At 35.4% G+C, this 63,489-nt stretch overlaps 1 protein-coding gene across 1 annotated transcript; it reads left to right on the forward strand.

Moving 5' to 3' along the window:
* The first annotated feature begins 10,830 nt into the window (after positions 1-10,830).
* Positions 10,831-34,311, forward strand: PLSCR5 (phospholipid scramblase family member 5). The gene is made up of 8 exons (XM_059391780.1): positions 10,831-10,932; positions 16,449-16,515; positions 21,604-21,767; positions 26,044-26,086; positions 27,111-27,331; positions 29,531-29,692; positions 31,871-32,032; positions 34,273-34,311. The coding sequence occupies exons 2-8, from the start codon at positions 16,503-16,505 to the stop codon at positions 34,309-34,311; spliced, it is 804 nt and encodes a 267-aa protein (XP_059247763.1). The 5' UTR covers positions 10,831-10,932; positions 16,449-16,502.
* Positions 34,312-63,489: the final 29,178 nt, after the last annotated feature.

The raw sequence follows: 63,489 nt of genomic DNA on the forward strand, positions 1-63,489 counted from the left end.
GAAGGAAGGAAGGAAGGAAATGGTCTTTGAAAGAATTTTCAGATGGTGAGGTTGGGGACCTACAGCATATTGATGAGACAGCTCCACTTTCTGGATTCCATCTGTGACCCTCGTGATGCCATGAAATGTGAATTCAGAGTAGCTCCTTTTTCTTGATCATTGTGACACTGTAAATGAAAGACACCATGCATGGAGTCTAGTCAGGTTCCTCATTCTGAATTTTTACTCAAACATAAGGCAGGAACCCATCACCTTGCTGGTGGCTCAGTACACAATGTTGCCATGAGTAAGAAAAGACTACTCACATTGTAGACATGGCAGATTTATATATTCATTATAACAATTTGTCTGACAGATGAGAATAAAATCCCAATTCTTTTTTTTTTAAAGATTTTATTTATTTATTTGACAGACAGAGATCACAGGTAAGCAGAGAGACAGTCAGAGAGAGGAGGAAGCAGGCTCCCTGCTGAGCAGAGAGCCCGATGTGGGGCTCGATCCCAGGACCTTGGGATCATGACCTGAGCCGAAGGCAGAGGCTTTAACCCACTGAGCCACCCAGGTGCCCCTAAAATCCCAATTCTAACAAAATCACAAAATCTCTAAAGATAGGAGTTACATGACAGATATCTTCCTTTTTCCCCTAAAAATCCATTCTCTGACCATCTCCACTTATACCTATTCTGTTTTCTGCCCAGAGAAAAGAATTTACTTATTCTACAAAACAGAGCTTTCATGTCTTCTGGCTTCTTGTCACTGGCCAGTGAAGAGGCGGGAGATGAGAAGGTCCAGGGAAGGTACGGTCAGAACAGCTATCTGCTTATCTCATCCCTCTCCCCGCAACCAACCCAACGGGACTGTCTCCTTCTATCCCTACTATATGACACACACTGGTCCTTGGGGGCCGACTGGTAAACTGAAGTGTGGTCATCTTGGGTCCCTGAAGCCACAAATTTAAAAATAATGTTTTTGTAAATAAAATTCCTGATCTGATTCTATTTTGAAGGTGGCATCTGTTTGTTATTGGTACTCAGACTCCCAGGGGTCCCACCTTCAATCACATAGAGGCAGTGCACGTGCTAGCCCTTCCACGTGTTCATGCTCCAAATCCAGGGCCTTAGTTCCACTGATTACATGAGTCCATACTTTCTCCCTCATAGAAGAAATGGAAACAAAGGGACAATCTGGGATGAAGTTTTATGAGGAATAGGACTCTCCTAGAAAACCTAGCACACATGCTTATGTTTGTATTCAATTTAGAAAGAAATAAAAATTCTTAGACATTCCTTTTTATGTGAAAAATACCACTCAAGGGCGCCTGGGTGGCTCAGTGGTTTAAGCCGCTGCCTTCGGCTCAGGTCACGATCTCAGGGTCCTGGGATCAAGTCCCATATCGGGCTCTCTGCTCAGCAAGGAGCCTGCTTCCGTCTCTCTCTCTCTGCCTGCCTCTCTCTCCATCTACTTGTCATCTCTCTCTGTCAAATAAATAAATAAAATCTTTAAAAAAAAAAAAAAAAATACCACTCAAAACTACAGAACAAAAATCTTGATTTGATCCTTATTTATAATGGTTAGCATATAAAACATAAACATCAAACCATAAAAAAGTTTAAAATAATGGATTTTATAATCTAACCTCCAATCCTGGTCCCCTTTTCTTTTTAACTATTTAATTTTTCTCCCTTTGGATGCATATCAGAAGATATTTTTAAACTATTTAAAATATTCAAATATTTAAATATTATAAATATCTGAAAATATTTATAAAATTATTCTGAAGTATGTTTATTCAGTTTCCTGAATTACCCATTTAAACAGTAGCAATTGACTCCTAACAATATCAAATTAGCTCTTTAATCAAATCACACTTTCTGGGCGCCTGGGTGGCTCAGTGGGTTAAAGCCTCTGCCTTCAGCTCAAGGTCATGATCTCAGGGTCCTGAGATCCGAGGCCTGCATCAGGCTCTCTGCTCAGCAGGGAGCCTGCTTCCCCCCCCAACCCCCCACCCCACCCCACCCCGCCTGCCTCTCTGCCTACTTGTGATCTCTGTCAAATTAAAAAAAAAAAGATTATATTAATCAAATCACACTTTCTTTCACCACACATTAAATACATAAAGATACAATTGCTTTTATGTTCCCAAGATATCTATAATTTACCTTTTGTTATTTATCCATAACCATGTCCTCTGTGTTTTATCTGTAGGATTATACAAACTGAAGACCAAAAATGCTGTTTATAATATCAAGGCATATAATACTGCAGAGCCAAGCTGTATGTGGGGAAAAAGTACCTTAAGCTACTAAATACATGCCACTAAAGAGAAAATATTCTCAGCAGCAAGGTCAAATTAATTCTCCTCAGACATTCAATCAATTGCTTAAAATATTGCCACCTGAGCATGCTTGTTCCTCCATCATGAACCATACATTCAGCTATATATAATTTAAAATAAGTGAGAGTTAAAAATGAACCCTAAATGATACACAAATACAGCATTATTTATGTTAAACTTCCAATGAATTTATTAATCTTAGGAAAAACTGATAATGAGAGAAATCATGGTTTCAGGAAGGTTACCATGGTAACAGTTTGGCGTGGTTTCCATGGTAACAAAGAGTACAGCTGAGAGGCTCAAAGAATCACAATTTCCTTTGATTGGTAGATTCTCAAAAATGATGATTTGGAAAGTGACAGGGGATTAAAAAAGAAAAAGATTTCCCTCATGAAGAACAAGACATTAAGTGTAATAATAGCACATTGATGGTCAGACACAAGACAGGCCTTTGAAATTTAATGAAACATCCCTTTGCTCCTTCATAAAAAAAACCTGGACAGAATCTCTCAATTTATAACAGCACAAAACTGTGAATCAAAATCACTGCTCCTAATTAACTGGCCAAAATATGTTAAATTGTTTATAAAGAACTTTAAAAAATTAGCATTAAAAATACTAGTTTACTTAAATCATAAATGACCCAAAAGACTGAAATAAGTATTTTTGACATCTCTGCATTATGTTGTGGGATTTAGCAGGAAAAAAAAGTATAATAGAAATATAGTTAGAAGGGCAGTAAGAATTTCAGAGTCAGAGAATATCTCTGTAACTAGTTGTAACTCAGTCATAACATTTTTTTTCAACTTGCTTTTCTTCTTGACAAGTAAATATTAGTACTTACTATCAAAAATTACACAGAAATTGAAAGCTACCAAGGTTACTGGTTAGGAAACTATGGTTTTAAGATCTCTTTCTGTGCCTTGAATCCCATGATTTTAAAATATTTTCTTTGAAGGGCATATTGAAGTGTTGCTTAGTCAGGGTTAGAAAAAATGTAAACAAAAGGTTTATATAGCCCCTCCCTACCACATCAGAGTCTCATAAGAAATAAGAAAAATATCTAAGACTATTCATTTAGATTTCCCCAGCTAGAAGGATGTTTGTAAGAAAAATAAAATGAATTCTATTTCCCAGAATTGTGTCCAGCCAGGAGGCAAAGCAGTCAAAGACAAGGAATTAAAAAGCAAGGCAGATTGTCTGGGAAAAGGGAATGAAGCCTAGTGAAATGGCTACACCAAAGGCCATGGGTCTATACACCTTAACTGCAGTCTCTTGTTCACCTTTACCATGCAGTGTCCCAATCCCTTAAACTCTAATGGCCACAGGCAGTACACTAATCATTCTGGAAATTGTGTGGGCAAAAGCAAGTTTCCAGCTGTATTTCTGTCTCAGTGGTTGGGAAGTATATGGCAATGGCTGCTGGAGGAAGTGACAAGAGAACTAACCTGCCTAATCATCTCAGAAGCAAAGGAGGGCTGTAGGATCCCACTTTACTTGGTATGGAAGGTTATCCACCACAGAACAGAAACGGGATACATAGCAACTTAGAACACTGAAACTTGATACAAAATATTTCACAAAAATGGAAAAAGGGGCCCAGAGACCAAAGCCTCTGAATAAGATATCATAGAGTCCAGGCTGAATTCTCCTCTTGACTTTCATGATCAGATGCTACATAAAAGTAACAGATTGCAAAATAGTGAGAGTTGAACTGAAGCTCTGTGAATTTCATATCAGGTTGGAAAGGAAAATCATCGAGGATTTATCCACACTGCATCAAAGGAATCAGAAGGTCATGACAGAGATGGATGAAAGAAAGAAGCATGTTAGCACTGCAAAAGGCTATTGAAAGGGTGGGGAAAAAAAAAAGGAATAAAGTGGGGAAGAGAGAGAGAGATGAAAGAAAGGGAGAAAGGAAAGACACTGGTGGAAGCAGAGAGAGGAAGAAACAGTTGTGTAAGTAAAATGAAATTTTTAAAAAAACAACTTTTAAAGAAAAAGTCACCTAAGAAAGAAAAATATCTAACTGCTTTTGCCAAAGAAGAATTTAAAGAAAACACAGATCCAAGATATCAATATACTAAGTTTACCATGGTAAAACAGCTTAATAATAGGAAAATGGGGAGCTAAAAGACCAAATTGAGGGAGCAGAAACAGCATTACAGAACACAGAAATCATCTGAAACTAACAGGTAACTCAGGTAACTAGATTAAAAGAAGTTATATAGAAAAATTAATAATAGGAATGATAATAGATTCTTGAAACAATAATGTGAACACAAGAGAAAACAAAGTGCTTAAAACAATTAAAAGGAGGTAATAAAACAGAGCAAGTGATAATGAAGAAACCTAGGAGAATACTTGTGTCTGAAGTGGAGACCAACAACTAATGGAACAGAAAAAAATGTTCTTAAAAGAAATTTTCCTTACATAAAGGAGTATAGGAATGCAAGGATCAAAGGATTACATGCTTTCCTACAGCACTGCGACAAAACAAACAGCCATCTAACACGTAATAGTCAACTTTGTGAAGTGCGAGGCTAAAGAAAGAATTCTTCAGTCATGTAGGCAAGGAAAGCAAGGAATTTACAAAGCAGGAAATGCCTATTGTCTTAGGACAACCACATAAATATTTAAAAAAAAAAAATAGAAGCAGAATCTACAAAGTTCTAAGGGGAGATGAAACATAACTCATAAGTGTTATACCCAGCCAATCTGTCAAGCAAGTGTAAAGACAACAGAAAGAAATTTTCAAATATGCATGAATTCATAAAACACAATCCCAGGAGCCCTTTATAAAAACACAACATGAAGACACATGTAGCCACCAATCATAATACAGTGAAACTATAGTAAAGGGCTAAGCATTGAACGTTTTATATATAGAACTAAGACCAAATGTTATTAAGCTACATAGTTATGGAAAATAACTTTATACTTTATTATATACACATGACCAATATGTAAAGTTAGGCTCTAAAGAATAGAAATAGAGTCTATAATTTTCAAGCCAAGAAAGGAAAAGAAACTGCTGGACTTCTGGGGGATGGCGGTTGTGTAAGAATATTATATATGGTGATTAGTAAAGACTTTGTCTAAAAGTGATATTTAGGCAAAAACGTAAATGAGAAGAGGGCGTTAACCTGCAAATATCTTGCAAAAGAATATTCCAATTAGAAGGAATGTTTTGAGCAAAACTAAAGGAAAAGAATCCCAGATATGGTCTAGAAATAACAAAATAAATAGAGTAAATAGAGTGAATAGACTAAATAGATTAAAATGAATAGATTAAAATAGACTAAACTAGAGTGAATAAAGGGAAGAGGATCAGATGTGACAGATGGTACAGGGTCTTTCTAGATCATTCCAAGGTTTGAGGAGAGGAGTGATCTGATCCTATGTTTTCAAAGGGTCATTCTTGCTGTTGCATTGAGAATTAACTACTGGGGACCAGGGTAGAAACAGGGTCCATTTATGAGACTACCATAATAATCCAGTCCTATGATTATCGTGGCTGGACTAAGACGGAAGTATGTTGGTAAGAACTGGTTGGATTCTTGATAGATTTTGAAGAAAGGGTCAAAGAATTCCCTGTATGAAACAGAATGTGTAAGTAAAGAGAGGAATCAAGAATGACCCACAAGATTTGGCCTAACTAGAGAGGTAAAGATTATCATAGACTAGATGGGTAAAGCAGATCAGGAGTTCAGTTTGAACCTGAGTCTGAGATGTTGTTTTACAAGTACGCAGTTCAGAAGCATAGCCTGAGCTAGAAATATATTTTGGAGTAATCACATGTATACAAGATATGGGGGAAAATGATTAAGGATTTAGGTTTGGAGTACTCCAAAAAAAGACATTTGAAACAGGAGGTATCATCAGCAAAACAGACCTGAGTAGTGATCACTAAAAAAAAAAAAAAAAAAAAAAAAAAAAAAAAAAGGCAAAAAAACCTCTTAAGGAAAGTGTATAAAGGAGAGGGTATGATCAACTCTGTCAAGCACTGCCAGTAGGTCAAGCAAAAGGAGAAAAGGAAAACCAGGAATTAATGACTGGGTTTAAGAATATAGGAATTACCTTCAACCTTAACAAAAGTAGTTAATTGTGGAATGGTTAAAGCCAAAGCCTGCGTGGAGTGGTTTGGGAGGACACAGAAGGTCAGACATCACAGGCTGCAAATACAGAAATTCTTTTGGAGGAGTTTTGCTATGAAAAGAAGAAGAGAAATGAGCTATGGCTGGTAGAGGAGTGAGTCAAATAAAGAAAAATTTAATGTGGAAGTCATTATGGCAGTTTGTACAGTAATGCGAAGAACAAACACTTGATATGAGAGAGAAAGGAGGAAAATACTAGTTGAGGGTCCTTGAGTTTGCAAGAGAGGCTGAGATGCAGTACACACTTGCAGGGAGCAACGTGGATGAATTATGTATGGCCACATGGCGGAAGACAGACTCTGTGCACAGGTGTTGTTGGCAGGTGACTACCTATGGTAGTGGGAATTTCTTTTAATTATCTTTTTTTAAAATTAATTTATTTATTTGACACACACAGAGAAATCACAAGGAGAGGCAGGCAGTAGATCAGGAAGTAGATCACAGAGAGGCAGGCAGAGTGAGAAGGGGAAGAAAGTTCCTCGCAGAGCAGAGAGCCCGATGTGGAGCTCAATCCCAGAACCCTAAGATCATGACCTGATCTGAAGGCAGAGTCTTAACCCACTGAGCCAACAACGTGCCTGTGAAGTCATCTTCTGATTGCTCCCATTTTCTCAGTGAACTTGGCTGCACAATTAGAAGCTGAGAACAAGATAGGAAAAAAGGCACTGATGCTTCTTTGAGAGAAGGTATGAAATAGTCATCCAAGAGGGTCAAGGAAATAATAATCTGGCAACATTGAGAGCCACTTGATTTTGAGATCATAAATATAAAAAAAAGTGAAACTAAGAATCATTTTTTGGTGTCCTTTGTATGTGTTTAGGTTCAGGCCTAGAATAGAAGAGTTGGACTGAGCCAGGATTTTTTTTTTTTTTTTGGCCAAGTGGGTATTATGAAATAAGAAATGTGTATATTCAGGGATGTAATTATAACAGTTCTCCATGGAATTCAGGCTGGATGAGCAAGAGAATGAAGACATCAAAGGGAAGCAATGATGGGTAGGATTGAAGGCGCTGGTGTATCAAAAGTTTGTTTCCGTGAAAGTACCGGAGAGAATGAGCCAGAAATAGAGGACAGGCTACATGAATTTGACATTATGGAAGGACTGCACTTACTAGTTATAAAAATAACTAAGATAGGGCGCCTGGGTGGCTCAGTTGGTTGAGCGGCTGCCTTCGGCTCAGGTCATGATCCCGGACTTCCAGGATCAAGTCCCACATCCGGCTCCCTGCTCCTTGGGGAGTCGGCTTCTCCCTCTGACCTTCTCCTCTCTCATGCTCTCTCTCACTCATTCTCTCTCAAATGAATAAATAAATAAAATCTTTAAAAAAAAATAGCTAAGATATACCTGTAAAAGATACATCTTCTTTTAAGGTAGACTGAGGTAGAATAGGAAACAAGATCACTGGAGGAAGGTAAAAAGGCATTAAATTTGGGGGATCATTTATGTGTGTATTCTATTTTTCAAGATATAAGATAGAAATAGCGTTGGAAAATGTGACAGAGAGCCAAGGTCCAAAATCATTGAGAAAAGAAAAGCAGTATCAGTAAATCCCCAACAACTGAATAAACTTTGTTCTGTTCTTTCTTTCTTTTTTTTTTTTAATTAAACACTTTTGCCACTACTTATGCCAGTTAATGTGTGTATACCTAATAAATTACTTCTAATAGCTATATGCTATTCCACAGCAGGTATCTATCATGTTTTGCTTATACATTGTCCCAGTTATGGACACCTGAGTTGCCTTCAACTGTTCACTGTCATGAGTGTCCCTTTATGGACCTGTGGAAGAATTTCACTGAAGTACGTACTTTAGTATATAATCAAATACTACCAGCTTCCTCTCTAGAGTGCCAGCACCAGTATAAACACCACACCAGTTAAAAATTAGCATGTTTCCAGGACCTAAAGATCCTCTTGTAGGTCTCTGCCTGTTTACATATTTTTCTCTCCTCCCTAAAGGTAACTACAAATCTGATATTTGCTGTATTTTTTTTTAAGTAAAGTTTTAGTACCTCTGTGTGCCTTTGGTTTAACCTCTTTCAAATTTTATAGAAATGGAATCACCCTACATAAGTTTTTTTGTGTGTGTGACTTTCTTCTTGTATTCAATGTCATGATCGAAAGAAATACACATATTACATCCAAATAGCTGCAGTTTATTCACTTTATGTGTAATATTTCATTATATAAGTGTGAAACTATCAATTTTTTTGAGTGAACATTGCCGTTGTGCTAAAGGGGGTCACCAACAGGCTATAATCTCTGGGTGGGGTGACCTTCAAGCTAGTCCCTGACAGAAGTTCCCTCCCCAGTCCTTGGAATGTGCCTCCTGCTTACCCTGCCCCAGCAACACAGTCTTGAGAGAGGAAGGTATTGAGACCATCTGGATGGTATAGGTGACTAGACCCAGTTAAGACCTCTATATACACCTAAGAATCTGGCAGGAAGATGCAGGGATCTACTCGTCCTGCAGTAGCCCAAGACAAGCCTTGCAAGTAAATTCCATTGCTTATTCAAACTACCACCTACCAATCAGGAGTGGTCTGCCTCTTTCTTTGGTCTCTCCTTGCTCTCTGTGGTAGGGCACCAGTTTACCAACCAACGTTTTTTTTTCCAATTTGGGGTTATAATGATGGATGCTTCTATGAGCATTCTTACATATATCTCATGCTGTAGATGAGCAAGTGTTTCTTCGGGGTTATATACCCCTATATACCTATATACCTAGAAATGGAATCGCTAGGGCATTGAATATGTGTCTCTTCAAACATATTAAATAATGTCAAACTGTTTCCAACGTATGGTAGCAAAACACATACTCATAAAAGAGTTAACATTGCTCCGTGTCTGGCATCACTTGGTAGTGTCAGTTCTTCTAATTTTTGCCATTCTAAGCAGTATATAATGATATCACATTCTATTTTTCTCTGTTTACTATTGAAGCTGAGCACAGTACAGGTCTGTTTGTATAAGATTTCATAGGGATAGATAAAGATATTCTCATATTATAAGCATATTTTTTTGACCCGAAAATATGGACACAAGAGTTCACACTAATTATCTGGGGAGAACAAACTGGTGTGGGAAAGAAGATAACCTTTATTTTATAATTTCCAGTGTAACCTGAATTTGTTTTCCATATCAATGTGCTACTTTTATTTTAAAATATATAAATTAAAAAACTGAAGTTCAAAATTATCTTAAAGCTTATATGTATTTAAATAAACAAATAAGATTGATAAACAACCTTTCAGCTGCCACCAGCCAAATCTTTTGCTGGAAAAATACACTAGGAGTCTCATGTCCAATACAGTAATTACTAGCCACATGTGGATACTGAGCCCTTGGAAATTGGAGAATGCCACATGTTGAAATTTTATGTTTGAAATAGCTGGTTAAATAAAATATATTATTTAAATTAACTTCCCCTGCTTGTGAATTTTGATGTAGCTTCTAGAAAAGTTTAAATTACATATGTGGCTCAAAATACATTTATATTGACAAAATATATTTCTGTTGCAGTAGAATCTACTTAGTGACCTGAGAAAAACATGACTAAGGAGAGTTCAAAAGAAAAAAACAAAATCACGCAAAGCATAAATATACTTCACTTAGGCAAACACAGAGTTATTTCTAGACATGCCCCAAACACCATAGCTTACTTGTATAAATCTTATTCAAATCACAACTTGAAGTCAGGAGCATGATCATAATTCTCATCCACTCTTCACAGTTCCTACATTTGTCTGTAGGCAAAATAACAGAAAGAAGATGGTCCAAACAAGAGACAAGGCTCTTGGTGACTTGGATTCCATCATTCCTGCAGTTAACATTCCACGAATGCCCACAACAGGTCAGGCCCTGCATGAGGCACCACCAACAAAAAGAAAGGATGCGAGTTAACAAAAACAGGCCTTCCTTCTCCACCCCCATTCAGCCAAGCAAAATTCTCCATGTCCAATGGAACGCATCCCACTTTCAGCCACCACTTCGCAAAGCATGCATTTAAATGCAGGAACATTCTCTGGATGATTTAGTCTATGCAGAGCAGCAGAGGAAACACTAAGCACGTACTATGGAGCATAAATTAATGGACTTTGCCTATATGGTTCATGGATATTTGTTGTAATCATTATCACAGTTTCTTGGGAACAGTGCTCTTGGGGGGGGGATCCAGGCTTGCTGGAGCTTATTTTCACAGCTGGGAATGCGAAGGAGAAGATGTGCTGCAGAACCCAGCGTCTGTGCTCTAGCTGACGCTGAACTGCAGCCGCACTTGCGGTGCATGTTATGGCTGCTGTCAGGGGAGGCAGCTGTATGCAGAGCACTGCTGGGCTGTCAGCTGCAGCGACCGAAGGCTTTGGTGCAGGATTTTGGTGATGGCTGACATGCAGGCAGATGTTGGGAGGACAAAGTGACCACAAGGAGCAAGGTACAAGGTAAGTATATGTAAAATAATGGTAGAAGTCAAGAGATTTTCAAAACGACGAAGTAGCTGTTGGTGGGGAACACTGAGGTCTCTGAAGATTTTTAACATTTTAATTCTCCTCCATCTACTTTGTAGCTTCAATTTCCCTCGCTCTCTCTCCCTCTCTCCCTCTTTCTGTCTCTCTCTGGCTCTGTCTCTTCAATTTCCTCTCTCTCTCTCAGATACACGCATAAACATACCTCTTGAAGGACATCTAAATAAGTAGTTGTTGATATGCCATATATTTGTACAAGTTTTCTGCTTGTAATTTAATCTCTTTTCCTAGTAATATACCCTGGAATGAAAGAAGCTGTCAGAATTCCCCCTACTTTAAGACTCTTTAAAGGAAAAAACCATTATGGACTATTAAAAGTTTGCATTATGTATAAGAGATCAGGCAAATGCCTGAAGACAAAGCACAAAAAACGCAGGATACTTCAAAGAACTCCATTCTGCTTAACTTAGTTCCAACTGAAGAAAATAAATAAGGCTGAAAATTTAGGAAGAACTTCTATACACAAATTAAACTTTTGCTTCTGCCTTGGGCTTTACCATCTACTGATTATGGGGGGCCATCTGTCCCAAGGAGTCTGTGCACAGGACTCTAAATGAGGAGTCTTTTCCATGTCATCTTGGTGAACGCGGACCCCTCTAGATCTGCTCCAGAACCAGCTTTATCTTAGTTTCACAGATTCTTCTCTGTATCCAGGATCCTTTTCCTTTTCTTCTAATCCTCTGGATCAATATCTTTTTAAATATGAAGAATGAGCAGGGGTAAGAAATGCACTATTTATTTATTTATTTTTAAAGATGTATTTATTTATTTGACAGAGATAGATCACAAGTAGGCAGAGAGGCAGGCAGAGGGAGAGAGAGAGAGGGAAGCAGGCTCCCTGCCGAGCTGAGAGCCCAATGCGGGGCTCGATCCCAGGACCCCGAGATCATGACCTGAGCCGAAGGCAGCAGCTTAACTCACTGAGCCACTCAGGCACCCAGAAATCCACCTTTTATTAACAGCTAAGAGGCATGATCCAGTTTACTATCCTTTCATTATTTAAGAAAAAATATCTTACTGGTATTATTTTCCCTTTTTAAAGGAACAGAGGAAAGGAAAATTAGATGTGTATGAAACAAGGAATTGCTCTTTTGAATGATGCATTATTGATTCCAGTTAGTTTCACTTTTCAGAGAGGATAAGTTACACCATTTTATTTTCAAGAGGTTGTAACTTACTCTTAGTTTTAAAAAATAAAAAGAATATTGCAATCCTATATTGTGATACTCCACTGGCATACACAATCCCCCAGTGGAGGCCATATCATTACAGCTGAGTATACTCTATAATGCTATGCACATAGTAAGAAGTTAATACATGTTTATTGGATGAATGAATAAAGCATTGCCTCAAAAGGACAGATTTGAATAAGTTTGTAAAGAAATGCACTTTGATAGAAAATTCACAAAGTATGGATAAATGGCTACAGAAGTAAGAGGTACACATACCTAGAAAAGAACATTCCCCAAGTTTACATTAATAATGTTATTGTTCTAGCCAGTTATTCGTAAAATTTGTTATTAATTATTCTTACATGGTATGGTATGATGGGAATAGCTGAAAATACAAATACATGCAACAAAAGTGTTCACATTACTTAGTTAAAATGTAGTTCAGACTTCTAGATGTTGACTTCTTATATATCAGTATTTTGGAGTCCCTAGTTAATTCCCCCCTCTACTACCCACACCAATGTTAGAAGGACTATGTGGAAATGGGAGCACTTACCAATTACTGTTGGGAAGGTAAATTGGTACAAGCTCACTGGAGGTCAATTCTCCAACGATCTTTAGTGATACTTAGTAATTTCTTAGTATTTGCTTAGTACTTGGTAAATTCTGTAATGATTCTTAGTAAAAATTAGAATCTTCATACTCCATAAGCCAGCATTTTCATTTCTTGATATATACCTTCAAAAGACTGCCATATAAGCCCCCATGCTTAAGTGGGTAGAAGAAGAATCAATGAAACAAGATGGAATTGGGAGGGAGACAAACCATAAGTGACTCTTAATCTCACAAAACAAACTGAGGGTTGCTGGGGGGAGGGGGGTTAGGAGAAGGAGGTGGGATTATGGACATTGGGGAGGGTATGTGCTTTGGTGAGTGCTGTGAAGTGTGTAAACCTGGTGATTCACAGACCTGTGGGGATAAAAATGTATGTTTATAAAAAATAAAAAATTAAAAAAATTTTTAAAAAGACTGCCATACATGTGCATAAAAACCATTGTCTTATATCATGGAAATAATCAAAATTCCCATTAAAAGGACAGTGGCCAAAAATGTAATAATATAAAATGTAATAAAATGTATATCCATAGTATCCATAAAAAGAAATAACATTAATTATAATACATGATATATGATATAATACATGAATTTATATAAATATTACTGAAATTAATTCCAAAACATATTTTATTCACTTGAAATTATGTTTTCTAAAATTCATTATAATAATGAAGTTACATTTGCTTTTAACCAAATGCTAAAAGGGAGTGGTTAAAAGCAAATGTAACTTCATGTATTATAATGAATTTTAGAAAACATAATTTCAAATGAATAAAATATGTTTCGGAATTAATTTCAGTAATATTTATATAAATTAATAAAAAAATGATTCCCTCTCATTCCATATGTATGTATATATATATATATATTTGATTATGTAGGTACATACATATATATATGTTTATATGTGTATGTATTTAATTTTTAGGAATACATAATTTCATAGTAAAACAAAAATAACCATGAAATATTCCTAAAGCTAATTATTCTCAGTACTTGGTCCTTGGTCCTGCCCCAGACCTATAGGCTTATATGCTACTCCATTCCTCATCCTTTCCCCAGCAGATGCTGTCTGAAGCATAATCCTGTTTTTGTCATAACGGGGAGCTTATCTCCCACTAGATAGATTTAATTAATGTGTAGTCTCTCCCTTTCTACTGAGACAGTATTTTGGTGAGTCTCTTCAGACATGAGAATTTGAGTCAAGTATCTAACTATTAAATAAATAATGGGGAAACTTAAAAGGATGTAATATTGAATAAACAGATCTTTGGGAAGATCTCTGATATGTCCTGCAGAAAGGCCATGGGTAGGGGATAATTTTATATTTTTCCATTTCCTTTTGGCTGGAGCTGAAGTTGGGGGTGGGTATAGAGGCCCTTCTTTTAGAAGGGACAAGGACAGGTGGGGCAGAACATCCTGAGAAAAGGAGAATGTTCAAGCAGCAGAGCTGCAGAACAAAGGCTCAGGAGAGGATTGTGTCCTAAGAAGGGGCAGGCCCATTGACTTACGTTTTCTGATACTCATTTTTAAGTCTCCTTTTTTGTACGAATGCCACTGTGTGGTCTTCAAGCCCCGGGTTATGTCTTTTGGACACGCCCACCTTGTATTGGCTGTATTTCGTGGCATCAAACCAGCAAACCAGAAAGCTGCAGCCTGATAGCAAAGGGAAACTGGTTTTAATGCTGCTTGAAACAGTCCAGGGCTTCAGAGCACACAGAGCAGAGAGGTGGATGTGAGGGTTCTGTGTGCTTCTGCGGAGGCAACAGGTGCCAGGAGATGGGGAGGGGGATTGAGGGCGCCATGCAGCTGGAATTGAAATGACAACAGCAAAGACCGCAGGAGAGAAGCCGAAGCCAGTTGGAGCAACACCACCTGGCTACAGAAGCACTGAACAGTAGGACACTCGAATGTTCCAGAGGTCCATCAGGACGATTTGTGAGCCTCTATTTGAGAAAGGCTGGGAAACATAAAGGAATGGAAGGTGGGGGAAACCTCAGATTGGTATCTGCTGGGTCTTTGGAAAGAAAAAACAGTGTCTGTGCTGTTTTGGGGAGGACAGAGAGAGAAAGAGTGAAGAAAGAAATGGGCAGTCCCTACACTACACCAGGTTAAGTGACCTGGATGTTCTCCCTTGCAGGTTAAATACTGAAAGATTCCAGGAGTCAGTCATATGGCCATATCCACATACATGGATGGTTGGACTGTACAGGCCAAAATACATATTTAATTCACTCAGATTCTCATTCCAAAATTGGTGCTCTGTGGAAAATCAAATTTAATTTGTCCATTATGGCCATAAATTAAAACATCAAGTTTGATAGTGTTAAAACAACTTAGTTTCTTTGGAATAATATTTCTTCAAATGCCCATAAAAAATAGTAAGAAATCTAGGAAACATATAATTTAATGAAAATACTAATCATATTGGGGCACTTGGGTGGCTCAGTTAATTAAGCCTCCAACTCTTGATTTTGTCTCAGGTCATGATCCCTGGGTCTTGAGACCTAGCCCCTCTCAGCTGGGAGTCTGCTTGACAGTGTACACTCTCTCTCTCTCTCTCAAATAAATAAATAAATCTTTAACAAATAATTATATTTATTCACCTTTTCTGCAAAATGACAAGTCAGGTAATGGCAATTCTTCAACCCCAAATACTTCAAAACAGTCACAACAATAAAAAGAAATATCTCTTTGCCAATAAGAACATAAACTTTTGGCTATCAACAAGCTGTGAGGCTGACTACAATTTTTCATCATGCTCCATGGCTTATCAGGTCACTTAGCTATTTTTAGAAGTAGACAGTGTTACTTATAATGTAGCATATCTTGAAAGTTCAACCTTTGCAAATCATGCCATCCAGGGCAATTGTCTTGGAAGCAAAATCTCCATGGCTACCTGGTCACCTGCATTGAGGAAGATGAGCTGTCGAGTCAAGGTGATAATGCTTTCTTTTCTCCCCCAGTATACAATGTAGTTAAATATCACCTGTATGTTTCCATTAACTTTGTGAGGTTATTGAAGGTTTGTATTTTCAGATTCCTCTGACTTAACAAATTCAATTAGAAATGAAATCATAGATTTACTTATTATACAAATCATAAGGAATAATTCTCTTCTTGCTTCTTTGCTTTTGGGGGAGGGAATGTGAAGAAATCCTGAGAGAGAAATAATATTAAAGTTAATTTTCAAAATATAAAATTTTGTGTTTATAACAGTCAGAAACTTACAGAGGATGGAATAATGTATCATAGACTCTAGCCCAGGAGATTTCTAGAAACTAGAAAAATAGAGTATTTTTTATATAATAGTGAAAGCAAAGGCATATATATATTCATTCAAAGAAATATTAAAAAAAAACAATATCTACATGAATACAAGACTCTTAAAATGAGTTTTGCATATTTTCCTTTCCTCTTTTTATTATATTCATATTGTTCCTTCAAACCCTGAGAGTATGATGATTTGCGTTTACCTTTGCTGATAGCTTCGTCTCCCTCTGTTGTCCGAAGTGGTAAAATACATCACTCTGGATACAGTAAGGCACTCACTTCCTCTGTTATTTGTAAGCTGACATGAAGTACACAGACACCTTCTGAAGTTTTTATGCATGCTGTGTTTTTTCTCCTTGCTGCAACAAGAAAAGCCTTTTCTTTTAACCCAGCTGCCTTTGAAGAAGTGACTCAAACATCTTCATGGCCTCTAAAGGTAAGAGTAAATATAGTTAGCTAATAAATTTTTCCTTATTTATGACTGAAAGTACTCAGTTGTAGGGATTTTACAATCAGTGAGGTCGACACTTGGAAATCTGTCATTTATCAATTTTGAAGACTGGAATTTTTAACTTCAAGGAAAATGTTCCATTAAATTAAAAAAGAAACACTATCTGATTGAAGGTAAAAGTTAAGATAAAAACAATGTTTTAGTTATCATGAATATAAATCTAGTGAATTAATAAGAAAAGCTGCATAGCAGAATTTAGAAGGGCAGTATTTAATACCAAACACAAGGACAGGTTGGTATTCCAAGTTTAAAAGGATTTGAAGAAAACTTTTCACACATAAGTTAAAAAGTGTTAAAGTACAGTTTGGTATTTTTAAATTCACCACTTGTTGTGATATAGCCACTTACAAAGAATTCAATATGTGTTGTTGGTAAATTCTAATAATTTAATGGACTAGAAGTAAATATTACAAAATTATGAAAAAAATCTCCCAAAATTCTTTGACAGTAAATAATATATAAAAAAGCAAACAGAAAATAACTAATCTAAGTAAGTAGATTAATTGGGGACTTTGTTGGACAGGAAGCTGGGAATTTTTGCCTCAAATTTCTAAAACTGCATAAATATCATTAGTTCTGTCTTACTTTAAATAACTTCTCAAAAGACAAGAGATAGGGTTGTTTTTGATGGCAATAAGTTTCAATCTCACTAAAAACACTTGTGAAATTTATAAAAATGAGATTATAATGTGTTTCACTCCATTATCAAAACAAACCATTAAACTCTAGCCTGTAATAAAAAGTTTTAGCATGAGGAATTATGATTAGTATAATTGGCAGAAACCTTTTAACCTAATTGCAAATAGGATAATAGAGTCCACCAAAAAAAATCCACCACTAAATTAATGAAGCTTTCAAAGAAGTACATATGCTTATTTGTTTCCTTTATCAAAACACACTTTGGGATGCTATTTAATATGGAACAAAGGAGGTAATCTTTTCATTTTCCTTCAACATTTAATGTACACCAGTCCCTGAGTATCACGGAGAAAGCTGAAACAAATTGTAAACTATAGACATGAAACAAAAAAATCATGAATTTTAATACACGTGCCTCGTTTTTATATTTGAAAATGAACAACAACAACAAAAATCTTGATAAGCCTTATTCTTTCATTTAAGACTGACACCAACACTTAATCCAAAACACTTCTTCACTTTATAAGAGTTATAGCAACAACCGTAGCCTGTAAGGTAAAGAGTTGCAGAGTATGTGAAATATTTATAAGCTAGTTATACATTTTTAAAAGAGTAGATAGAAATTCAAAGCCAGATAGAAATTCAAAGGCGTTCCTTCTTTAACTGGTGGTCTGAGTCTTTGAAGAAACTTGTGACTGGAAAGCATAGTAAGATCAAAATATGATTAATCTACCAAAAAAAAAAAACAGTGATGTTCAGTAATGATAAAAACTCACCACTAAACTTAGAGGCAAAACTTCAGGTGGAAAACTAATACTCCTGCAACATACTCAAATTATTTAACACATGAAGTGGGCAAAACATCTGTTAGAGACTCTATTCTACTTAAAGGAAATGAAAACAAAGCTCCCTTTTGAATCAGAAATCTGGTTTGAGAGGGCTAATCAGACTATCATCAATTATTTACCTAAAACATTTTGGTAGACAGTTTTCTTCAAATATGTTGCAGGACCTTATTCATAACATCATGAAAGTCTTCTGGCTCATGAATGATAGTGGCAATTATTATTTCCCAGAGAATTCAGAGTCATTGGATATTTCACACATTTTGTGGGCAGTTGAATCAGCACCACTAAACCAGAGCAGTCTGAATACTGGAAGCCATTAGAAGTGAAGAAACACTTGTGTGGTCTGAAGTCCCTTGATTTAGTATAAATAAACACAATTGAAGAACACGTTGGTCCCAAATTTTAAGTTTGAGAGAGACAGGAGTTTCCAGGATGATCTAAACTGAACAGAAGCCATCTTTAAAAGCTGTTTCAATATGAGCTGAAATCTCAGAAAAGGAAGCAAGTGATGTCACCATGGTGACAAGAGTTTCCGGCCGAGACTCCAGTCAGACTTTTGACATGATCTACCCTGGGCCCCCAGGGCATCATTGCTTCTTGACCTGCTTTGAGGTCTAAGGACCCAAAGACCTGCATCCAGAATGTAGAGTCACTTGTAAGACACTCAATAATCTGCATTTTGTCACAGCAGATATAGCTTACAAGATAGAACTGAAGTAATTTGCTAATCTTTCTAACACAATTGATGAGAGAATATCCAATGATCTTCTGCCAGCTATTATTCGACATCGATCCCTGTATGTGCTTTTTTTATTTGAAGGATAACATGCATACAGTCCACTGCATAAAGAGCATCAAACTTAAGTTCATGATTTTTTTAAAACAAGGATGTGCTTGTGTAACCACCAATAAAATTACAATATAGAACATTTCTGGCATCCCATAAAGTCCCCTTTTTGGTCAACAGTCATACACCTTCACAGCCAGGATGAACTTCTATCTTAAATTTTATCATTAGGAACTGGTTCTCTCTAGATCATAAATTGACCTCTATTTTTCTCTGAAAGTCAATGACAACAGTGCTCTTGGAACTAAGCTAAAGAAAGAATTGTTTGTTCCATGTTACTATTTCCAGTTAACCTTGCCGTTTGGGTCCTCTCCCAAATTAGACATGGTGTTACACAGTCTTCCTCCCCAGTTTGTTGATGGAGGTTCCGTTCAGGGCACTTCTCCACTTCTCCAAGAGGAGGAGTACTTGAGCCCCTATGCTTTTTGTCTGCCCAGATCTGAGAAGTTCAGGATGGGTCCTGTGGAGAAGCAAACTGCTAATATTGGTGTGGAACTCTATGTTATTTATCTAGTTATTTATAACTAGTTATCTAGTTATAGATTTACTTATTTATTTTAGAGAGAGAGAACAAGGGTGGGAAGGCAGAGGGAGGGAGAGTCCTGAAGCAAACTCCCTCCTGAGCACAGAGCCCCAATGTGGGGTTTGATCCCAAACCCTGAGATCATAGCACATACAGAAGTGAAGAGACAGCAGCTTAACCAACTGAGCCACCCAAGCGCCCCTATATGGAGCTCTATTTTAATGAGGCCAAATGATAAGTTTTTTTTTTTTCCCTATGGTCCTAACACTAAAGCATGTCCAAATTCTAAATGTCACAGATCAATAAAAACTTAAACACCTGTCTTCATCCACTCCTGCAACCTGAAGGTTAAATAAATAAATGAATCACCTGGCAATTGTTTCTCATTAACACTACATGTATACACAAACTTAATGAGTTGATTATTACTACAAATGGTTTATGTCAATGTCCAAAGGACCATTACTTGGATGCCCATGTTCCTTCCACCAGTTTGTTCTGGCTTTTTTGTTATTTTATCCCTCTCCAAGAACTCATTGAAGCTCTGCTTGAATTCTCTTAATAGTGGGGGATTTACTATCACCAAAGGAAACTCAGCCCTTTCTTCAAATTTATTTTTTAGAGATTTAAAAATTCTGGAAAATACACCCCCACATACACACAACTAACATGAATTCGGGAGAGATAAACCATTCTAATCTACTGTGAATTATATAGATGTCACTCTATCTTTAGTATAAGTACAATGAGAGTACTTACTCAAATCTCTGTGCAGCTGTTATAAACTTCTCCTTATAGTAGACCCTTTTTCTTGTCCTTCCCATTCATATGTCTTTAGAATAGTGTGAATTGTTTTCATAATGGTCCCTCTAATATTTGAAAATATCTATCACAGATCTTGACCCATACCTACACTCAATCTAAGACAGCATAGTATTATCAAACTAAATGAATGCAACTGTGAGAACTCCAATAATTTATGGATTAATAAAGATGAGGAATAAAAACTCTGATAGTCTTTGAAAAAAATAGTATCTAATGAGGGAGAAATCTAAAAGGCAATCATGCAAAAAGAAAAAAGAAAAGTGATAGTAGAAAGGCAGTAATTTATGATTTTTTTTAAAAAAAGAAGATTTTTCTACACATTATTACATCTTATGCATAATTCTACAGTTTCCGGACTAATGCAGGATAAATAGCAAATATCTATATTTTAATCTAGCAGATAAGTAGAATTAGAACATTTTTACCTGGAAATAATATAGAAAACAGGTGATTTAAAAATCAAAACCAAACATTTTAGAATTCTGTAAATATTTTCTTGTTTGTAATATTAAGTAAGCTACGAAGGGATTCACACTGTCAAAAGAGTTTGGATGTTTTTATACAAAATACTGGGAAATCAAAGTTTCCTTAGATATTATACTGTCCTTAAGCTCATAAATTAGTTTGAATGTTCTCCTAGTATGTAGAATTAACCCATTAGTTCTCAAAGAATACGGTCAGAGAAGCAGCATTAGCTCATCTGGGAACTTAAGAGACATGCAAATTCTGAAGCCTCACTCCTGCCAACTCCTGAATCAGAAACTCTGGAGTGGGGCCCAGGAATCTGTCTTTTAACAAGACTTCCAGGTGGTTGTGGTAGAGCCTAAAGAGTAAGGACCACTGAATTAAACCTAGACACAACAGTAGGATTGATAAAAAGAGACAAAATATTCTCAGCAATTACAAGGTACCCTCATAGTATCTGAAGAAGGGAGAATATGCCTTGAAACTGGTCATTATGGTTCAAAACTGTTATCTATGTTTATCTTTTTATGAGTAGAGAATATCTAGTTCTTTTTACCATTTATTTTCCTTTTGAAGTTTATAATTTTTCAGCTCTTTGAACAGTTTAACTTGCTTTTAAAAATATATTTTTGTGGAATCATTTATTTTGCCTGAATTTATTTTGCCAATATTTTCATACAACTTCTATCAGCTGTCTTCCGCATTCCTTTTTTCTCTGGCTTAGGGGTTAAGTGAAGGCAACCGTAAGTAGGGAAAACTCAGGAGATTATTGACCCTCTGAATTCAGAAGTAACAAATACTATGAGAAAAACCTCAATGAAATGGCCTAAATTTAAATATGGGCTGAGATTTTCATTCTTTTGCAGATGCGCAGAACCAAAGAAGTAGAGGTTTGCCTGGTTTTCTTCCTGGAGCTCCAGACCCTGACCACAATTTTCAGGTCTCACTTCCCAACCCAGGGAACCAAGTGTGGCAGCCAGCTCTCCCTCCACCAGGCAGTCTCCCTCCTGGTCTAGAATATTTAAGCCAGGTGTTTTTATCTCTTTATTTCTACACACGCTTACCCCTTAAAATGAATACAGACTTGGTTTCTTGCTTTTCAACCACAGTTGAAGAACTTCAACGAATCACTTACCAAAATGAGAAAAGCAGTATAAATTATGAAATTATGAAAAAAATTATCTCTATTATTTAGAAACAAATGTATTCTTTTTTATTCCTACTTCTATTATCCTTATTTATTTGGCAGAGTGATGACACTAAACATTTTTGATGGAGCTGTTTAGCACATTTATCCTCCTTTTGCTCATTGCTCAAGGTATAAGCAAATGTATCCTCAAGGAATTGTCTGACACATCTAGTCACCTACAGCTATTTAATTAAAGAATATTTATTGAGTACTTGCTATCATCAAGACATATAAAAAGCATAAAACCTAGGCTCTCTCACCTAAACATTCTGCAACCTAATCGGCTTGCAAAAAATGTTGACAAAAAGGGCAAGGCTATGTACTAAAGCCAGATAAACACACCATCATAATGTGTGCGGGTGCGTAGAGGAGAGAAAGGTTGTTAAGGATCTAAGTACACAGGAGAGACATCAGTAATGATCTGAGAACTCAGCGTCTTCAACTGAATCTCAAAAGGTAGCTATAAAGGCAAGGGAAAGCAAATTACCAAGTTAACATCGTTGTCTTTGATACTGTTTCATCTCCAGGCTGATTTGCTTAAAAGATTATATTAGTATTATATATAGTCATTGGAGGGTGAGCAGTGATTCAATCCTTATAATAAATCAATCAAGAAATACCATCATCTGAATTATGTGGCACATAAAGAGCCATATATATACACACATATATATATATATGTTGCTTTTGTATTTTATCCTGCAAAAGATTAGAAATACGCTAATATTGAGATGTCAGCACATCTGCTGCTATTTTCAGTTTCTTTGGCATTCTTTCAAACTATAAAGTCTATCTCCTTTATCAAAATCAAATCTCTGTGTTAATTCCCTTAAGGTACAAGAGATTTCTGCTATGCCTGATAGGGTTTAAGCTGCAAGCAGCATATGTTCCTGGGAAAATGTTTATAATTGCAGATGCCTTCTCCAGAAACCCACTGGCAGACAAATGTACTTCAGAGACTGGAGAGCTCAGGGAGATATGTAAAAGAGCTGGAAAAGCTAACCTACCATCTTCCATCTGCAGAAAGGATCAGCTGTAATAGCTGACTAGAGTTGATTAACTGCTGCAAGCTGTTTGGGAATGTTGTCAGACAAGGTTTTGCCAAGTATAAAAGTGATATACCAGTGCCAGAGGGCTGAGGTTTGATGATCACATATGGTCATCACATATTCTTCTTCCATCCATGAATGATGACACACCCGGAGCCAGATGCTTGACATGAATACATTTCTTTTTTTACGTTCCATAAATAGAGATATGAACCCACTGGCTTCAGTTCTAAAATGAAGTCAATTTTCCAGACATATACCTTTGGTAATCTTTTTCAGGAAATAAAAATAGGCCACAAATTGGTGAATAGTTTATTTCAAAGGGAAGGGTAATTTATTCACCTTATCCTAAAAGAACACTTGCTTACTTTAAAGCAGTGTACTTATAACAGGATAAATGAGCATTTTAAATGTTTTATACCACAAGTCTGTAAGATATATATATATATAGATAATGAATATTTGAAAATAGTACATCCTTCAATAAACAGGAAAACATACAAAATATATGAAAAAATCCTTCTAAATTAAAAAAATCAAAGTTAAAATGTAAAAACTCATTTATTTTCCTTTAATCAAGTCCATCCTATGACTAATGAAAATCTTGTTTCCATTAACAATTTGACAATAAAACTTCAGGTATGTAAATAAACATAAATACATATATACACATGATATATGTACATGTATATATATGAATGTATATCTATGTATGTGTGTGTATATTTACACCATTCATATAGAGCTAAACCTAAGAATAAACTAGAGATTTCTCTCTGGATTAACATATTCATAAGTCAATATCATTTTATCCTATTAGTGTCAAATGATAATTATTAGAATTTAGTCACCTACCTGGAGGTAGAAGTAGTGAGTTAAATTCTACAAAGACACATGTGTAGATCCAATTTATTTTGAAGTACATATATTTAATGGAATCACTGCTACCTATAAACCTGATAAATCATATATGAGAATTTATTCTTAAGCTATATATCCAAAGCTTTCATTAGATTTTCACTCTATGGTTTTCATACTTCAGTGCTTTACTTGCCCTGATACTTGAATATATGATCCAATCTGTCTAAAGTTGCCAACAATTCCTAGCCCATTATTTAATAGCCAAGGAGGGAAAGGACTCATTTGGACCATAGTTTAGAAGAGCCCAGGACTACTTGAAGGAAACTACAAGAACAAAACAAGACCCTCAAATCCAGGGGCTTTGCTCACAGAGATAGATCAAATCAAATATTATCACAGAGATTGGGGCATGTATAAGGGTAGACAAACTAGGAAGAAAAGGTACTCAGAAGTTCCACAGTATCACTTAAGAATTGCTTATCCCAGTTCCTAAGATGAGTTTAGTGATGCCAATACAACAACAGAGTAGAAAGCACATCAAAATGGGTGGCAAGTAGTAAGATCTGTGTCTAAATCCCTGCCCAACAATTTTACAAGCTCTACGATCCTGGGCCAACTACTTACTCCCTCTGGGATTGTTTCTTCATGGATAAAATGTAATGATGTCTACCTCTCTGAGTTTTTATGAGGATTAAATCAAACACTATGTCAAAATATCTACCACAGTGACTACCTCCCGGTAGCCACTAAATAAACAGCTACTATTATTAAAAAGCAGAGGGGTACGACTTTCCTTCCCAATGTGCAGTGGATCTCAATTGATAGTCTCTAAATTTCAAGACTAAAACTTGATCGATGCCACTAACATTAAAGTTCTTGGATTCAAACTTCAGTCTTGCCCCCATAGTTCTTCTCCATACCTAAGTTACCTCTAACGGACCCACTGCTAAATAATCGTGGATATCCTTTTTGAACTTTTCTCTTCTCTCAACTCTCCATTTGCCTCAAAAGAGAACAGAACTAATAATAATACACTACAAAATATTGATTCTAATATTCAAAAATTGTCATTATTGTTAAAATAGGTTTTAGAACCTCTTAAATCATAAATTATTTATGGAAAATATTTTTTGTGAACCTTAAAAAAAAGGGCTACATGAGCTCACTTAGGAATAATAAGATTTAAATAGAGGATGAGGCATTAGTTTTACCTACACCTCAGGATATTCAAGGAGAATATAGGAAGTAATGTAACTTCAGATTTTCTGGGTTTATGATGCCCAATCAATACCAAATATTACTAATGACATTTCAGTTAAATGGTTACCAGGGAATTTATTAATGTTAAGGGAGAATAAAGTAAAATTCAGAGGCAAAATAGAACATGAAGTGTTGGAGAAGACAATGGTCTTCATGGTTCATGAATTTACCTTAGCGAAAAATAAAATTCATTCCAAGAACATATTTTAGTATTTCCTTTAAATATTTGCATTGTATACTTTTAAATATAGTTATTTCTTAACTATCTATGGTTACTTTATCTCTGTAAGCTAACTTCATTTTTAATTACATAAAGCAGATTTTATTATGTCAGCTGTTAGTGGCAAAACTTATTCTGCTTAAATGGATATTTTGTAGGCATCAATAGGATTTCTTGTGGTTGTTTTTTTTTTCTCATCCAGAGGAAGGTATGAGTGAGAACAATTTATAGAAGGATCTCTCTCAGCTTTAACAAAGACATTTTATTTCTGTGAGGAATGAGTTGAGAGTGAAAGAGGATTTAGGCAGGATGGAGAGGGGAGACAGACATTCAGACCATTGCTTTAAAAAATGAGTTTAAAAAAATGAGTTTAAAACACTTTTAGGCATAATTATTTAGAGACTGCTTAAAAATCTTCAAGTATTATTTCTAACAGTTACTCTTTTATCCCTTTATCACAGAAAGAACACAGAGTTAACCACAGTTCTTATTCTTATTCTGGGCAATTCTGCCTTGGAATTTTCAAAACTCTTGTAATTTTTTTATTTTTACTTGAATACAAAAGATACCGTTTTCATTATAAAATGTGAGCTGTTTTCAACCACTTCCTAGTAAAGAATATGAAAATTACAGAATTTCATGTGGTAAATAGGTTGATAGTAATATCTCCAAAGCTTTTCAAAGTGTGATGTAATGCTTTTTATTTCCTTTATGTCATTCTTTACAGTTAGACCTGATAATTATACACCAGCAGGTGGAGCTTCTTGGAAGTAAGTATGTTATATTCTATACTTATTAAAACTGTTAAAAATATTTTAGGCTTCAGAAATTTTGTTACATTTAAATACACCATAAACAATTAAGTTAAATGTTGATAAAATTAAATTAAAAAGTTCAGTAGGTCTACTTTTTAAAATAAATACTGGAAAGCAAATTGTTAGTCTGATACAGATAAACATAAAAGCATAAAACTCTCCAAGTCTTTAGTAATATTGTTATCAGGGATCTAACATTATTTTTATTTTAAAATAATAAAAGATGTTTGGTCATTTCCATGCTTGTAAATAATTTATTTTTTTAGTAATTTCAGAAATGGAAATCAAGCTTGAAACTAAATAACAAAAACCCATTCTACTCCTGGAACTAATATTACACTGCATGTTAACTAACTAGAATTTAAATAAAAACTTGAAACAAAACCAAAAATAAATAACAGAAACCCATCGAACAAAATCCAATGTTTTATCACTGAATCAGTGATTCATCAAATGGCTTGTTATTTAACAATACACAGATTTACAATGATGACTAACTGAATACAGATTGCTTGAGTATTTTTTATTCTTAATATTCTATACATATCTAAAATATGTCAAAATTGTAATAAGCAGATGGCAGGATGGCACATAGCTGTAGATATACAGCCAAATAGATCCTAAAACAAAACCATTACTATGCTGTGAGTTGTCCCAGTAAATTCCACAGCAATGATAGAAGGATCATTTTAGGATTCAATTCTTTTCAGACTTGCTTCTTCAGTTGAAAAGCGGCACTATGTGTTCCAAGTAGGTCATATATCTGGAATCAAAATTTAATCATTGCAAAGCTTTGTTCTCAGTACTTTGATTTCCATAGCTAAGCCCTCAAATTTTAGAGCATGGAAATAGATTTGCATGGAGAAGATACCATACAGTTAATAATTAGTCAGTGACTCCGTTTTCTTTTCTTTACTTATTTAAAGATATGATACTAGGCAATAGCATTGTTTTGATGAATTATTTTTTCCTCCCTTAGTGATACTTGGCACTGAGACTTCCAACAAATATGAGATTAAAAACAGCCTGGGACAAAGAATTTACTTTGCAGTGGAGGAAAGCATCTGCTTTAATCGTACCTTCTGTTCCACGCTGCGATCTTGCAGTCTAAAGATCACGGATAACTCAGGTCGGGAGGTGATTACAGTACACAGGCCTCTGAGGTGTAACAGCTGCTGGTGCCCTTGCTACCTGCAAGAGGTTAGTCATGGGCTGGATGTGTACTTTTATTTTTCTACGTTTGAAAAGATTAACAAATATTTAATAAATGACATCCATCTGGGGCCATGAGGCAATTCACCTTGGGACTGTTTGATTTAGTAGGTTGCTCCTTTAAGAGCAGAATAGCTGAAGGATTTGGTGATTCACTAGCTTGTTTTTGTCTTGTTTTGTTTTGTTTTGTTTCCAACCAAAAACTCTAGTGGCTTCTGGTGAATGGGAAAAGACAGCTAATGTGTCACATAAATAGAACACATCCTCTTGAATCTGTCTATTAGGCACATAATTTTAACATCTATGAGATCCACCATTAAGCAAATCTACCCTTTGCATTCTCTGACTGTAGCAAAGTTCAGAAAGGGCTGAGTAATACCAAACCCTTCCAAAGTGTTCTCTTGGTTAGGTATTACTTTTCATACAGAATCTCCTATCCCATTCAGCCATTTATGACAAACTTCGAACGGGAACAAAGACTATGTTATTGTTCTGAAGGGAATCATTTAATTATTTTAATATATAATAGATTTTCATCATTATCTAATAGATCTACAATAATAACTTTCATTGACATAATGCAGTTAAGTCAATATGGAACATTCACTTACCTTATTCTCTTTGATACCATAACATCTGTATCAGCTAGAAAGAATACGTTTTACTCTCCACATTTAGCAACTGAGAAAACTGGGGCTTAGACATTGGAAGTAACTTACACATCCATGAAATATTATGAATGGGGCTTGATCCACTGTCCTTATTCAAAGCCCAGTTTCTAAAAAAAAAAGGAAAAAAAACAGTTTTTCTATTGAAGACCTATGTTTAAGTACTCTACTTGGCATGATGAGAAATAAATATTAATATGAATGGGGGTGAACTGAGGAAGTTTCTTGCAATACATATTGAAACTAATTCTCCAACTATTTATAGGCAGTTGCCTGGTTAAGTGATAAAATGGAGAAGGTAGTCATACATGGAGTCCAAATCTTCATCCTCCTACTGAGGATATTTAAGATTTAATATGCTCTAAGATGGTATGGTCAGTATAATATATCTGTTTGAAAGTTTCTGATAATTGATGTTTTATTTTATAGTAGTCCAATGTCACATAAATGAAAAGGTGTACCTTGATACCCATTAATCATTTTTAAAAATGTGGTCAAAATCAAACCAGTTGTTTTAAAAATGACCCCAGAACAAATCTATATAATTCTTTCTTTTCAATGTTTTTTTTTTAAATTTAAGTATAATTGACACACAATTTTACATTACCATCAGCTGTACAACTTAGTGATTTAACCAGTCAGATCTACATAATTCTAAGCACGCTCATTGAAACCACCTCTGGTGATCCAAGAACACCAAATGCATACACATAAGACTATGAACTTAATAAATTAAAAAAAGACAAAAGGTAAACAGATTATAAGAGTTGGTTTGATTTAAAAGCAAACAATTTTCATTATTTTTACCCACCTCTAGTTTATTTCACAATGGATTTGATTTGACTACATAAATATGTTGAAGTACAATATGATGAAAAATAAAGAAATTAAGGAAATGAAGGTAATGGGGTAAAATACTAAAGTAAAGCCTGAAAATGCAATTGTTAGTCTGTAACGCTTTGGAAGAAGTGAAACAGAAATCAAACTGGTATGTAAAACGGTACCTTCACAAGAAGCATTTGTTTTTAATTGAACACAGAGAAGCTTGAAGTTGACAGCCTGAAGGGAAAACAATCATGAATAGCTAATAATTGGTAAGTGAGGGATAAAAATAGATGTGTGTTGTGGCAACACAGGAGAGGGAGTAGATTGGAAATACCTCATGGGAAACAGCTTCAGTGCCTGACCAACTGCCACACTCAGAACAAAAATGGCAAAGAAGCCAGTGTCCAGGGTCAGAAGACAATTCTGGGATAGGTTCTCTTCAAGGAAGAAAGATTAAAGACATGGACCTTCAGTGAATAATGCCAAGCATATCTAGAGAGTGCATTTCTTTGTTTCTATAAAATAATGGAAAAAAAATCCACTGCTGTGTTTCCTTATAGCAGATATTCAGAATAGTTTGTAGAATACAAAAATAATTGTATAAAAGTTACTGTTTTAGAAGTAAATTGACATTTTAAAATTAAAATACAATAACCCTAGAAAAATCTTATTTTATTATTATCTCTTCTTACAGTTAGAAATCCAAGCCCCTCCTGGTACTATAGTTGGTTATGTTGCACAGAAGTGGGACCCCTTTCTGCCTAAATTCACAATCCAAAATGCAAACAAAGAAGATATTTTGAAGATTGTTGGTCCTTGTGCACCATGTGGCTGTTTTGGCGATGTGGATTTTGAGGTATGGATGACAGAATGAAGGATGTTTTCAATTAGGTCCTGATTTTTTGCCACATAATTCAATTTTAAGATATTCAAATCCTGAAATATCTCTGAAATAAATTTAGAAGACAATATACTTGTGAAATAATGTAATAAGTCCATATTCTACATGCCAATAATAACTCATAATTTGAGAGATATTAAGAATTTTTTTTAAAAAACATGCTAAAACTTTTTGATGTGTGTGGTATTACAGCACCCATGGTACAAAGCAAATACATATAGTTTAGAATCACCATAAATTATATCTTCTTTCCTGTAGCTCTGGTAGTTACATATCCCAGTTCAGATCTCATCTAAAAATCACATTCCATTAAAATATCACTAATTTAGAAGCTATGGCCAGAAGACCTGCTAGCTTCATTTTGTAAAATAATCTACGCTTACATAAACGTATTTGTGTAAACGCAATGTTAAAAAAAAATAGGAAGTTTCAAATTTGGTTGTAAGAATATGAGCTATCTTAACTGCTTTTCCTAGAAATACATTTTAGGCAAAACAGATTGAATTTAAAGGGTATATTTGCTATTCATTCCTTCTCTCTTTACATATTCATGTATATCCCACCTAGGATGTTCGTTCAGTTTGAGGGACTTCAGGGAACACTGTTCACCCAGAATATGATGTAAATTCTGCAAAGTGAGCTGTTCTAACTCCACTCCACTCTAAAAGGACTTAGCATGACTTTCCTAAGACTAAGGATAACCTCCTCATTCAGTGGGCAGTCTCCTTGTCCCTTTCTCTTTCCCTCCCCGTGCTCTCTCTCTCTCTCTCTCAAATTAAAAAACAAACAAACAAACAAACAAAAACAAAAAAAAACTAAAGGATAAAAATATGCCCTATGATTATGACTTGAAAATTTTAGTATTGGGACGCATGGGTGGCTCAGTCAGTTAAGCATCTGCTTTCTGCTCAGGTCCTGATCCCAGTGTCCTGGGATCAAGCCCCACATTGAGCCTGAGCCCAGGTCAGGCTGCCTGCTCAGTGGAGAATCTGCTTCTCTTTCTCCCTCTGCCCCTCCCAATGCTTGTGTTATCCCTCACTCTCATCCTCTCTCGCTCATAAATAAATAAAATGTTTTTTAAAAAATTTTAAAAAGTTTTAGTAAATGTAGTAATGAATGTCCTAAGTAACTTTCTCTATTTTCTATCTTCTCTCACCATACTGAAAGTGAAAGGTTATACTGAATCACTTTCAGCCTTTGCACGAGAATCAGAGCAAGCAAAATAGTTGATAAAGTTTAATTGTAGATGCCTTTTAGTTGAGAAGGACTATAGATTTTTTATGTCAAACTGCATTTCCTGTGTGATATATTTGCCCAGAGGATTTTTCTTTTTTAGTGAAAAATAGGACTTGGAGTTAGTAATAAAGGAATGACCTGGTAAATATTTAGTATAATATAAAAATGAGATTAAGCAATGGCTGATAATATTTAAGTATGTTAGTAGTTATAAGATCTTAGCAAGAAAAATTTAAAAGTTTACAAATTAGGGGTGCCTGGGTGGCTCAGTGGGTTAAGGCCTCTGCCTTCAGCTCAGGTCATGATCTCAGGGTCCTGGAATCGAGCCCCGCGTCTGGCTCTCTGCTCAGCAGGGAGCCTGCTTCCTCCCTGCCTCTCTGCCTACTTGTGATCTCTCTCTCTCTGTTAACTAAATAAACAAAATATTTTTTTTAAAAAAGTTTACAAATTATACCTAGAAGTTTCTTCTAAAAATCTTATCTAAAATCTTTATCAAAAATATTTTTTTTTTTTTTTTATAATTGAAGAATTCAGGTTTGAAATCTGGACCTCAGGTAATGGAATTACCTTCAAGGTTAGACCATGTAATTGAGTCTATGTACCTGCTGCCATCTTGTGGTAGCCTGGCTTTGATTATTTATAGCTATTATATTCTCAATCTGCATACAAAAAGAAAAAAAAAGGAATTAGGATGAATTAGACAACTGTCAGAAAAGCAATATTCCTGAAGAGTGAACTATAAAGTTAAGTCTACAAACTTAGGCTTCTATAAAGGAATGAATGACATGGAATTGTCACTGATGATAAATAAAATAATTCATCTCTCTCTTGAAACAAACATACTTAAAACCATTTGTTTCACTCTTAGATTTAAGATCTCTTATTTTCTTTTCAAAGGTGAAGACCATTAATGAAAAGCTTACAATTGGGAAGATTTCAAAATACTGGTCAGGTTTTGTCAATGATGTCTTCACCAATGCTGACAACTTCGGAATTCATGTTCCTGCAGATCTAGATGTAACAGTCAAAGCAGCGATGATAGGTGCTTGTTTTCTCTTTGTAAGTATGGTCTTAAAGAGTATGAGTGATTTATTTCCCTTTTCTTGTTAATCAGTATGGAGCCAATCTCATTTTACACAGCATCACTTTTACCCCCAAGGAGGATTATGCATAGAAGGCTAATTTGGGACCAAGTCTTCAGAAGTCAGAATTCAGGCATTTCTAATAGGCAGCCCTTCTCCACTGGCCCTTCTCCACTGGCCCTCATACACCCTCTCCGTCAAGAACTAGTGCCCTGCTACATCCTATTCACCGTTTCTTCAAAACCTTAGTTACCCTTCTCTTTCAATTCCAATTGATATTTTTCACTCATTTTCACTTTCACTGAAAAATATGTAAATAGCACATTATTTATCCTGAGTAAAGTTCAGGACCATTTCATTGTTTAACAATGAATTAAGTGACATTCAGAATGTGAAAAGAACAGCTGTCTTGCCCTTCCAATATAAACATGGATACATGGATTCAATGGGGTGAGTTAATATATATCAGCTTCCATTATTACAGAGATATCATGTCTTTGTCCCTTTTTTTCTAACTTAAAACTCCATTAAAAATATTTTCTTCTTGGTGTGGAGATTAGTGACAGGAGAACAGAATTCAAGTGATACCTGTGCCAAATGCTTGGCCATCTCCTGTTCATCATTATTCCTCTAATATCTCCCTCATTGTATATCATTGTCAATGCTCTGCAAAAAGTCATGGAATTTTAAAAAAAACCTACATTCTTTCTCTCATATTTTGTTGTTCTTCAGCATTTTAGGATCCTAAATCTTAAGGTTATGTTAATGTGTGCTGTTGTGGAGGAAAAAATGGCTCTATCTACTCAGCTTTTTCTAAAGACACTTGGGAAATAGATTAACTAAAAGTAATTCCCTAGTGACATTGCTGATAGATACTTAGAGTTTAATACAGAATATATATTTTTCCAGGAATTAAACTTATTTTGGTTCCCTATCATTGGTAGAAGGTAAAATTCGTATATGTGTAGTGCTAGGTTTTTATACTTACTAAGTAGTCACTTACCCTCAATTCCCATTTGCATCTATAAATCTAACCAGTTCCAGTCAGTCTTGCCTGTGACCTAATACTTCTTCCATTCCTATTCTCCTCTATATCCGGGTGACAGGGCTTTTAATTTTCCATTTCCTGCTCACCTTTCCCATTTTTGATCATTCAGCACTGCAACACCAATCCCTCCAAACATGCATGCACACCGACAAACACAGACACACACACAGACACAACACACACACACATGGCTCTTTTTCCAACACCTTAATTTGGCCTTTCTGATTAAGCTATGCACTTAATGTTTATATTTAAAAAACAGATCATATTTAATCTGCCCTACCCACTTATATTATCTAACAGGCTGACAGTAAAAATGTATTATTAACAATTTGCTATGCACTATAAATTGGAGAAGCTCTTATTCAGATAACAGCCCAGTCATCAAAAAAATAAATTTTTAACTCCATTGTCTCAGAGAGAAGTAGATTTACTGAGAATACTGAATGTTCCCAGACATTTCTTTTTTCCTCTTTTTTTGCGGGGTGGGGTGCAATATAGCTTTTAAAACAATTTCTTTCATGTATTTCCAAGATAAATTACTTACTTCTACATATAATTCGATAGGAAGAATTATATTTTTAATTTTTAAATGCTGTCCCCATTTTGTTACCTTGTGCTGACAGAGAGACCTTTGGAAAAGTGCTGATGGGAGAATATTCACTGATCCAAGCAGCAAGATTCACAAGTACTAACCTAATGTTTGGTCTCCTCTCATTTGATGCTACCATTCCACAACCCATAGCTCTAACTACCCCTTCTCAAAATCCTCCTGTTACAGTTTTCAGTACTTCTGAGATGACTACCTAGTTACTAACCACATAGTCCTTGATGATGTATGTAATACTTGCTCAAGAGTCAGTGTCTGTTGCAACGTCCTGCACTGACACAATGCCCTGCAAAGCCTGCACTGTCTTGATCCCCCAAGATTTTGGCTGATGATACCCTGCTGATTCAGATAAGACTTCCAAGTAGCTTGTATTCTGAAAACTAGAAAGTATCATTGAGCTTAAAACTGTTTTATTTTCCTCCTACTGCTAAATCGCATGTTGCTGCAACACCTCTGGGAAACATAATTGCATTATATAATCAAAGCTTACATGTGAGACTCCAGGTCTTAATTGTTGCCTTTCTGTAAATGTACTCATATACACTTTATTTATTTGTAGGATTTTATGTTCTTTGAACATTCACTGGCTGGATTATAACAAGCAAGATGACAAAAACAATAAAATATGCAAGAACCTATTTCAGTAGGTAAACTTTAAATGATCTCTTTCCCTTTGAAGATTTCTATATTTGACGCTGTCTAACTCTTTTTCATTTTCTTCTAGAAATCCCTTGGGCTCTGGATTTCATTTCTAAATGGTTTGCATATTTGCTTTTTTTTTGGTAAAAAATGTTAATTATTGTATTTATTAAAGTATAATGTAATGAAGCAATTATCTCGTTGTATATGCATGATAGCTAATGGCAAGATTACTGGGCCAAGCACAGTGTTGCTTTGAGAGGTTGTCATTCTTCTTTTTATTGCATGGGTAAACATGAAAGATGAGAAGTAAGGCTTGCAGCATCACTGATGAAAATTCAATGTTTAGAGAACACTTTGAAGTTTTCTGGTACTAAGGCTGATTACTAATCAAAGAGACTGGATTTCTAAAATATTTTTTCATAAGCAGAATTTTGACTTTGTTTATTAATCTTATTGTAGTGAGACATTTTTACTTTATATCAGAAAAGCTGAAAGTTGGATAAGTAATATGCTTAAAGATGAGGAGTGAGATAGATGAAATCAATTTGTTCTAGTGGTAAGGAACTAATATTTCCAAAAGGAAGTCAATATTTATAAACCAAAGTATGCTGTAAACACATATGCACACCGGAGATTTAAATAAGCATATAAAGAGACTTCTCAGTTAGCAAAAGCAGTGATACAGAGCAGGAACTTTATCTGTTTACAGTGAGTTCAGTCAAGAAAGGGATGTAAGGCTCTGAAAACTGCACAATTCTGTGACTTAAAAACAAGCAAACAAAAACAAAGAAATAAAACCTTAACACATGAGGCAAATGCAGAAGTCAGGGCATATAGTCAACTCAATTAATTAAGGCCTTCTGCTTTAACGTTTTTGGAGTCCTCTAGAGAACTATATCTAGTTATCTATTCATTCCAAAGCCCACACAAGAAGAAATTTTTAGAATTTCTTTTTAAGAATGATTATAGTTTTTCCCTTTCCAAAATGAGGAAACAGACTTTTTTTAAGCAAAGCAACATGTAGCCATTTGGACTCTAATTTAGAGTCATATAAATACTACCCAAATTTCTATCCACTTAGAAAGATGTTTAAAGAAACTCCACACAATCCCCCACTTGGTTACAGAAATGTGTTCCAAGTATCTGTTACTAAGTTAATTGTTTGGAATTAGAAATCTCTCATCTAGAAAAAACACTGGATGTGTCAGTTAAGTTCCAAGACTGCCAACAAATAGCAATTTAGTCCTGGGGTCAGGCCTCTAGGTTGTAGAAGATGGAAAGGAAACCAATCACCTTTTCTGAGAGTGCCCTTCATTGACACGCTGAAACAAACTGTAAAAGTTTCACTAGTAGAGCAAAATAGTTTAATAAGCACTGACACCAAAAAAATAACTATGCTTCAAACCTAGTCTTTCTCTTGGTGGTCCCATCCATTCTTTCAGTGTCACGGGGAGGACCTGAGTGTTGGAACAGTACAGTCACAGAAGCAAATGGCGATCCTGTGTGTGATAGCCATTGTCTTGTGTCTAACTTTGCTCAATGCTAACCATGCATCTGTAAATTGGTCCTATAGTCTTTCTCAACCTTCTCAGCTTTCCCATGTGTTACTTTGGAGAGCAGCAGTGACTGCAGTGATTCCTCTCCTTCCCCTTGATCTATCTTAATGTGTGTGTGACTTATTCATAGCCACCTAAGGAAGTGTCATTTTTAAAGCTTATGCTTCTTAATTAATAAGATGGAGAAAAATAGCCAGCATTTTCTAAGGGCTTATTACAACACTTCATATGAATTCCTGGTAGGGGAACAAAATGCAGTAAAAACAAAGGAAAATCGGGCAGTATGTGGAAGCCTGCCTGGCACCCTATCTTTCCCCCTCCCCAAGTTTTCTCCTTAAAGATGAACCTGCATTCATAGCTTCTTATACTTTTTCTTTCTTTCTTTCTTTCTTTCTTATTTTTTTTAAAGATTTTATTTATTTATTTGACAGATAGAGATCACAAGTAGGCAGAGAGGAAGGCAGAGAGAGAGAGAGAGAGGAAGAAGCAGGCTCCCCGCCCAGCAGAGAGCCCGATGCGGGGTTCGATCCCAGGACTCTGGGATCATGACCTGAGCCAAAGGCAGAGGCTTTAACCCACTGAGACACCCAGGTGCCCCTTATACTTTTTATTTCTAAACTATTTCTTTTTATTTCTAATTTATGTCAAAACAGCAGCATTCGACATTCTCATGGTGGGACAAAATAGGAGAAAAACACTACTTATAAATACTGCATTTTAACATGGCAAACATTTGAATTAAAAAAAATATATTGAAATGAATCCTAAATCAGTAAAAAGTTTAAAGTGTCTACTTCTAACAAGACTCCCTAAAGATAAAAATCTTTCTTAGAATGTAGCATTTATTTCAAAGTTGGCTATATTATATATTATATAACAAAAACCCGCTGAGGTACTTTGCTCCTGAATTGGCCACTGCAACAGATTAAGATCCATCCCATCTCCTTTCCTCATTAAAAGTGAAATTGATCTCTACATGTTTTCCGTGCTTTTTCTTCTTCCTTTCCCACCAAACATGAGTCCATGAGAGACTAGCAAGACTTTCACTCTTCAGTAACATTTTCAGAAAAAAAAAAAAATGTAGTTCTAGAATGAGGAAGGTCCTCTGTACATTACAGTTTTCTGGCTTACTAACTTCCCTTGGCCCCACTACCCTCTCAGAACACAGGCTCCAACCCTGTTTACTCTGAGATGTACTAGGAAAGACATGGCCAGCTTCAAATGCCTTTCTTTCTTTCTTTCTTTCTTTCTTTCTTTCTTTCTTTCTTTAATAAATATCTACTGGCCCTCTCCCATATGCCAAAAATACAGTACCACCTTCTTTGGTGGAGTTTATAGTTCAAAGAGATCATTATTAATCCAAAAATGGCACACACAAAGGTTAGACTTAAAACATAAGTATTTATAGGAGATGGACAAGGTGCTAAGTATGGCAGAGGTATTTGATTTGGTCAGGTTGTGAGGGAGTAATGGAGATTTAATATACAAAGAATAAGTGGAGTAGAAGGAAGAATGTGTTTGGCTTATGTGCTAACATTTGCAAAAGTTCTGTGATGGGGGAGGAGGAGGACATGACAATCTCATGTGACTTGAAGAAGGCCAGTGACTGAACTTTAGGTAATGGGGTGGAATATGGTACAAGACGAGGATGAACAGGGCCTGGAAGCCATGTGAAAGATCCTAGACTCTGTCTCATCAGCAAAGTGTCTGATGAAAGTTCATAAGAAAAGAGTTAAATGATTAAACATTAGATTAGAGAGAGTGTACGAAAGGATGTTCATGAACCAATTAGTAGGTTACTGAAGTAGTTTAGGTGATGGCTATTGGTAGCCAGGACATGTGGCACTCACATGAAGGGAAAGGAGTGAGCAGATTCAAGATATATTTAGGGGACAAAATCACCATTATTTGATACTGGGTGGAAATTGAAGATTTGAGGAAGAAAGGGGATTTCTAGCCTTACACCACTTACTGACGCAGAGAAAACAAGAAGAGGATCTGGTTTGGGGATAAAGAGCAGACTTAAACATACTGATTTGGTCATTCCTTGAAGTCTTCCAAAAGGATATAGCAAATAGGCCAGTGGGCATTTTTTCAGCTAGTGTACTTCTGAAGAGAGAGTTGAGTATATAAGACATATACAGAGACCCACAGAGATCTGAATAATTATTTATTTATTTCAAGGACACCCCTAAAAAATTATTTTAAAACATGCATGGTCAATGAGTGTATTCATTCACTTATTAACTAATATTTTACAGAGTTCCTTCTATATACTAGGTGCTATATTAGAGAGTGGAGATACTATGCTAAGTGGCAATTATTCCTACTCTAAAGATACATTCAACAAATATTTATGATGTTGTTATTATGTACTAGGCATGACACCAGCATGAAGTTCCAGCCAACAAGGTGCCTGCCCTCTTGGAGCCTATATACTAATATAAATAGACAATAAACCAACAGATAGCAAAAAATACCACATAATTGTAGGTGATCATAAATACTGATAGAGGCCATCACTCAATATCTAAAACAGTAAGGTGAATTTATTGCTTGCTTGAGAATGGAGTGCTGAATTTATAAGACATAGCTTACAAAGCAAAGGAGAAAGCTTATACAGGGTTTTGGAAAAGTGTGAGATATAGAAGCTGGAGTGTTACCTTTAGCTACAGAAATGTGTTTCCCAGAGTAAGACTGTTTCTGACTGGCTGACTCTCAAAAATGTTCGCTGGACTAAAGCTGTGGCTGATTACCTGATTTTTCAAAAGTAGATTGCAGGGAATGTTACTGAATTTTTTTCATACATGTGTGCACTTTTGTAATCAATCACTGATTAAACAGGTTTAATACTGGTTTTGATTGTTACTCATTGCTATGATGAACAATCAGTTTTTTCATGAAGAAAAGTAATTCAGAATAAAGAGAAATAGAGAAAAATGGAGCTACTGTTGCATTTGAGCAGAGAAAGGGGAATAAAGAGCAGCAATTCATTAGAATATGTGGAAAAACAGTTCGAGGCAGAAGGAAAAGTAAGTTCAAGGGCTCAGAGAAAGAGCCTATTGAGCAACTTTGAGAAATCCAGGTAGTCTGTGCAACTAAGGTATGAGTGGCCAGGGGCTAGATCATACAAAGCCTTGCAAGGCAAAGTGTAGAAGAGGAATTAAAAAAACCTGGCACTTGATTGGACATGAGATGTAAGGAGTATTAACAAATCAAGGATAAGTCCCCATTTCTGCCCAGCCCCCGTCTCTGTTGTAGGAAGCTGAAGGAATGGCCACACCATTCACATAAGTGGTACAATACAGTGTTACAGGTGCAATGATAAAAGAATGTACATCCAGGCACAAAAAGAGGAAGCACTTAATGCATTTAGGGTGAGAGATTAGAGCTCTTAAAGAGTGGATAACCATGTATGAGATGAGTGTGTGCCCCCTGGCCAGGTGGGGTCAAAGTCAGGAAGTGAACACCCAAGAGAACATCCCAAGCCAAGAGCAGGGGGCCTGGCTGGCTCAGTCAGGGGAGCACGTGACTCTTGATCTGGGGGTTGTGAGTTAGAGCCCCATGTTCAGTGTAGAGTTGCTTAAGAAAGAAAGAAAAAATGCTACACCAAGACCACAGCACAAACACAAAGGAGTTAGAAATAGGGTAATTATCATCAAGAATGAAGAGACCCTGGGGCGCCTGTGTGGCTCAGTTGGTTAAGCCTCTGACTCTTGATTTTGGCTCAGGTCATGATCCCAGAGTCATAGGACTGAGTCTTGCATCAGGCTCCACTCTCAGCAGATAGTGTGCTTGTCCCTATCCCTCTGCCCACACCTCAATCTCTCTCTAGGTCTAAAATAAATAAATAAAATCTTAAAAAAAAAAAAAAACAAAAAACGAATGAAGAGGCCCCATGAGTTGAGGATGCATGTAATGAGACTGGCCCTGGGCAATGAGGTCACCCCTTCCCACTCAGCTGTGCTGCAACTGTCCTCCCATAGTAGTGCTACATCATGATTCTAAGAATAGCTTTTCCTCGATCTGTTTTGTCTATACTTGACCAAAGCATCTTTTGGTGGTATTAAAAATTATTTACAAGCTAGACGGAACTCAGAAACTGAGTCCAAGTGAACCAACAGGTACTGGAGAAAAACAGAACAAAACAGAAACAAAAACCTTGAATATCCTTCCCTATCCATACATCCTGGAGGTAGGAAATTAAAACTCATTAGATAAGTGACCCGCATTTCCCTACAAAAGAGAGGTTTTGATAGGTGATCAGAAGCATCAGAGTATAGCCCAGCAGTGTACAAAGCAGTTCACTACAATTCTCATTCATTGAGTTTTATTTATATACATTTAGATTTGTTGTTTGGTATCAAAATGAGAATCAAGCATAGTGAATGATATAAAATACTAATACTTCACAATTGACTCTTATTGTAACATTCTGCTATAGTTTGGTTATTAAAATGAGGGGGGAAGAACCTATTGTTTATAATATTTTGAGTTCTCAAGTTTAGCAATTTTTCTTTATATAAACTTTTATTTTTTCTTCTGTTTTTTTCTTTTATTTATTTTATGTATTTTATAAACATTTATTTCTTTTTTCTTTTTTGTTTCATTTATTTATTTTATAAACATTTATTTCTTTTTTCTTCTAACATCTGGAATCTGTGTATTATCTTAAAAGAAGAGGCCTTTTTAATAAAAATTTGCTGAATACAAATGGATTTTGTTCATTTCTTATGCTATGACTTTTTTGGTCAAAAAGCAAATTATCATTGTACTTAGTGACATGTATTATAGCTTATCCATCTGTCCAGGGGTTCAATTGAGGCATCACAAATTCAAGTAATTTAATTTATGTAATTTAAGGAACCCATGACTTATTTTAAGGAGAAAAAACAAAGTAAAAATCTTGCCAAAGAAAAGGAGATAATCATACTAGGTTTTGTTGATTGAGTCAGTATTTTATGACTATCTGCCAAATACCAAATTATCAAATAATTGAAATTATCAAAATAATTGAAAATGCATTTCCTTGGCATTTTCTACTTAATTATAAATATCAAGTTTATAATGATCAATTACAATAGAAATATAAGATATTTAAAATATGAAAATTTGTTATTTTCTTGGACACAACTAAACATGACTAAATGATTTGTTTCATGAAAATATAAAAGCTGTGGGGGCCCGGGTGGCTCAGTGGGTTAAGCCTCTGCCTTCAGTTCAGGTCATGATCTTGGGGTCCTGAGATTGACCCCCATGTCGGGCTCTCTGCTCAGCGGGAAGCCTGCTTCCCTCTCTCTCTTGGCCTGCCTCTCTGCCTACTTGTGATCTCTGTCTGTCAAATAAATAAATAAATTCTTTTTTTTTTTTAAAGAAAACATAAAAGCTAACATTAATGAGCATGTTGTAGATAATATGCTCAACTTCTAACACTCAGTTCTCAGTTAACTGCAGTGCAACAACACAACAAAATGTTTATTATAGGCACAAAAGCACAGGTCTGAAAATTAATGCTCAGGAATTTTAAGTAACTTACAAGTTTCACAGTGCTGTTAATTTTTTGCTACCTTCTATGGTGAGAATACGAGTGGACAAGAAATGGCAAAGAACAATTTTTTAATACAGAGAAAGAGAATTTAGAAACCTAGGAGAGAAATGTTGTCATCACCCTAAGGCCTCAGTAATATTTTCAACACTATGTGCTATCTCTGTTTGGGAAAGCAACATCTACACAACAACTTAAAATCTTTCATTCCCTGACAGTATAACTCTGGCGTCCTCTTTGTGGATACCTGTATTACTAATCTATATAACAATTAAGAAAGAAATGGGTAAACCTGGAAAAAAAAAAAAAAAACCTACCTGAAAAAAAGTTTAAATTTTATTGGAGTAATTTCTATAAAACTTTGTGAAACAGAAAAGATTCAGAAAATATTTCCTGGTATCAATGAATGATAAAGGCTATTTTAGTCTATCATTTAACTGCTTGTTCAAAATTAATTTCAGCATAATCAAATATAATGTCAGTATTCATTTTGGTACCTATATCAAGTTCACACATGCTTGGAATGTTTTAAAATACATTATTACATTTTTAAGTAGGTTTAAAGCTAGCAGTAGAAAATACATAGAAAGACTAATAGAGAAACTGAACAGTTCTTACTTTTTAAATAAGCAGTTCAAAACCCAGTTATATACTTCTGGGGAACATGCCTTTAATACGTCTTTCATGCTGCAGATGGCAGCAACGCTTCACATTATTAGTTCTGCTTAGCTATACCAGCAGACACATGGAAAGACAAATTTCTATTGAGTATTCACTTTCTTCTTTCTATAATCTGAAAAAAAAAAAGCACTGATTTTTTTATATAGAAGGGTGAAATTTGATGTCATTTTTCTTATTAAACAAGAAATGGACAGGTTCTTATGTATTTATTTTTAAAGATTTTATTTATTTGTTTGAAAGAGTGAGAGAGAGAGTAGAAGTAGGGGGAGGGGCAGAGGGAGAAGCTGACTCCCGGCTGAGCAAGGAGCCAGACTGATAGCACACTGAGAGGCAGACACATATCTGACTGAGGCACACCCAAGCACCCTAGTTAGTTTTATATATGCATTACGTGCAACACAAAGGTTTAGTAGTTACTGTTTTTGATGAACAGACTGAATACATTTTCAATTAATACAGTAAATGCATATATTCCTATATTTCCAAGGAAACTGAGTAACATTCTCTTATCAAATAGTTAAATAAAGGCAACCATGAAGATTAAGCATATAATTGAAAGTAGATTCTCAAGTTTGATTTGCTATTCCTCATTTAAAAGCTAAATGGTCTAAAAAAATAAAAAATAAAAGCTAAATGGTCTAGGGGGGTGGGAGGTTGAGGGAACCAGGTGGTGGGTATTAGAGAGGGCACGGATTGCATGGAGCACTGGGTGTGGTGCAAAAACAATGAATACTGTTATGCTGAAAAGAAATAAAAAAATTTTTAAAAATAAATAAAAGCTAAATGATCACTACATAAAATCTAAAATTATTTAGAATCATGCAGGAAATCTCCTCACTTTGAGAACTCGCATGTTGCATCTTGATCATCTTCACAGGAAATATATGGGCAAAGTTGAGGCACATACACGGACCAAATTTCTTCAAGCTTTGGTGATTCCATATCACACAAGGGTGACTAGGTCTGCTCAAGGATGCTCCACCATTTTTAAATAGACTTTTCAGATAATAAAGCAATAGGACACAGAAGTCATAATGAATATTTTGTCCAGAGTGGTGCGAGGAGAGGAACAGAACTGGGGGAAATGCAATGTAAAATATAAAGAAACCAACTTATAAGGGTGATTTTTCAATCCAGTCTGAATGTAAAAATCACATTTTTTAAAATACCAGTATGGAGAAATGTTTAAGTACCAATGCCCAGCCTCATTCCAGACTAATTAGACCAAAATCCCTAGGCGTGTGTTCTGGGTTATGCGTTCTTTATTAAAAATCTTCCCAGTAGTATAAATACACAACCAGTGTTGCAAACAACTTCGTTCTCAAAGCTAACAAAATAGTATATACTTTATTTTTATGTCCAAATCCCAAATGTGGCATTCAAAATCTTCAGTAATCTGTCTGTGCTTTACTTATTATATAAACCTACCACTAGTCTGAGTCCTTTAGAGTACAGCCATGTTTCTCTGGGATGCCTGAGCAGATGCCTAGTCTATTGTCCTTAACCCAAGTTTCCAATTCACTGAGTGATTACAAAATCATAATAATGGTAGTAATATCAGCTATATATTGGTAGAATTCTTTAGAGTATTTCATCCCAAAGCAACAGAATACACATTCTTCTCTAGTGCACATGGAACATTCTCCAGAATAGATCACATCCTCGGTCCTAAATCAGGACTCAACCGGTATCAAAAGATTGGGATCATTCCCTGCATATTTTCAGACCACAATGCTCTAAAGCTAGAACTCAACCACAAAAGGAAGTTTGGAAAGAACCCAAATACATGGAGACTAAACAGTATCCTTCTAAAGAATGAATGGGTCAACCGGGAAATTAAAGAAGAATTGAAAAAAATCATAGAGTATTTCAAAGCAATCCCACACATATGAATGACCTGAGCTGGGCCTCACAAGAAAACAGAGGACTTTAGCTGTGCATAACTTTGGAGATGACCAGGTAAAACTCGCCCATATTAAAATTATAGAAAATGAGAAGTAAAAAAAGTAAATGACTTTCTTTACTTCATGTCCACAGATGTTTTTATCATATTAGATTTTACCTTTAAAGACTATTAATAAATATGTAAAATGCTCAACAGTGGTGAATTAATGGGTTATGATGTGTACATAGAATGGAATTCTCTCGTCTTAAAATTAAGTTGTAAGTCTGTTGGATGATAAATACATAGATATATGGACAGATAGGATAGAAAATATCTATATTATAATAGGTGAAGGAAAAGCAAGCTACTTTGCAAAAGTATGCAGAATTATGGTCACTTTTTTATAAAATCAAAAATAATTACATGTAAACCTCCTGATTCACAGACCTGTACCCCTGGGGATAAAAATATATGTTTATAAAAAATAAAAAATTAAAAAAAAAAATAAAAAAAAACATAATTACATGTAGGTCGGTGTGAAAAGACAAAAGAGAGAGAAGTGCAAAAGTTTAAAGGTTATTTGCTATAGCAGAAGCACAGGTATGCAATCATAAAAGTCATACAAAATATTTTTAGTTATATGTTTAAAAAGCATGACAGCCAGAATGGAGGTCTATCTTATAGACCTACATCTGTATGAAAACTAATTTTTAATAGTGATTATTTCAGAGTTGGGACCAGCATAACAAGGTAATTAATTATTACCTTATATATTTCAGAAATGTTTGAACAAAACCCATTACATGCATACATACATGTAATTACCTCTCACCCACACACATACAATAGTTAAAGTGCAACTCTCTTTAAAGGAAATTATTCAGATTTGCCTCATAAAAGAAAATTAGTGACAGTTTTTGAATTTATACAACAGAAAATATTAGAATTAAAATTAAGAAAAAGAATAACTCACTTTTTTTCTTTTTTTACTCCTAATCTTTTCAATTGTGTTCAAATTGAGTCCATCTTTTATGCATATCTATTTCAGTTTTTTATTGATTTATTTGTCATAATGTCTAACCTATAAACATAAATCAGATTTCCTGGGATCTATGACCCTGTCCAACATATTTTAATTCTAGGCTGTCAATATTCCCTTCCACCTAATGCAATAATAGTCTGATTTGAGATGACATCGATGATGCGAGCCCTGCATATAGGAAAAAAATAAATATCCTTGGGTCAAATTACTAAATAGGACAAAACTTAACACTCTGAAATAACTTTGTATCTAATTTATTATTAGTATACATTATATTTTGTTATTAGTTTATTTTCCATCCATATAAGAATACAGACAGAAGAGAAGTTAAGGAAGGAAGTTCATCTCTTACTGGTTTAGTTTTGAGGTGATTTGAGGTGAGTTTTGAGGTGATTATGGGACATCGTAGTGAAAAATACAGACAGGTATCTGTCAGGAGAAAGCTCTATTTCAAAGGTTTAAGTTTGGGACCTGAAGATATTTGTGAAGATGGCAGAGTAGAAGGGTTCTAAGCTCACCTTGTCCCATGTTTATAACTAGGTATCACACATATTTGAGTAAACAAATAGGAGAGTGATCCGAAGACTGGCAGAACAAACTCTGAAACTAAATGTAGAAAAGAAGCGACCTAAAGGAGGGTGAGAACTGCAGTCATAAAGAGAGGAAAGCATCAGGGAGCCCACAGGGTAAAAATGAATACTCATAACTTCTGGCCTTGAAAACCACAGGGGCTAAATTCTGTGAGTTTATATAACCAGTTGGACTTGGAACCTGGAGTTGTAAAATCAGCTGACTCTGCCCTGGTGAACCCGGACAAATGATAGCTGGGCCCCACCCTTAAAGAGACAACTGCCCAAAGTGAGACAACATAGAAACAACAGCTTGCACAACAGAAGGGACGTCTGACTTCAGAGCACACTGGGGAATTCTCTGGGAACAAAGGAGCTGGCAGGTGCCATTTTAATCCCTCCATTCCAAGCATAAACACAGGGCCACCTTCTGAGAGGTATCACTGCGAAGGTACTTGTTAATTGTCCTGCTACCCATGCACCCCACAGAAGAATTCTTCTACTGGCCTTGTGTTTATTCTCAGTGCAAATTTTGTTAACTCTGCACACACACCCTGCACCATCATTCTTCAGGGGATCCAACCAAGGACTAGTGGCTCAGTGCAAATTTGGCTAATACCACCATCCCACTCATGAGCTCTCCTGCAGCCATGTCCCCTCAGAGCCATCTGGCCTGGGTCTCACTAACATCACAGAGAGCAAGCACAGCCCACAACAGGCAGAGAGTCCATGTAAGTGCCTAGACTGAAAGGAAAAGTGACTCAGACATAATAGCAAATGAAAACAATACACATAGGAGACTCCCCTAAAGCACCAAGTTCTGATGGACAGGGGACAGTGCACTTCAGGGCACTATAAGACCTCTTCTTCATAATGCCATTATGTTCAAGAGCAGAAGATGTAACTGACTTCCTTAACACACAAATAGACAAAGAGAGGTAGAAAAAAATGATGAAACAAAGAAATATGTCCCAAATGAAAGAACAAGACAAACTCACAGCAGGAGACCTAAATGAAACAGAAATAAGTAATATACTTGATAGAAATTTAAAGTAATGATCATAAAGATACTCACTAGACTTCAGAAAAGACTGCCTTCACTGAGGGCATCAGTGATAGCCTTGGCAAAGAGATAAAAAAAAAATAACATATCAGAGATGAAGAACTTGATAAATGAAATTAAAAACAAAATGGATGGAATAAATAGTAAGCTTCAGGAAGGTGAGGAAACTATCAGAGACCTGAAGGATAGAGTAATGGAAAGCAATCAGAATGAACAGGTGAGAAACAAATACTGCATAAGGAGAACAGACATGGAGAACTCAGTGACTCCCATCAAGCATAATAACATTCACATTATAGGGATCCTAAAAGAAAAAAAAAAAAAATAAAGAGAAAGAGGGGCAGAAAATATATTTCAAGAAATAATAGCTGAAAACTTCTTGAGTCTGGGGAGGGAAATAGAGATCCAGATTTACGAGGCACAGAGATCCCTCCAAAAATTCAACCCAAGTAGGTCCACACTAAGACACATAACAAAAATGGCAAAAATAAATAAATAAATAGATAGATGGCAACAAATAGTGATTTTAAAAAGTTAAAGGTTGCAAGAGAAAAGAAGATAGATATAAAAAGGAAACCCCAAAATATTATCAGATAATTTTTCAGCAGAAACTTTGTAGGCCAGAAAGAAGTGCCTCAAAATATTCAAAGTGGTAACACGGAAAAATCTATAGCCAAGAATACTCTATCCAGCAAGGCTATTATTCAGAATAGAAGGGGAGTAAGTGTCCAGGCAAACAGATGTTAAAAAAAATTCATGACCACTAAACCAGATCTACAGGAAATGTTAAGGGGAACTCTGTGAGTGGAAAACAGAAGCCATAAGTAAGAGTAAGAAAAATAGGAAGCACAAAAGCAAAATAAAATTAAATATATCTATAAAAATCGATAAAAAGAAGCACAAACCAAAAGGATGTAAAATATGATAACCAAACATGGAGGGGAGAGGAGTAAAGAATGAGTTCAAAATTAAGTCACTATCAGTTTAATATAGACTGATAGGTGCATAAGATGTTATATATAAACCGAATAGTAACCACACATCAAAAAATGGTAATAAATATGTGAACAATAAAGAGAGTGAAGATCCAAGCATATCACTAAAGAAACCACCAAACCATGAAAGAGAGAAAGAAAAGATCAGAGAAAAACTACAAAAACAGCCACAAAACCAGTAATAAAAATGATAATAAATACATATCTATCAATAATTATTTTGAAAGTAAATGAATTAAATGCTCCAATCAAAAGTCATAGGGTGACAGAGCGGATTAAAAAAATAATAATAATAAACCTCGGGACACCTGGGTGTCCTCAGTTGGGTAGCTCAGTTGGTTAAGTGTCTGACTTTGGCTCAGACATGACTTCAGTGTCCTGGGGTTGAGTCCCACATCAGACTCTGCTCTTAGTGGGAAATCTGTATCTCCCTCTTCTTTCTGCCCCTTCCCCTGTTCATGCTTTCTTGCTATCTCTTTTTCTGTGTGTGTGTGTCAAATAAATAAAGAAAATCTTTTAAAAAAGAGAAGACTCATCTATATGCTACCTATAAGAGACTCATTTCAGACCTAATGATACATGCAGCATGAAAGTGAATGGATGAAGAAACATTTATCACACAAATTAATGGCAAAAAATGTCAGAGTAGCAATACTTATTGGACAAAATAGACTTTAAAACAAAGTCTGTAAAAAGAGACAAAGAAGACACCATATAGTAATAAAGGGAACAATCAAACAAGAAGATATACTAATGTAAATACATATGCTCTCAACATAGGAGCACAAAATACATAAAACATTTAATAACAAACATAAAGAAACTAATTGATCATAATACAATAATAGTGGGGGACTTTACATTGATAGACAGATCATCCAAACAGATAATCATTAAGGAAACAGTGGCTTTGTTTTTTGTTTTTTTTTTTTTAAGATTTTATTTATTTATTTGACAGAGAGAGATCACAAGCAGGCAGAGAGAGGAGGAAGCAGGCTCCCTGCTGAGCAGAGAGCCCGATGCGGGCCTCGATCCCAGAACCCTGAGATCATGACCTGAGCCGAAGGCAGTGGCTTAACCCACTGAGCCACCCAGGCGCCCGAAACAGTGGCTTTGAATGACACACTGGGCCAGATGTACTTAACGGATATATTTAGAACATTAATTTCAAATGCACATAGAATATTTTCCAGAATATATCACATATTAGGCCATTGAACAAGCCTCAACAAATTAAAAAAAAAAAAAAAAGTCATGCCATGTATCTTTTCTGACGTCAACACTATGAAACTAGAAATAACCCACAAGAAAAAAATCTGAAAAGACCACAAAAAATGGAAGTTAAGCAACACGCTACTCAACAATGAATGGGTCAACCAATAATCAAAGAAAAAAATCAAAAAGTACATGGAAACAAACAAAAATGAAAACACAACAGTTTAAAACCTTTGGGATGCAGCAAAAGTTGTTCAAAGAGGGAAGTTAATAGCAATACCAGCCTCAAGGAACAAGAAAAATGTCAAATAAACAACCTAATCATACACCTAAAGGAGGTAGAGAAAGAACAACAAACAAAACCCAAACCAGCAGAAGAAAGGACATAATCAAGATTAGAGCAGAAATAAATGACATAGAAACCTTCCAAAACTGAAGAAGGAAGAATGAAAATCTGAACAGACTGATGACCAGCAAGGAAATTCTATCAGTAATCAAAGAACTCCCAACAAGTACAAGTCTAGGACCAGATGGCTTCAGAAGCAAATTCTAACAAACATTTAAAGAAGAGTTAATACCTATTCTTCTCAAACTATTCCAAAAATAAAAGAAGGAAAACTTCCAAATTAATTCTATGAGGTCAATATTACCCTGATACCAAACCAAAAAAAGACATCACAAAAAAAGAGAACTACAGGCCAATATCTCTGAGGAACAGAGTTGCAAAAATTTTCAACAAAATATTAGCAAACAGAACTCAACAATACATTAAAAAATAATTCATCATGATTGGGTGGGATTCAAAAGTGGTTTGCTATATGCAAATCAAAATCAACATGATATGTCACATCAATATGAGAAAGGATAAAAAATATAAAATCATTTCAATATTTTTAGAAAAACATTTGTAGAAAAGCATTTACAGCATTCATGATAAAAGCCCTCATAAAAATAGATTTAGAGGGATTGTACCTCAACATAATAAAGGCCATATATGAAAAACCACAGTGAACATCATTCTCAGTGGGAAAAAACTGGAGGGCCTTCCCCCTAAGAAAAGGATATTCACTCTCATCACTTTTATGTAACATCATACTGGAAGTTGTAGCCACAGAAAAGAAAAAGAAATAAAAGGTATCCAAATTGATAAGGAAGAAGTAATACTGACACTACTTGCAGATGATATGATACTATATACAGAAAACTCAAAAGACTCCACCAAAAAAACTGCTAGAACTTATTCTTCTCCTACCCACTTAAGCCCCCATGTTGCATCACCACTTCCTCATATCAGGGAGATCATATGATAGTTGTCTTTCTCTGCTTGACTTATTTCGCTAAGCATGATACGCTCTAGTTCCATCCATGTTGTTGCAAATGGCAAGATTTCATTTCTTTTGATGGCTGCATAGTATTCCATTGTGTATATATACCACATCTTCTTGATCCATTCATCTGTTGATGGACATCTAGGTTCTTTCCATAGTTTGGCTATTGTGGACATTGCTGCTATAAACATTCGGGTGGGAGACAAACCATAAGTGACTCTTAATCTCACAAAACAAAGTGAGGGTTGCTGGGGGGAGGGGGTTTGAGAGAAGGGGGTGGGATTATGGACATTGGGGAGGGTATGTGCTTTGGTGAGTGCTATGAAGTGTGTAAACCTGGTGATTCACAGACCTGTACCCCTGGGGATAAAAATATATGTTTATAAAAAATTTTTTAAAAAATGTTTGAAATGAAAAAAAAAAACTGCTAGAACTAATGAACTAATTCAATAAAGTCACAGAATACAAAAGCAACATACAGAAATCTGTTACATTTCTATACCAATAGTGAAGTAGTAGAAAGAGAAATTAAGGAATCAATTCCATTTACAATTGTACCAAAAACCATAAGATACCTAGGAATAAACTTAACCAAAGAGATGAAAGAACTGTACTCTGAAAACTATAAAACACTGATGAAAGAAACTGAAGACAATGCAAATGGATTAGAAGAACATTCTATGCTCGCAGATTAGAAGAACAAATATTGTTAAAATGTCTATACTAACCAAAGCAATCTACATATTTAATGAAATCCCTATCAAAATGCCAAAGGCATTTTTCACAGAGCTAAAATAAAAAAATCCTAAAATTTACATGGAACTACAATATTGCCCAAGCAATACTGAAAAAGAAAAGCAAAGCTCAGGTATCACAATTCCAGACTTCAATTTATATTACAAAGCTGTAGTCATGAAGACAGTATGATACTGGCACAAAAATAGATACACAGATCAATGGAACAAAATAGAAAACCCAGAAATAATCCCAAGTATATGGTCATTTTTGACAAAAGAGGAGAGAATATTAAATGCAAAAATATAATCTCTTCAACAAATGGGTGATGAGAAAACTGTTCAGCTACATGCAAAAGAATGAAACTGGACCACTTTCTTACACCATGCAAAAAAATAAACTCAAAATGAATTAAGGACCTAAATCTGAGACCTGAAACGATAAAACTCCTAGAAGAGAGAACAGGTAGTAATCTCTCTGACATCAGCTGTAGCAACATTCTAGATACGTCTCTTGAGACAAGGGAAATAAAAACAAAAATAAACTATTGGGATTACATCAAAACAAAAAGCTTCTGTGTAGTGATGGAAATAATCAACAAAACTAAAAGAGAACTTACAGAATGAGAGGAGATATTTGCAAATGACATATCTAATAAAGGGCTAATACCCAAAATATGTAAAGAACTTATGCAACCCAACACCCCAAAAAACAAATAATTCAATTAAAAAATGGGAAGAAGAAATGAAAAGACATTTCTTCAAAGACACAGAGATTCCTTCCAAATTTTTTCTTGTGATTGAGTTCCAGTTTCAAAGCATTGTGTTCTGAAAATACACAAGGAATAATCTCAATTTTTTTGTATCAGTGGAGACCTGATTTATGACCCAGTGTGTGGTCTTTTCTGAAGAAAGTTCCATGTGCATTCAAGAACAATGAGTAATCTGTTGTTTTAGGGTGGAATGTTCTGTATATATCTATGAAGTCCATCTGGTCCAGTGTGTCATTCAAAGCTCTTGTTTCTTTGTTGATCTTCTGTTTCGATGATCTGTCCATTGCTGAGAGTGGAGTGTTGAGCTCTAAAATAACTAATATAACAGAAGAAGAAGGAAGAGAAGGAGGGGAGGGAGGAAAGAGGAGGGGCAGGGGGAGGAGAGAGGATGGGGAGGAGAAGGAGGAGGAGGAAGAGGAGACAACCAGGTGACCAACAGACACATGAGAAGATGTTCAACATATCTCCCCATCAGGGAAATGCAAATGAAAACTACAATGAGATATTACCTCATACCCATCAGAATGGCTAAAATCATAAACACAGGAACAACAAGTATTGGTGAGGATGTGAAGAAAAAAGGAACTCTCTTGCACAGTTGGTGGGAATACAAACTGGTGCAACTACTCTAGAAAACAGTATAAAGTTTTTCTCAAAAATTTAAAAATAGAACTACCCTATATCCAGCAATTGCACTATTGGGTATCCACCCCAAAAATACAAAAACATCAATTTAAAGGAATACATGCAAAAACAAGGCTACCCTATGACCCTGTAATTGCACTACTGAGTATTTACCCCAAAGATAAAGTTGTAGTAAAAAGAAGGGCCATATGTATCCCAATGTTCATAGCAGCAATGGCCACAATTGCCAAAGTGTGGAAAGAGACAAGGTGCCCTTCAACAGATGAATGGATAAAAAAGATATGGCACACATATACAATGGAATATGACGCCTCCACCAGAAATCAACATGGACAGGACTGGAAGAGATTATGCTAAGTGAAATAAATCAAGCAATTATCATATGGTTTCACTTACTTGTGGAGCATAAGGAATAATATGGAGGACATTAGAAGAAGGAAAGAAAAAGTGAATTGGGGGAAATCCGAGGTGGAGACAAAGCATGAGAGACTATGGACTCTGAGAAACAAACAGGGGGTTTTGGAAGGGAGCGGGGTGAGGAGGTGGGTTAGCCTTGTGGTGGGTATTAAGGAGAGCATGTATTGCATGGAGCACTGGGTATGGTGCATAAAAAACGAATCTTGTAACACTAAAAAAAATAACATAAAATAAATAAAGGAATACAAGCATACTTGCGTTTATAGCAGCATTATTTACAATAGCCAACCATATGTCGTCTATAGAAAAATGTCTTTTCATGTCTTCTGCCCATCGCAAACTGGTGCAGCCACTCTGGAAAATAGTATGGAGGTTCCTCAAACAGTTAAAAATAGAACTACCCATAATCCAGCAATTGTACAACTATGTGTTTACCCAAAGGATACTAAAATATTGATTCAAAGGGATACATGCACCCCAATGTTTATGGCAGCATTATCTACAATAGACAAATTATGGAAACAGCCTGAGGATCTACTGATAAAGAAGATGTGGCATATATATATATATATATATATGAATATATATATAATAAATATATATATTTATATATATATATAAAATGGAATATTACTCAGGCATCAAAGAGAATGAAATCTTGCCATTTGCAACAACAACAACATAAAGAGTATTATACTAAGCAAAATCAGTCAGTCAGAGAAAGACAAATACCATACAATTTTACTCATGTATGAAATTTAATAAACAAAACAAATGAATAGGGGGAAGAGGCAAAGAAACAGAGTCATAATTATTGAGAACAAACTGATGGTTGTTGGAGGGGAGGGGGAGTGGAGGGATGGGTTAAATAGGTGATAGGTATTAAGGACACTTGTAATGAGCACTGGATATTGTATGTAAGTGATGAATCATTAATTTCTACACCTGAAACTAACATTATATTGCATGTTAACTAACTGGAATTTAAAGAAACACTTGGGGAAAATGCAATAGCAAAATTATGGAAGCAGTTCACATGTCCAGTGATAGATGAATGTATAAAAAGTTTGTGGCATGTATATCCAATGGAATATTATTCAGCCCTAAAAAGGAATGAAATCTTGCCATTTGCAAAGATATAGATGAAGCAAGAGTATAATGCTAAGTGAAATCAGTTAGCAAACGAAAGACAAATACCATATGATTTCATTCATATGTGGAATTTAAGAAACAAACAAACAAAGAGGAAAGAAAGAAAGAGAGCAACAAACCAACAGGCCGACTCTTAATGAAAGAGAACAAACTGATGGTTATCAGAGTGGAGGTGGGAGGAAGGATGGGTGAAATAGGTGATGGGGATTAAGGAATGCACTTGTGATGAGCACTGGATGATTTATGGAAGTGTTGAATCACTATATTGTACACCTGAAACTAATATAACACTGTATGTTAACTATACTAAAATAAAAATAAAGTAGAATAAAATAAAATAGAAACATTATATGATATGCACAGTCTAAGATTAAACTTCCATTGTTCAACTCTTAAAAAAGTAAATAAATAAATTTGGGGATTCTAGCCATGAGTGCATGACCTTAACCCATGGAAATTGTATTGCATAAAGAGAAGAAGAGTGTTAAAAGTGGAAGAAAGCCTTGAGACACCATACTTCAAAACTACAAAAAGAAAGAAGAATCCACAATGGATAGAGTGGAACTGCCTAGAGGCCAGCAGGAAGAAGAGCACAATTCTATAAGAATTAAGAGAAAAAAATGACTGCTCTGAGGTGAGCAGTAATTGAGCATGCTCAATGTTACAGAGTTACGGAAAAAAAAAAAAAGACATGTTTAGTTATTTTCTTTGGATCTAGCTTTTCAAATATTATCAGGTCTTAAAGAAGGTAGTATTAAATGATTTCTGTTAAGAGTCCTAAATTAGTGCATTTGGGCATGATGAAAATATAGGAAGCAGAGAAAATGAAGAGTTTTCTTTAATGTAACAGAAGTAACTTGGAAGTAATAGCAAATATCAGCAACCTTGAGGATGGTTGGAAGAGGGTGGCAATGTCAGGTCTGTTAGGTAGGACTTATTATCCTGCAGAAGCATTATGGAAAGTAACAATGTAAGCAAAGCCCACAGAATCATCCACCAAAAATAATACACCAAAAACAGGGTGATAAACTTGTTCTATTAAGAGTGAGGTAGTTCTTCCAGAATCAAAACCATAAATGTTTGATTAATATGAATTAAAATGTTGAGCACCAGATATTATTTTATGAAATTATAGAAAGGAAATGAGGAATAGTGGAAAAATTAGAAAATGGCTTCCTGTTTTTCAGTGAATTGCTTCATACCCTTTACATGTAAATCCAAACATTTTGGCTCCATATTAGGTTACAGAAAATATAAATGTATCATTTAAAGTCAGTAGATCTAATTTTAATTACTTAGAATCTAATTTTGTATACAGTTAGAAAATAATTCTGGAGAGACATGTAGCCTGGAGTTCTACATATTGTTTTTATATAAAAATTATGTCTAGTGGTGCCTGGGTGGCTCAGTCATTAAGTGTCTGCCTTCAGGTCAGGTACTGATCCCAGGGTTCCGGGATCAAGCCCCACATCGGGCTCCCAGCTTGGCGGGAAGCCTGCTTCTCCCTCTCCCACTTCCCCTGCTTGTGTTCCCTCTCTTGCTGTCTCTCTGTCAGATAAATGATTAAATAAAAAATTATGCCTAATTGGTCCTACAAAAGGAGAAGCTGAAATGCAATGCTACAAATTCTGTCTTCTTTTTACCTCTTAACTTCTCTTCATCTCCATTTCTACCATCACTAATTTTTTTCCTAAACCCACTTACTTATGTCCTTGGCGCATCAGCCTTTCCTTCCTTCAATCCATTCTCCATATAATTAATTCATTGTTTTTTAAAAACAAGTGTCTCAAAATGTCTCTTTCAGTTCAAAACAACTAAAAATAAGAACTTATCTCCTCTTTCTCCTAAGTATCTAATAAAATTACAGCAAGTGAAGATAGTGGTGGAAAAACAAAATAAGCAAAAGGCAGCCCAGTGTACACACGAACAGTCTACAATGGAGAAAAGGCCATATCCCATGGAAGTAACTAGCTCAAAGAGCAAGGTCATGGAAGGTGGGAGTAGAAGCTCTTTAAAAACAGAGTTTATTGAAAGTCTATCTATTGAAGTAGTATCCTAGTCAGGTGCCCCACACGCACTTCACTTCTAACCCATCCCTTTCCGCCATGTACATTGAGCATTTCAGCCCAGTATTATATTTCCAGATATCCAAAAACAGCACTTGAATAGTTTTAATTAACTGCATAAGCACGTGATTTCTAATACTGCAGATGGCTTCCAGTGCCACAAAGTGAACCTTTCCTCATTTTAGCATTCAGGGTAGTTTCCCCATCTGCTTGCCCTATGGGTGACAGGCATTATTTCAGTTCTGAGCTTCTAATCCTAGTCCTAAAGGTGAGAAAGAGAGCTAACAGAGAAACAAGCATACAAGAGCAAACAAAAATGAAAACAGTTAGCCACCTTCCTTTCTTAAATATGAATAAACTTAAGACTACCAGCTACATAACAAAATGGAAAACAAAGATATATAAAAATTGCTGAACAAAGAGGAAACAAATACATGCTAGAACACAAAAGAGAGTTCTAAAACAAAACAACAGTGTATATTGAGGAATTGGAAAAATTAATACATCCACTAAAGAATAGCAGGCTGTGAAAACAAATGAATTTTCAAATTCTTGGAAAGTAACATTACAATATTCCTGGGACCCCTGTGGTTTAGTATTATAATCTAAAGAAAATCTGAGTTTTTCTATTTGAACTAAGAGTTGTAGTTCCTTTTCCAGAAAATATTTACTGCCAGTTTTAATTAGAAAATATTAAATATTAACTCTTTCAACTCTCATATGAAGGTAAATAACAGCAATAAATATATCATTAGCCACAATGAGAAAGGGTAAGCAAAGATATATAATACTTTGTTAAATTTTTGGTTTCCAGGGGCGCCTGGATGGCTCAGTGGGTTAAAGCCTCTGCCTTCGGCTCAGGTCATGGTCCCAGGGTTCTGGGATCGAGCCCCACATCGGGCTCTCTGATCGGCGGGGAGCCTGCTTTCTCCTCTCTCTCTCTCTCTCTCTCTGCCTGCCTCTCTGCCTGCCTCTCTGCCTACTTGTGATCTCTGTCTGTCAAATAAATAAATAAAATATTAAAAAAAATTTTTGTTGGTTTCCATATGCTTCATAAATGTACCATTCAGGGTGTAATTTGGCACAAGACTTAGGAGCCACATTTGTGTTTTTGCAAAAGAAAAAAAGAGGCTTAATTCTTTTTCTGTATTATATCATAGTATTAGAAAAGAAGAAAAATTATAAATATATATGAATTATCCATATAAATAATTAACAAACCACGAGTTCTTTTCTTATATTTTAATATTTCTCTTTCTGAAGAAATGAAAAATTCTTACAAACAAATATATTATAAATTTTGTAGCCTACAGAAAAATAATAATTTCTCTCTTTACCTACTTTTAATAAACATTATGAATGAATTAACTATGTAATTATTACGAGTCAAATGTGTAAAAACATTACTATATTGTCTTCTATTATAATTAACATACATTTTTACAATAATAAATACCAGGCAAAAGGTTTAATGGATAAAAATTGTGCATTAAATAATTATTAAAATAGGGATATAGTGATTGGCTCCAAAGTAAATTCTATACTACAAAGTCTTATGACTCCATTGTGGGAAATAAAACATATTTCTATTTTTGATATATTTGTTATAGTTCTATCCTCTCATTCTAATAGAATAGGTTTACTATGTGCATTTATGAATGCAGAAAGCATCTGCATGCATGAATCACTCACTGGCTTATGACTGGTTGTAGTTTCCAGGGGATGCCAAAATATTAATCTTTTTGCAGAATGGAATATTTTGATTTCTCAGAGAGTAAATGGGACAGTAGTGAAATCAGGGAAGGCATTAAAAATCATCACAGTGGTGGCAGACTTTGATTCTTGCACTTTATATCATTGCGGACAATTATAAAAACAAAAACAAAACAAACTATACATCTGTTAGCTTCACAAGGGAGGAGACAGTGAAATGTCACTGTTAAGAAGTTAAAACACCATTATGAAGTGTTTCGATTTTAATATTAAAGCAAAAAGAATGAAAACATCTAGATTTTTCATAATCTTAGGCTGATGTCTTTTATCCAGATTTAGCTATGCTTGGGGTACTTCTATTTCTCTACATTTACTTATACTCTTCCCTCACCATGGCACATTTTCATATTTCTCTGTCTGTCCAATTGCTCTTCATTTTTGAATGCCAAAATCATTTCTGTCTCAAAATTGCTCTCTAATTTTTGTTCAGTCTGATTTGCTTTCTCCATTCTATTCCTGTCAATATATAATGTCAACAATATTATGCAAATTAGCACATTGTACTGTACATTTTAGAATGACATTTATTTGCCTTCTGTTTGTGATTCATATTATTTACTAGACTATAAGTTCCTTCATGGGAAGCTCTGCCTTTGAACCATTTTTTGTATCTATCCTCAGTGACACAAAAAACACTGTGCCTTATATGTATTAATTTTGAAAAATATTTTCTTATTGTGGGATAAATGAAAATTTTGAACACATACATGTAATGTATCAGACTTGAGTAAAAATTATCTTTGAGAATTCAAAGTGGAGATTGTACTGTAATTTCACATAATAGAATAATAAGGGTCTTATTTAAATATAAGCTTGAGCAACTATTGAAAAACCAAAGTTGTATTAAGAAGAATTGATAGAGGGGCACCTGGGTGGCTCAGTGGGTTAAGCCTCTGCCTTCAGCTCAGGTCATGATCTCAGGGTCCTGCGATCGAGCCCCACACCAAGCTGTCTGCTCAGCAGGGAGCCTGCTTCCTCCTTTCTCTCTCTGCCTACTTGTGATCTCTCTCTCTGTCAAATAAATAAAGTCTTTAAAAAAAAAAAAGAAGAAGAAGAAGAAGAATTGATAGGAATATAATGTCCATAACAGAAGTGGTAGCTATGGCATTATGTGGGTCATAATCCTCTATCCTGGGTCATATAAACACTATACCAATAGATTCCAAACTCTAAGAACACTGGAAATTTGGAGGATATCTGGAAAAGAAGTATTAAAAAGATTAAGACTGAGGGGTTATAGTTCAAGATGACCACATAAAAGCCTCCTAAATTCACTTTCACCTACAAACACAACAAAACCACAACTATATATGGAAAAATTCCCTCTAAAAGAAATCCAGAAGATCACTGAGTAACTCTTACACATGAGATGAATGAGACACACACACATACACACACTGAAACAAGTAAAAGAGGCCGAGACATGACACAATCCTACCATAAATCCCATTCTTAGTGCAGGGACAAAAATACAAGAGAGAACTCACAACTTCCAGCTTCTCCCTGAGGAGTGAAGAGTTTGAACCCTACATCTTGCACCAAACTTTTAATATTTCTACCTGAGAGATGGATTCCCAAAACATCTAGCTTTAAAAGCCAGTAGAACTGGTGCCAGGTAGCACAGTGAGTTAAGCATTCAACTCTTGGTTTCAACTCAGGTCGTGATTCCTATGTCTGGCTCTGTGCTCAGCACAGATTCTGCTTAAGACTCTCTCTCCCTCTCCTCTACTTCTCTCTCTCTGAAATAATATTTAAACAATAAAAATAAAAATAAAAGCCTGTAGGGCTTGCAGCCATGAGACCCACAAAGCCATACTGAGTTCAGAGACAGATGTTAAAGGGCGCATGTGACTCACCATGGCTAATTCCACAGGGTACAATGCAGACAAAACAAACTGAATCTTGCCCAGTCTTTCCATGAAAGAGGATTATTAGTTTATCACAATAGCTATGGGGGACTTTGGAGCAGGCTTCTGTTTTAACACACACCAGGAGGCAAGCTGCAACAGTCTCCATTGACAGAGAGGCAGCAGGCACCATCTTTAGGCTCTCTCCCTCTGCCTCATTCCAAGTCACCAGCATCCTAGAAAGGAGTTTGAACACATGTCTGGCACCCAGTTTTTGTCTATGCCCACATCAGAAAAAATAGACTTTAAGACAGACTGCAATAAGAGACAAAGAAAGTCATTACATAAAGACAAAGGAGTCAATCCAAAAAGAAGATAAAACATTTACAAATATTGATGCATCCAACATAGAGGCAACTAAATATATAAAACAAATGTCAAAAGTCAAAAAAAGAAAAACAGCAACACAATAATAGTAGGGGACTTCAATATTCCAGTTTCATCAATGGATAGGCCGTCAAGACAGAAAATCAATAAAGAACTGTTGGATTGAAATTTTACATTAAGAAAGATTAATAGTCCTTTACAGAATATTCCATCCCAAAGCAGCAGAATAGACATTCTTTTTAAGAGCAAATGGAATATTCTCCAGGACAAAGCATATTTTAGACCACAAAACAACTATTAATGAATTTAAGAAGGCTGAAATCAAACCAAACATCATTTCAGACCACAATGGCATGAAATAGAAATAAATTACAAGAAGAAAATTGGAAAATTCACAAATATGTAAACATTAAACAATATGCTACCAAACAACCAATGGATTAAAGAAAAATATCAAATGAAGAATTAAAAAAAAAACTTGAAACAAATGAAAATAGAAATACAACATACCTTATATATGATGAAAAAAATATAAAACATACCAAAAACTTACCGGATGCAGTTCAAAGAGGGAATTTCACAGCAATAAATGTCTACATTCAGGAATAATAAAGAACTCAAATAAACAATGTAAGTTTACACCTCAAGAACTGGAAAAAGAAGAACAAATTCATCTCAATGTTAGTATAAGGAAAGAAATAACAAAGATTGGTGTGGAAATAAATGGAAAAGAAACTACCAAAAATAATAGAAAAGATCAATGAAACTAAGAGGTGGCTCTTTGAAAAGATAAATAAAATTGACAAGTCTTTAGCTAGACTCAGCAAGAAAAAAAGAGAGAGGACTTAAAATTGGAAATGAAAGACAAGACTTTACAACTGATAGCACAGAAATACAAAGGGTCATAAGAGACTATCGTGAACAATTATATGCCAACAATTTAAACAACCTAGAAGAAATGGGTAAATACCTAGAAACACACAACTTACCAAGATCGAAACATGGTGAAATAGAAAATCTAAACAGACCAATTACATGAAAGGATATTGAAATAGTACTCAAAACATCCCAAAACACAGAGGTCCAGGACAAGATGGCTTCACTGGTAAATTCTACCAAACATCAGTGAATGAAGGAATGAATAAAGAAACTGTGGTATATATGTGTACCAGACAATATTATTCAACCATAAAAAGAATGAAACCCTGCCATGCACAGCAACCAGGACAGACCTCAAAGGGATTATGGTAAGTAAGTCAGACATAGAGAGACAAATACCATGTTATCTCTTTTTTGTGGAATCTAAAGCAAAAAAACAAACATAAACAAACAGAAAACCAAGCTCAGAGATACAGAAAACGACTGATGGTTGCCAGAATCAGGTGGTAGTAGAAGTGGGAGAAATAGGTGAAAGGACTGAGAAGAAAACATGAAGAAATTTTTAAAGAGAAAAAATAATGGGGCTACTACTTGCTTGGTAAGTAACGTAACTTGATTGGAATGGAACTTTATTGAATGGATGTGACTGTTTTGGAATGGACATAGAGGATTGTTAAACCTCATGGAAGAGATGATTGTGAGTCTAAGAGGTTTCATGCTCAGCACTAGAGAACAGTGTTATATCAGTTCACAGATGTGCTTCTCACTGCATATATTTCTAAGTGTGCTTCTTACTTAACATGCTTAAAAAAGTGATATTTCAGTGAATGGATGTGATGATTCCATAAAGCATACAGACGAGTGTTTAAAGACAATCACCATATTTCTAAGAATGTTAGTAACTACACAAGCTAACAGGAATGTTATGGTAGTGGATGGAATGACTGAACCTGTATCTTATGTAGTTAAATGTTTAAATATGTTCAGAGGACCTGGATATACATTTTTCAAAAGAATATATGCAACCTAACAACTAGTACATAAAAAGTTCAATATCAGTAATGATCAGGGAAATGAAATCAAAACCACAATGAGATTGTTACTTCACACCTGTTAGAATGGCTATAATAAAAAAGACAAATTAAAAGGAATGCTGGTGAGGATATGGGGAAAAGGAACTCTAAGTTGGCATAGCCACTAATGAATGCTATAAACATTCCTCAAAATATTAAAAATAAAACTGCCATATGACCCAGAAATTCCTCTCCTGAGTATATGCCAAAAGAAATGAAATCTCCATATAAAGGGCTATCTTCACCCTCATATTCATTGCAGCATTATTCACAAAGCCAAGACATGGAAACTACCAAAGTGTCTGTTGAAGAATGAATGAAGAAAGAAAATGCAACACACACACACACACACACACACACACACACACAGTGGAATATATAAAAGATAGAAACTCTCTAAGTATGTTTATCCTGCATTGTGATATCCTCATCATACTTCAGATGTGAGTATACTGATAGGTATCTCCCTATCTCCGTAAGTTGATCTAATCTTATCTCAGAAGATAAGGAGGAAAAAAATCACAGAGGAACAGAGAGGTTAACTAACCTCCTCGATGTCACACTACAGAGCCAGGTAGCCTGGATCTAGAATGAAGGCTCTTAGCCCCCTCAATATGTATGTATCTATATATTATTATATTATACATATTATATTATTCTCTGTATTTTTCCTATGTTTGAAATAGTTTATAATTTTTTTAAAAGATTGGAAGTAAATATGGCAAGTGTTTAAAAAAATTATCAAAGTATAATTGCTCACAAATGACAAATATTTAACCTATCTATACCTATAATTTATCCTGGTTAAACAACTTACATGATGCATGATTCATAATGTTCACATATATGAACACAACACATACAATATTCAGTATATCATAAAAAGAATAGAATAAAAAAAAACTACAAAGGTTCCAGGTCCAGGTAATATTGATTAACTACAATGCATCCTGTATTTCCTGCTTAATAGCACCATAAAACCTGGATTGGACAGGGGCACCCAGGTGTCTCAGTGGGTTAAAGCCTCTGCCTTGGGCTCAGGTCCAGATCCCAGATTCCTGGGATTTGCGGGGAGCCTGCTTCCCCCTCTCTCTCTGCCTGTATCTCTGCCTGCTTGTGATCCCTGGCTGTCAAGTAAATAAATAAAATCTTTAAAAAACAAACAAAAAAAGCTGGATTGGACACAGAGAAACTATTTAAGGCATCTGAAAATGTAACAACAGAAGCCAGATTCAATGAAGATTCCAAAGATCTTTTTATTACATGGGTTCTACCTACTGACATTTATCAGAATTAAAAATTAAAACAGAAACTGTTAAAAAAAAAAGTACAAATTCACATTCCATTAGTTGTCAGAGTGATGATGTTATCATCACATACCACAAACCTCTAGAAATTTCCACTGTATAATTATATGAGAGAGAGTGGAAAAGGCAAGTAACATCTTTGTTACTAGATATGAGGTAGATCAGAAAGGAACAGAGACCATATACAGTAACAGTCACCTTA

This window comes from Mustela nigripes, chromosome 2, assembly GCF_022355385.1.
Source record: "Mustela nigripes isolate SB6536 chromosome 2, MUSNIG.SB6536, whole genome shotgun sequence".
Taxonomy (NCBI): domain Eukaryota; kingdom Metazoa; phylum Chordata; class Mammalia; order Carnivora; family Mustelidae; genus Mustela; species Mustela nigripes.

What these genes read in the sequence shown, in the direction of transcription:
- PLSCR5 (XM_059391780.1), top strand. An exon ending in GTCTAGAATATTTAAGCCAG is followed by an intron (nt 21,768 to 26,043) that starts GTGTTTTTATCT and finishes CATTCTTTACAG; the next exon opens with TTAGACCTGATAATTATACA. An exon ending in TAGGTGCTTGTTTTCTCTTT is followed by an intron (nt 32,033 to 34,272) that starts GTAAGTATGGTC and finishes ATTTATTTGTAG; the next exon opens with GATTTTATGTTCTTTGAACA.